This window comes from Odocoileus virginianus, chromosome 3, assembly GCF_023699985.2.
Source record: "Odocoileus virginianus isolate 20LAN1187 ecotype Illinois chromosome 3, Ovbor_1.2, whole genome shotgun sequence".
NCBI classification, from domain to species: Eukaryota; Metazoa; Chordata; class Mammalia; order Artiodactyla; family Cervidae; genus Odocoileus; species Odocoileus virginianus.
The window spans coordinates 62,535,152-62,607,240 of NC_069676.1; the positions used below are offsets into that span (position 1 = coordinate 62,535,152).

A 72,089-nucleotide genomic window follows, 5' to 3' on the forward strand; every position below is an offset into this window, starting at 1 on the left:
GCCATAAGGGTGGTGTCATCTGCATATCTGGGATTATCGATATTTCTCGCAGAAATCTTGATTCCAGCTTGTGCTTCATTCAATCCAGCATTTCTCATGATGTACTCTGCATATAAGTTAAATAATCATGGTGACAATATACAGCCTTGACATACTCCTTTTCCTATTTGGAGCCAATCTGTTGTTCTATATCCAGTTATAACTGTTTCTTCCTGACCTGCATACAGATTTCTCAAGAGGCAGGTCAGGTGGTCTGGTATTCCCACCTCTTGAAGAATTTTCCACAGTTTATTGTGATCCAAACAGTCAAAGGCTTTGGCATAATCAATAGAACAAAAATAGATGTTTTCCTAGAACTCTCTTGCTTTTTCAATGATCCAGCAGATATTGGCAATTTGATCTCTAGTTCCCCTGCCTTTTCTAAAACCAGCTTTTCTAAAACATCTGGAAGTTCACAGTTCACGTATTGTTGAAGCCTGGCTTGGAGAATTTTGAGCATTACTTTACTAGCATGTGAGATAAGTGCAATTGTGCAGTAGTTTGAGCATTCTTTGGGATTGCCTTTCTTAGGGATTGGAATGAAAACTGACCATTTCCAGTCCTGTGGCCACTGCTGTTTTCCAGATTTGCTGGCATATTGAGTGCAGTACTTTCACAGCATCATCTTTTAGAATTTGGAATAGTTCAACTGGAATTCCATCACCTCCACTAGCTTTGTTTGTAGTGATACTTCCTAAGGCCCACTTGACTTCACATTCCAGGATGTCTGGCTCTAGGTGAGTGATCATACCATCGTGATTATCTGGCCGTGAAGATCTTTTTTGTATAGTTCTTCTGTGTGTTCTTGCCACCTCTTCTTAATATCTTCTGCTTCTGTTAGGTCCATACCATTTCTGTCCTTTATTGTACCCATCTTTGCATGAAATGCTCCCTTGGTATCTCTGATATTCTTGAAGAGATCTCTAGTCTTTCCCATTCTATTGTTTTCCTTTATTTCTTTGCACTGATTGCTGAGGAAGTCTTTCTTATCTCTTCTTGCTATTCTTTGGAACTCTGCATTCAAATGGGAATATCTTTTCTTTTCTCCTTCACTTTTGGCTTCTCTTCTTTTCTCAGCTATTTGTAAGGCCTCCTCAGACAGCCATTTTAGTTTTTTGCATTTCTTTTTCTTGGGGATCATCTTGATCTCTGTCTCCTGTATCTCCATCCATAGTTCATCATGCACTCTGTCTATCAGATCTAGTCCCTTAAATCTATTTCTCACTTCCACTGTATAATCGTTAGGGATTTGATTTAGGTTATACCTGAATGGTCTAGTGGTTTTCCCTACTTTCTTCAATTTAAGTTTGAATTTGACAATAAGGAGTTCATGATCTGAGCCACAGTCACCTCCCGGTCTTGTTTTTGCGGACTGTATAGGGCTTCTCCATCTTTGGCTGCAAAGAATATAATCAATTTGATCTAGGTGTTGACCATCTGGTGATGTCCATGTGTAGAGTCTTCTCTTGTGTTGTTGGAAGAGGGTGTTTGCTATGACCAGTGCATTCTCTTGGCAAAACTCTATTAGCCTTGCCCTGCTTCATTCCGTACTCCAAGGCCAAATTTGCCTGTTACTCCAGGTGTTTCTTGACTTCCTACTTTGGCATTCCAGTCCCCTATAATGAAAAGGACATCTTTTTTGGGTGTTAATTCTAGAAGGTCTTGTAGGTCTTCATAGAACTGTTCAACTTCAGCTTCTTCAGCATTACTGGTCAGGGCATAGACTTGGATTACCGTGATATTACATGGTTTGCCTTGGAAATGAACAGAGATCATTCTGTCGTTTTTGAGATTGCATCCAAGTACTGCATTTCGGACTCTTTTGTTGACTATGATGGCTACTCTATTTCCTCTAAGGGATTCCTGCCTACAGTAGTAGATATAATGGTCATCTGAGTTAAATTCACCCATTCCAGTCCATTTTAGTTCACTGATTCCTAAAATGTCGATGTTCACACATAGCACATAGTTAGGGCTTAATAAGTATTTGTCAAATGAATAACTGAATGAGTGGCTTCTACCTTCCCATCCACATTTTGTTTTTAGGTGACTGAGGGTAATAGACATGCAGTGTCTGTACCCTTAGACCAGACTCTTCCTTTTTGGGAGAAAATAATTGCCTTATTTAGGATGGCATGTACATTGGCATCACATTCTATAATGCAGAGCCAGGCCTCCAGGCCTGAAGAACTTACAGCCTGTGGAACTGGACAGGACTAAATAGTAGTTGTTTTAGCTGCACTGACTCTTGAGGTGGGAAATGTTGGCCATTTTACTCCTCATATGCTCCTTGGTTGGGAGGAGCCGTGATGCTGCCAGAAATGCCTTGGGAGATCTCTGACTACTTTCTAGGAGACAGGGGCTGAATTCCCTGAGAGCAGAAGCTTATGTGAGGTGGCTCTGAATCTGGGGGGGGCGGGGGGTGAGGGGGGACTCTTTTCTCAGCTGGAACCTCCGCAGCCCCTGTGCACGCGATAGGCAAACAACTCACTAGGGTAGCTCTGTCTAGATGGTCAGAACAAAAGTGTGTCCTTGTACGCTTGAAAGTGTAATTTTTTTCCCCCTTCCCTGCTTTCTTTTGCTTCTACTCACTGATCAAATTTTTAGTTCGGGCTCTCAGCCATACTGCCTTGCAGACAGTCTAAAGTCACATTACAAACTAGATATATTTTGCCCTTGTATGAAAATCAGATGAAATGGTTAACTTCTCTTAAGTAACAGAGCAGAAAATAATTCCTGTGCACCTAATCACTTACATCAGGGGTCCCCACCCTCTGGGCCACAGACTGGTACTATGTTAGGAACCAGGCTGCACAGATGGAGGTGAGTGGTGGACGAATGAGCTGGATGAGCAAGCAAAAGTTTCATCCCCTCCTCATCACCCACCCATCACCCCTAGACGAGACCATCTAGTTGTAGGAAGACAAATTCAGGGCTTTCACTGATTCTGCACTATGGTGAGTTGTTTAGTTACTTTACTAAATATCACAATGTAATAATAGAAATAAAGAGCACAATAAATGTAATATGTTTGAATTATCCTGAAACTATCCCCCTCTTCTCCTGATCCTGGAAAAATTGTCTTCCGTGAAACTGATCCCTAATGCCAAAAAGGTTGGGGACTGCTGACTTACATAGATATCCCATATCCATTATTGTGATAAATTCTTAGAAAAACTCTCTGAAGCACCCATAGTGATCTTATAATGGAGCGCAGCCCAGCACAACACTTAGCATGTGGCCATTGCTGTGTGCCATTATCTCAGCAATTTGGCCAGTTTAGGGAGTCCTCTAAGTGTTTTCTCATTATTTGCCTGTGCCTTTAAAATGTCTTACAGATTTAAAACACAAGAATTACACTTTCATAGTGGATCACCATCTAAAACTATATTCTAAGTTTGAGAAGACAGCTGGGGCATAATAAAAATAATTCTGGTCATAGAATCTCATTACCAGGGTTTCAAGTTCCAGCCCTGCCCCTTTTCTAATTGCCTACTTGGAAAGTCATCCTGTCTGACTCTCACTGTCCTCATCCATATGTGAGTGTGTGTTCAATCATGTCCAACTCTTTGTGACCCCATGGACTGAAGCCAGCCAGGTTTCTCTGGCCAGCCAGTGGTTACCAGGAGATTGTTAGTAGTCATGTTCAGCTACTAGTTGGCATTGTAGTGGGCCCCTCCCCCAAGTGACCAACTGTCAATGAGTGACCAGTTAGTGGTCCTGCTCAGCCATTGGTCGGCATGGCAGTGGGATCCTCCCCTAAGTGACCAACTGTCAATGAGCGACCGTTAGTGGTCCATTCAGCCAACAGTTGGCATTTGGCAGGCTGAGAATGAGCTAAGAGGTGAATCCTGGCTTTCTCTCTGGGGGCCTTGGATCAGTGGGTGAAATGGGGGGCCCAGGCTGGGGGCTGTGTCCTGCAGGGGTCCAGAACCCTCACCAGGGCTACCCTCTGGCCTTGGCTCAGGCCTTGAGGTGGCGGTGAATCTCTTCCCAGTCCTTGCCTCTGTGACCTAATGGCAGTGGCCGTCTTCCTGAGACACAGTCAGAGGGACCTGCCCCCGCTGTATGAGTGGCCGGAGGAGCCTGCGGACCAGCTGGATCCTGGGCGCCTGGCTCCTTCAGTGATGACAGCTGGGCAGGGTCTGGGGACCTAGTGCTGAGGGCGCTGCCAACTGATCTCTGCCTCCTTTCAGCCAGGACTGCCACCTCAGAGAGTGAAAGTTGTGCCTTGTGACATTGCCCTTCCTTGTAACAGTGAATAGCACTTGTTTGGTGGAGATTTATAGGAACATTGTAACCTGACCATGGTCTGACCTTAAGAACAAAGGATCTGACCCCAAAAAGTTCACAACAAGTAACCATGCCTCTCACTCACCTTTCCTAGACAAGGGGTTTGCCAAAAGCTTTTGTGGAGTTTGGGATTTCTAAGGCATGAGTCACCCATCTCCTTGCGTGGCCCTCAATAAACCTTTCTCTGTTCCAAACTCTGGTGTTTTGGTATTGTTTGGCTTCATGTGCATTGGTCACACAAACTTGTGTTTCAGTTGGTAAGCTCCTTTTATCTCCATCTTAAGCCTGCCATGGCAGGAGATGAAGGTTTCATCCCTGGGTTGGGAAAATCCCCTGGAGTAGGAAATGGCAACCCACTTCAGTATTCTTGCCTGGGAAATCCCATGGACAGAGAAACCTAGCTGGCTACAGTCCATGGGGTCACAAAGAGTTGGACATGATTGAACACACACTCACATATGGATGAGGACAGTGAGAGTCAGACAGGATGACTTTCCAAGGTAGGCAATTAGAAAAGGGGCAGGGCTGGAACTTGAAACCCTGGTAATGAGATTCTATGACCAGAATTATTTTTATTATGCCCCAGCTGTCTTCTCAAACTTAGAATATAGTTTTAGATGGTGATCCACTACGAAAGTGTAATTCTTGTGTTTTAATTCTGTAAGACATTTTAAAGGCACAGGCAAATAATGAGAAAACATTTAGAGGACTCCCTAAACTGGCCATGCAGCAACTTGTGTGTGTGTGTGTGTGTGTGTGTGTGTGTGTGTTTGTGTGTATCAGAGAAAAGTATGGCAGAGGGATTGCTTCTGGGTAGGTGTAGAGGATCAATTGTGCAGAGAAGTTTTCAGATTTGGGAAAATGAAGTAAAAGTGTTTTTGGTGCTATAATTCTCAGTAGGCCCCAGGCTTGAATATCTTTACTATTTCCTTCCTGAAATGTTTCATCCTGTCCACTACTAATTTTATAATGGAATTATATATGTGATAACTACCTTTGAGCATTGAACAGTTCCATAGTTCCATTTATATCCCTAAACTCTTCAACTATATAAAGCTTTTATTACCCCAAGGAAAACTTATTACAGACTGTATCTTTGTGACTAGTGCTGTGTGTGTGTGTGTGTGTGTGTGTGTGTGTGTGTGTGTGTGTGTATGTGTATGAGAGAGAGAGAGAGAGAAAACATGTAGTGGTCATTATGTGTAAGGCTGTGCAAGATTCTTGTTGAGGCAAATGTTAGGCACAGTACCTACCTTTAAGGAGACTGTATTCTAGTAGAAGCATTATTAGAAGATGAATAACAGTAATGCAACATAGGGTGAGTTGTTTAATGGAAGCTTTGCCAGGACCACCTGGGTTTCAAGAGAGACATTGGCTTCATATCTGATGGGGCAGGGAGCTCTTGAAATATACAAAAGGAGGTATATTTATACAGTCAGATATAGGAAGGGTATTCTAAGCAGAGAGAAGTAAGTTAACAGAGGTGAAGAGTCAGGAGAGCAAACAAACTTATATATACTAGAGAATAGTATATTAGTTTGATTAGAATTTAGACTCTTCCTAGAATAGTGTTTCATATACTTAAAAACAATTGGTGCTGTTTAGCAGTGTACCTCATAGTCTACTCCACCACCCACACCTGTTCGAAGGGATTGCATTGATTCACATGTACACATGTGTAGTTGCTTTTAGTGTTGCATGGAAGCTAAGCAGCTTTTGGAATACTGAATCAGTGTCCTTAAGAATCTCTTTAGTGGTGTTAATTATAGCTTATTTTGGTCCCCTTACCTGCTTATTAGATTCCTGTAAATTGTTAAGTCATAGCTAAAACAGTTATCTATGGAATTGATCAAAATTAGCTCATGAGATTTTCAGATCAGTTTATGGTCCACTGGGGGATTTTTGGGACTCATCAATAGTCCATGGATCAAATTTTGAAAAACAGCGGCTGAAAGAAATGATAGATGATAAAGCAACTGATGCTATGTTGTAGAGATTCTTTCAGGCCAAAATCAAGGGTTTTACTTAATTGCCTTTGAGGGTATTTGAATAGAGGAGTAGAGTTGAGGTTTTATTACAGGAAAGAAACAGTGTTTTGAAAGGATTGGAGAAGGGAGAGTTTGCAGTATAGATAACCAGGTAAGAGAGGTGATGCCTAGAGGTGTGGAAGTGGAAACAGATGATAGTGAACTTGCAGAGACAGAAGTGACAGACTTGACAAGTTGATGGGGAAAGATAGAACAGAAGGCTTGGCTAGTATGACTGGATACATTATAAAAATGGTGCCAGGAACACAAACTGGAAAGTTCGGTGTTAAAGCTCTTTCACTAGGGAAAACAATGAATTTAAAACAATTGCTGAGAAATTGCGAATGTAAAAAAGAATTGTAGAAACTTCTAGGAAATAGGTGGTGAATCACATGTGAATAGTGTTATTTTCCAACCAAAATCTTTGTCATAGGATATTGGCTAACATTAAGGGACTGATGTCATAGAGCCAAACAGGTCCTTTAATGAGATGGATATGATTCATAGGAGGTACTAAGGGTATCCAAGTACCTACGTGGGGCTTCACAGCTGGCACCAGTGGTAAAGAACCTGCCTGGAGATGCAGGAGAGGTAAGAGACCCAGGTTCGATCCCTGAGTTGGGACGATCCCCTGGAAGAGGACATGGCAACTCACTCCAATATTCTTGCCTAGAGAATTCCATGGACAGAAGAGCCTGGAGGGCTACAGTCCATAGGGTCACAAAGAGTCAGATATAACAGAGGCAACTTAGCAGGTAGCACGAATAAGGGTATCCAAAGTCGAGACATGTCAGGGAGTATGTATCCTCCTGACAGCATTGCTCTGTTGCACAACTCGAGGGGGTACCATTCACTTGGATAATTGTGAGTGATAGCCTTTGGATTTGTGCAGTATGGCAGCCTGTATTCTTGTTGAATGACTTCTTTTTTGAATGGTAATAATTTGCTTTAGACTATCTTGAATTTAAAGTAAATGTAAGAGTTTTGTGGGGACAGTGCCATTTGGGCCGATTTAGTTTTCCTGCCTCTGTTTCCATCATTTTTATTGTCTTCACCATGTAACATTGCAATTTTTGTTTCTAGGTCCACTCCACCCCTCAAGGGTGAGGGTAGGGAAGAACAGATGATGGTGTAAGAGGATGTCTCATTTTTTTTTATCATAAAGACACAGGCTGCGTGGAAGAGTAGGGGGAAATGTCAGGTTCTCTCAAGTGGTAATTGTCTAAAAGCACAAAGCTGTATTCATGCATCTGTATAAGATTTGGCCTAGAAAATCATGGAGAATCCAGGGCTTTGTTAATGGTGACAGAGGAAATGAAAAGCATGTCACAGTTTTGAGCTTATTTTGATAGGGACTGATACTTGAAAGAAACCTCTTTTAACTTTAAAATACCTTTGAGAAAGTTTATAGAGAAACTCCTATATTTTTCTTGAGCAGTGTTTTTGTTTTATTGTAATTTATTTTTTCAGTTGAAGTATAGTTGCTGTACAATATTGTTATAAGTGTACAATATGTGTGTGAAAGTGTTAGTTGCTCAGTCATGTCTGACTCTTTGCAACCTCAGAGACTGTAGCCCACCAGGTTCCTCTGTCCATGGAATTCTCCCAGTAAGAATACTGGAGTGGGTATCCATTCTCTTCTCCAGGGATCTTTCTGACCCAGGGATTGAATCCAGGTCTCCAGTGTTGCAGACGAATTCTTTACGAGCAGAGCTACCAATAGTGATTTACAATTTTAAAAGATTATATTCTATTTAAAATTATAAAATATTGTCTATATTCCCCATGTTGTACTATATATGCTTGTGGCTTATTTTATGCCTAAAAGTTTGTACTCTAAACCCCTACCCCTGTATTTCCTCTCCTTCCTTCTCTCTCTGAACTGGTGACCACTAGTCAGTTCTCCACATCTGTGAGCCTGCTTCTTTTTTGTTTTATTAACTAGTTGTATTTTTTTTTTAGATTCCACATAAGTTATACTGTGTATGTCTTCCTGTCTGTACAGTCAGGCTTTTATCAGTAATTAATATTGTGATATGAATGAATTGGTCAAACGACACAATTCTTTGCTAGCCACCTGGGAGAAGGGTGTGAGGTGATGAGTGGGTGCCTTGAAAAACAAGAGGGTTACCTGTGTGGAGTTTTTGACTTACCAGGTAGTAGCAGAGGTGAGGGAGATAGTGCCTGCAGAGAAGGGAGGAGCTCAGAAAGTTGAGGCTTTGGGCCAGCAAAGGTAATGTTGCCTACTTTTATAATTTTGGTAAGAGTTTTTTTTTTCCCCCTGCTGGGCCGGAAGTACTGACAACTCCCTTGCTACTGGCCTATCTGTATGTTTTACACCTGGCCCACGCCTCATACCCATTCAGTTTTACAAACACCTTGAAGCTATTTCCTGGTTAAAGCCACGAAAGTTCTGAAAATTTGCCTCTGTTATGTAACAGAGATAAAAAGGTGATTCATGGGCTCATGAGGAGCTCCGAGGAACCAAACCTACCAATGACTCATAGTTTAAAAGAAATTTTGTCAAATATGTTCAGGGTAACCAGTTCCTGGGGATTTGTGTGACTCTTTCTGGCCCCAGGGCTCAAGTCACTATTTCTTGCCCTTTATTTTGGTTAGGCCATGTGGATCTGTGGAAGAAAGGAGTATTGAAGGAAACTAGGGGTTTTTTAGGAAATGTGGCTTGAGGGAAGAGACAGAGGCTTAAACCAGGATGGGACAAACTGAATCTGATGTATCAGTTGCCAAGTAAAACAATGCTGAAAGTGAGATGCACAAGCTTTTTCTCTAGAGAGAATCATTGGGATGATCTGAGAGAGGACACAGGAAGCTTCTCTTTAAGGCTTATATCAAGAGTTCCTTTATAATTTCCCTCAGAAGGGAAATTCTGACCAAGTTCCTGCAAAGGTCTTAACAGCACTTGCTCACTCCAACTAGGTGGATGAGATCCTGTGATGGTTAATTTTACGTGTTAACTCTACTGGTACATGGAACTGAGATGTTTGGTCAAACATTACTTGGGATATTTTTGTAAGGGTGTTTTTTAGACATGGTTGACATTGAAATCAGTGGACTCTGGGTAAATTCTTCCATAAGTGGGTAGACTTCATCCAGTCAGTTGAAGGCCTTTATAAAACAATTGATCTCTGCTGAGCAAAAAGGAATTCTGTGGGCATACAGACTTTGGACCTTACGTCTTTAGCTCTCCTGGGTCTCCAGGCTGCTGGCTCACCCTGAAGATTTTGGATTTGACAGTCTCCGCCATTATATGAACCAATTTCTTAAAATCTGTCTCTCTCTCCCTTCCCCCACAGTATTAGTTCTATTTCTCTGGAGAACCCCAATACAGATCCCACTAGGGATTCTATCTTTATTAGGATAGGGTAGGCTATACTGTGGTAGGCAACACGTTCTAAAACCCAGTGATTTTAATACAGCAAAAATGTTCCTCACTTTAGTTGTGTGTTCACAGAAGGTGAGCTCAATTCTCATTCGTGACCCACAGTGACAGAGTCCTCTTTGACTGGAAGGACCATAATCATCATGGCACGGGGAGGGGAAATGGCTGCCTCTTAAAGATCCCACCGGGATGTGGAAAGACCACATCCACTCTTATTTCTTTGTCTATTGTCAGTCTTGTGGCAGCCTTTTATTTCAAAGGGGGCCTGGAGGTAGAATTCTGCCTGGTGCCCAGAAGGAGATCAGGAGCACTTTCTAAAGAACTCCCCAGTCCCTCACTTACTTCTTAAATGATGGTTATATGGGCATTTCCATGGGCCTGAGATTGGGTAGATGGACACTTGGACTATCTGGATAGTTTTCCTGCCTGAGAAGAAATTCAACATAGAGGAAAGTGGAGCTGAGATGAATTCTGATAATATGCTTTTCGAGGTCCTGGATCCAGTTGTGTCTGAAGCTGTCCCTGAGTTCCGAGTGTTAGGAAATAATACAACCCATCTGTTGGTTTCCTTGAGCTGGTTTGTATGGGTTTCCATCACTTGCTGTCACAAGTTTCTGGACTAATACAGGAATGATAGAAAACTAATTGATTTCTAGATTCTCTGACACACACTGGTCCTTGAACACCTGCTGTCCTTTCCTATTTTAACACTTGTATTGGTCCTTGTGCTTAAACTTTGCCATTTCCTTCCATTGACTAGCCAAAGTCTTTCTTCCATCCCATTTTGTTACTGTCAGCACGACAAAGCGATACCCAATCTAGGTCCCTCCCCTATCCTCAACCCAAATCAATCTTTTCCTTCTATGTTATTATAACAGTGAACTTGAACTTCTGTTGCAGTACTTGTCATATTCTGTCTTGCACTAACCAACATTTGTGGAGCACTTACTGTATAATGGAAAGCTTTATATTCCTACAGACATAAATTCTTTGATCCCTCATATACCCCTCTGGAGTTGGTACTATTACTCTCAGGTGACACATGGATGGCAATTTAGAGAAGTGAATGATTTGCCTTATATCAGCAGTCCCCAATCTTTTTGTCACCAAGGACTGGTTTCATGGAAGACAATTTTTCCATGGACTGGGGGCGGGGAGATGGTTTTGGAATGATTCAAGTACATTGTGTTTATTGTGCACTTTATCTTTGTTATTATTATATCAGCTCCACCTCAGATCATCAGGAATTAGATCCTGGAGGTTGGGGACCCTGCCTTAGATCACATACCTGGAAGCTGGGATTTAGAATCCAGGGGATCTGTCCCCAGAGCTCACAACTTTTATCTTCATAGTTACTTTGAGACCTGGCTTGTCTCCTTGATTAGACTATGTATCCTGTCTGCTAGAAATCTTGCAATCACATTAGGGATCACACCTAGCAAGTGTTCAGGATCTTATAGCCTGCTATGTTGGGTGCTGACTTCATTTCTAGCTTCACTTATGTATCTTGTCTTCATTTCTCTCCTGATTTCTTCACCAATTTATTCTAAGCTTTATCTTCCCTTATTGTAACATTTATGATTTTGTAAGCCACCTCAATCCTTTTTAGAAGGGAAAATAAATAAATGAAGGTCAAGTGCTAGATTGTTAGTTCCTGAAGGATAAGGGCTGACAGGAAGGGAAAATTGTTGCTTCTACCCTTCTTGAATTCTTGTGGTTGGAATAATAATAAAATAGAAACAAGACAGATTGACAGGAGAAAAAGAAGCACGTTTTAACTTGTGTACAGGTAGGTCTTATAGAAATGTGACCTAAGAAGTGACAAAGCAGGCAGGCTTCGTGCTTTTTGGGGAAAAATTTTTTTTGTGTATGTGTGTGAGGAATTGATACAACAAAGCAATTTAGGTTTTGAGCGCCCAATTAGTGAGGAATCCAAGCAGAATATGGACTTGGGGTAGTGAATGAAAGAAGTAACAAGATTTGCTTATACAGGCTGGTAGGCTAGAACTCCATATCTCTGGTGATAAGGGTTTCCTTTTACCTCCAGCTGCAAAGAGGGCACATTTCACAGGGGAGATTAATTTGCTGCTTTCAGGGGGACAGAGAGGATGGTCAGAGTATCCTCTTACACTGACTCTTTCTTAAGTAACTTTAATTCAAAATAACCAATATGCTATTTAGGCATATTTGGGGGCAGCCCCCTCTGAGACCCAACACAATAAATTTTGTTTAACCTTTTCTCTAGGTCTTAGCTCTTGAACTCAGAAAATGTGTTTTGAATTCGCTTGAGGTAAAATCTCAGATTTAGAGGATTAAGAAGTGTCAGGTGTAAGGAAGGGTTCTGTGGTGTGACTGTGCCTAAAATTCTACCAGGCAGTGTAGTGGGGGAGCTGGCAGTGTGTGATGGGGGTGGGGCTCTCCCTAGGTGGTACGGGAGAGAATAAAACAAGACATGGTACAGCAGTAGAAAAGAATTCACCTTGCCGCCTGGCTTTCTGGAGAGCTGAATATTTTACCTTTGGCAACATTCTGAATTCCTTGTGGAGACTCGAAACGGTGACTAGAAACTATTAATATTTTTGGGTCTCTGAGTCACCCAGGAAGCAGTAAGGTGCTAACTGGCAAGAAGGGCTGAGGTGTCTTTTATTACAGCCCTTCAGGTGTGAGACTTGTTGCTGTGAAGGAATGGATTCCAGTGGGAGCCACCCTCTCAGCCTATTCCACATCATGCCCTCCTCTGAGGAAAATTAGAAACCTGTCTTCTTTCGTTGTGAGGCATTTCTCGGTCCGGGCAGACACAACTCGAGCTGAGCTGCCTGTGCTCATGTTTTTACAGTTAGATTTAGGAAAGCAGCCACATTTGGCCATCTCTGGGAGAGCGTGGCAGCTTCTGAGGAAACAGCTCTTCCCAGAGCGTGTGAAGAGCAGGAAAGGAAGACAAGATAGAAGGCTCTAATGGCAGGAGCCTGCATTGCAATTCTCTCAGAACCGCCTCCATCTTTCTCCTCTTCTGTCTCTGACACAATGCTACCATTCTAGCACTTTCCAAAATCCTACAGTCATTCAATTTTATCTCAAAACATTTCCTTGGATGCCTGCTGTGTGCTGGGCCCTGTGCTAGATCCTGGGGCAGTCAGGAGACATAGAAAAGCTGCTCTGATGGAGTGAATTTGTCATTTGGGGAATGACTGTTGCTAGTGTTTTGAGCACAGTTGGCTGACAGGGATCAGTAAACACCAAAATAGCAATATATAGTCATTTGCATGGGGAATGTTAACTTATTATGTATGTATATCTGGGTGAAAGAGAGAGGAATATGGTGACCCATTTAAAAGTTCTTTACATTGGTGTTTCAAAATACTCAACTTTTAAATAAACCACTCTCTGTATTTAGCTGTCTGCAGAATAAAGTAGATAGGAAAATAAACAGCCGGCTGAAGTTCAGAAACAATTCCTGCCTAGCCACAGGCAGTATAGAAAGGACCATCTCTTGTGACTATGTGGTTTTATAGTTCTATGTACTGTTTACTGAGGTCTCTTCATTTCTGTTTCTTCATTATGTTTCTCTCAATCCCAATTTTTTACCCATATGTCCCCCAATATATGACCCCCTTTCAACATCAAGTCTTCTTTTGAGCTGCCTGTGTGAAGAAATAGGGTTGATCCCACATGGAAAAGATAGGAACTGTGGCATTGAGTTCCAGCTGCCCAGACTGCCTACTTGAGACTCAGACCAACAAAGGACATTGCCTTTGGTAGGATGGAGAGAAACCAGAATACAGTATGGAAAAAACACTGTACACTTCGACAAAGATCCAAAGAGTATTTGTGGACAGTGAGTTGCAAGTAGTTGCAAATAAAGTCTATTCCTTCCAAAGGTTATTATTTAGACAATAAAACAATATCTCCGTGCTCACTTCGGCAGCAAATATACTAAAATTGAAACTATAAGAGAAGATTAGCATGGTCCCTGTGCAAGGATGACACGCAAATTTGTGAAGTGTTCCATATATTTAAAGCTACAGTCATCAAGACAGTATGGTACTGGCACAAAGACAGAAATATAGACCAATGGAACAAAATAGAAAGCCCAGAGATAAATCCACGCACCTATGGACACCTTATCTTTGACAAAGGAGGCAAGAATATACAATGGAGAAAAGACAATCTCTTGAACAAGTGATACTGGGAAAGTTGGTCAACCACTTGTAAAAGGATGAAACTAGAACACTTTCTAACAGCATACACAATAATAAACTCAAAATGGATTAAATATCTAAACGTAAGACCAGAAAATATTAAACTCCTAGAGGAAAGCATAGGCAAAACCCTCTCTGACATAACTCACAGCAGGATCCTCTATGACACACCTCCTAGAGTAATGGAAATAAAAGCAAAAATAAACGAATGGGACCTAATTAAACTTAAAAGCTTTGGCACAATGAAGGAAGCTATAAGCAAGGTGAAAAGACAGCCTTCAGAATGGGAGAAAATAATAACAAATGAAGCAATGGACAAAGAATTAATCTCAAAAATATACAAGCAGCTCCTGCAGCTCAATTCCAGAAAAATAAAAGCCCCAATCAAAAAGTGGGCCAAAGAACTAAACAGACATTTCTCCAAAGAAGACATACAGATAGCTAACAAACACATGAGAAGAGGCTCAACATCACTCATTATCAGAGAAATGCAAATCAAAACCACAATGAGGTACCATCTCATGCTGGTCAGAATGGCTGCATCAAAAAGTCTACAAGCAATAAATGCTGGACAGGGTGTGGAGAAAAGGGAACCCTCTTACACTGTTGGTGGGAATACAAACTAGCACAGCCACTATGGAGAACAGTGGCTTAAAAAATTGGAAACAGAACTGCCATACGACCCAGCAATCCCACTTCTGGGCAGACACACCGAGGAAACCAGAATTGAAAGAGACACGTGTATCCCAATGTTTATTGCAGCACTGTTTATAATAGCCAGGACATGGAAGCAACCTAGATGTCCATCAGCAGACAAATGGATAAGAAAGCTGTGGTACATATACACAGTGGAATATTACTCAGCTATGAAAAAGAATACATTTGAATCAGTTCTAATGAGGTGGATGGAACTGGAGCTTATTATACAGAGTGAAGTAAGTCAGAAAGAAAAACACCAATACAGCATACCAATGCATATATATAGAATTTAGAAAGATGGTAACAATGACCCTATATGCGAGACAGCAAAAGAGTTACAGATGTATAGAACAGTCTTTTGGACTCTGTGGGAGAAGTCCAGGGCAGGATGATTTGAGAGAATAGCATTGAAAAATGTATATTATCATATGTGAAACATATCGCTAGTCCAGGTTCGATGCATGAGACAGGGTGCTCAGGGCTGGTGCACTGGGATGACCCTGACTGATGGGATGAGGAGGGAGATGGGAGGGAGGGTCAGGATGGGGAACACATGTAAATCCATGGCTGATTCATGTCAATGTATGGCAAAACCCACAACAATATTGTAAAGTAATTAGCCTCCAATTAAAATAAATAGATTAATTTTTTAAAAAAGAAAGTGAAAAAAAAATCTCCATAAGCTTCAGTGACATAGCAATGGGGGAGATTAAGGTACACTCTTAGTTTGGTGATGAATCATAGGCAGGAAAAGGATAGGATGCACCAAAAGGGTAAGGGAATTAAATAGAGGCAAGGGCTAAGGGAAACCAACAAGGATGATGTAGCACCTGAGTTCAGAAAATGGTACCACTCTTAGTCCTGAAAGGTCAAGGGAAGAAAGTAACTACAGGAGTTTGGAGGAAGGAATGTAGTAAGGTATCCATAAAATAAACTCTGATCTCACTCTCTGATTTCTTGCTGGCATCTCTCATTAACTCACTTTATTAATCAATAAAGTCATCCTCCCAGGACACAAAGCAGGCTGGATAAGGGTGGAGGGCACCTCTGGAGAGGCAAAGGGAAAAATAACAAATAGCTTGCCTATGGGGAAGCAAAAGAATATAGCTAAAGAATAATGGAATTATCAATGAGAAGTTGTGAATTTTGTTATCAGCTCTGCCATTTACTCATCGCTTGGCTTTGGGAAACCATGCCATCCTCTGAGCCTCAGTTTTGCCAGCTATAGCATTGGAAGAGAACCTTTGGCTTGTGAGGCCAAAGGGTTATGAGATAGTACTTTACAAACAATGTTCACTGAAGGGAGGGGTCATTGTAAAAATCCATCAACAACACAGTTGGCATTTAATGCGGTTTATTTTGCATGGGATGACTATAATTTGCCATGGTAAGATCCTCAGCCTCTGTCTTTAGCTTTAGAACAAAGCAGAAATAACCAGCTCATGACGCCATCATATGAGTATTTTTATCTTCACTTTAACATGCACTCTGCAGGGTCCTCCTTTTATTCAACATGAAAAGGAGGGAGGCCACGTTGAGTCGTTAGTAGAGAAGAACTTAGGGGGTCAGTTCCACCTGTGCCATCTTATCGCTCTGATACACATGGAAATGGTCCTTGGATTGGGAGCAACACATATCTCTTGGCACCATTGAGGTTGAGGAAGGAGGAAGCCATGGGGAAGTCTTCTCTATATTTGTTAACATTTAGCCAATAGTTGGCCCTTATCTCTAGAAAGTAAAAATATCGTATCTTCCATACCTCAATGCTACTAGGATATGTACTCATCCTATGACTTTTCTGTGAAAATTCCCTGGAAAGCTCTAGCAGTGTTGTTGTTATTATGGAGTCTTTGAATTTGAGCTTAGGACCTGGGTGCAGTTATCTTGGCCACCTTTGTGAAGAAGCAGAGGAGCCAGTGTCCTGGGACACAATGGAGCAGCCGCATAAGGAAATGAATAGAAAAGAGAGTGGGAAACGAGTGGGAGAGGGTGACAGAGCACCAGTGGGAAAGAAGCCCGCGCAAGAAAAGGAGGAGGCCAACACCTTTGTTGTTGAAGGGCTCTGTTTTGGGTCTTGTCAGTTCAGGGTGACTCACCACAGAAAGGTCACCTTTCCCCCAGTGTGGCTTCCCTGGGGATGTCTGATGTCAGCATCTGAAAGAACCCTAAGAAACATAGGCTTATAGAAATGGACACCCTTGGGAATGTGGGAACAAGCTTGGAAAAACAACCCACAGGCCCTCTTTCCTTCTGAAGAACTTTGTTTCCTTCTCTTGCCCCCTTCAGAGAAAACTCTTCACCCAGAAAATGGAAGGTCACGGCCAGTGGCTCCCAGAGGGAGTCACTCCTCAGGATTGAGAAGCAGGAAACCCTCTCTGCTGAATACTTAGAAAACCTCTGGCCCGGTGATCCTTCCAATTTCACAATGGCATGAAATTACCAATAAAAAACCCTCCTGCTGTAAAACAGTGTGAACTTATCTACCTCCTGAGCATATTTACCATCAACGGCTTTAGAGTATCAGTTAAATTCTCCACACATTACTTTAGCCTCTTTTTTAAACATACTCTCTTTGTGACTTTGTACACTCAGAGCAATAACAGAAATTATCCTTTAATTAAGCCAGCCCTATACCTTTCTCAAGCGCTTGTGTGCATATACACATGCCAGTTGAAGAAAGGCCTTGTGGCATTTGTGCTTGTTCCAGTAACAGTCATCTATTCAGTTCATTATTCTTCCTAATAATAATTGTAATAAAAAATCCCTCATGTGTTTACATACTTCTGGTTACAAAACATTTTCTCAATGTTTGTAATTGTGCCATTAGGTAGAGGCCACTGAGGCCTTTCATTTTGTTTTACTTTTATTCATCTTAGTAGTGACACCTTCTATGTATAAAGGGCTTAATTCTACACTGGGCACTGTGCCAGGTCTTTTCCAGGCACTTTGTCATTTAAGCCACAGTGAACCCAAGGAAGTAAGTGTTTGTCATGTTTGCAGATTAGAAAACTGGGGGCTAAGCAACCTGTCAGAGGTAGTGTAGCTGGTAAATGGTGGGTCAGGGTACGAAGTAGGATCTGAAGGAACCGTGCTCTTAACCACAATTAAACACAAACAACTTGCTATCCTTCAACCTGCCATTTTTTAGTCATCTTGACCAATAAACTTTTCATTAAAAATGACTGGTCTGATAATAGTCATTAATTAATCAAATCCACTCATCCACAATTCTTTTAACAAACATTTTTATATTGCCTCCCATTGTGTTTGCATTATATGGCATATTTTTCTTGTTTTAACTTGTCAACTCTTAAAAAAAATCCTGAGTAAAGTATGACCACCCTCATTTCATAAAAGAAGAAATTGACTCTCATATTTTACTAGGCTAGGCTGCTAAGTAATAAGAGATGTTGGGTTTGAACCTGGGCCTATTAGACTGCGAAAGTGTGTTCTTTTCCATCACCGAGAAAACACGGACTGGAATTGTTTCACTAACTGAACTGGATCTCGACTCAGCCCAGCTTCTTTCTAGTCTTTCCACTGACTGCAAGGCCTCTCCATCCTTATTTTTTGAATGAGTGATACCTCAGAGCCTGGGGAAAGCTCATTGGAGCATCTTTATTGGTACTATCACTTTGGAATGAAATAGACCAGTGATGGGACAATGTAGAGCTGTGTGTCCAGTGAGAGGACCCAGAAGTGGGTTGTTCTTTGATTAGGAAGGTGGGGTAATGGGAATGGAAGGGTGAGTGGGAAGAGATGACCAGATAAAGAGAGGAGGGCAATGTAGAAAAATAACATGAGGTCAAGAATGGAAAACTAGTATCTTGAAACATGCAGGCTGGTTACTAACAGTGAGTCAGCATGAATCAAGGAATAAGATTCAGGGTGAGAGAGGCTAGGTCAAACAAATAATTTCTTTCATGGTTTCACTGGGGGCTAAAATAAAAGCCTCATCATTAACTAAACACAACACTAACATGAAGGGGTGAAATAATTTATCCTTAAATAACAGGCTGACCTATTCAGAATTGTAATTTTAATGTAAGACTAACCTTTGAAAATAGATCAAGTGATATAAATTATTAAGGATAAGACATTCATCAGATAGATGGTGTCTATTAGTAATTTTATGCATGAAGAGTTATCTCCTGGAGTACAGTTGGGGCTGCTTCTGCGAAGAAAAAAATGAAGAACCCAGTTACCCTTTCGTGACATGTGCAGCTGATTTTAATCAGTATTTCTCCTGTCAAGTGAAATGAAAAGGCTGAAATATGATCTCTTCTGTGGATGTGCATTCATTGCCTCCCACCTCCTTCCTGGCAGCTGCACCAGGAATTCTACTGGTGTGGAGAAAATGGAGATACACTTTTCAAGCAGTTTTTTTTTCCCCCCCAGTTCTAAGGGGAAAGTATCTAAATTAATTGGTCAAAGCATAAAATGTTTTAGAGTCTTCTAGCTGCCTAGCACTAGGTTAAGTGTTCTGTGAGAGAGGAAGGGGACAGTAGAGCCTAAGACACTTCTTATCTTCAGGGATGTAGACAATGTAGATTTGCAGGGACCTAAATTAAGTGCAGCCCTGCAAGTTCACTTACAGCTAAGTGAGTTTGAGCCTCAGTTTCATTTTCTGTAAAATAGATATAGTGTTCTTACCTTCCTCATGGAGTTGTTGTGAGAACTCACAGTTATGTCTGGAAAGAACAACTCACAGAACCAGGTATATATTCACTATATTCAGGTTAATAAATGTTGAACTATATAAAATTACTGTTTCCATTCAACCAGTGTCTTAAGTTGGGATGTGGGTTGCTTTTCTTCCCCACCATGATGTAGCACCATTCCTTGAGGTATTTGGGGTTTGCACTTTCTCTCATCTGTAGGCCCATGATGAGCACCCCAAGCTGTTGAGAAAGAGATTATCTTTGTGAGGGAAGTTGGGTAGAGACAGAGTAAAGTCGAAGGGTCCAGAGAGTTGACCCTCCTGGTGGCTGGGGTCAGTGGAGGTTCCCTAGAACAAAGACAATGTATGGAATTCCCATGGCATTGGCCGTGTGGGGGGCTCACCCAGATGATACTGGGTGTTCAGTGGGTTGGTGCCCTAAGGGATGGGAGGAGGTGGATGCCTTTTTCAAGGGAAGCTCCAGGGTCCATCGTAGTGCCAGGGATGATCTGATCACCATCACATGACCCTTCCAGGTTCATTTCCTTCAATGCCAAGCTCCACTGACCTCCCCCGCCCCCTGCTCCCCTCCTCCTCCTTTCTCCTTTCCTCCATCTACTCAGTCCTTATTTAGAGGATTAATAGGTATAGTAATTCCTCTTTCAGATTTTTTTAAGGACACAAGGTTTGTCCCTAGTGCTTCAGGCCTTAGATATTTTAACATCAAAAAACCTGGCTCTTTATGACTTAAAGGTGTGCCTTAGAAATTCCAACAGTGTCTCTGTTTTTTTCTGCCTTATGAGCCATCTCCTGATGCAAAGAATCCCTTGGAGTAAATGTTGGTGCTGGCCTGATGCTCAGAGGGCGTGGAGATACTGGGGAAGGAACTCTCTGTGCCGTGAGATGTGCGTCTGTGCTACGTTGCTTCAGTCGTGTCTGACTCTCTGCGACTCTATGGACTGCAGCCCGCCAGGCTCCTCTGTCCATGGGATTCTCCAGGCAAGAATACTGGAGTGGGTTACCGTGCCCTCCTCCAGGGGATCTTCCCAACCCGGGGATCAAAGCTGCGTCCCTTACGTCTCCTGTATTGACAGGCAGGTTTTTTACCACTAGCACCACCTGGGAAGTCCATACCTCAAGATATGATTCCTGCAAAACTTTCTCTTTCTCCTCCCTCCCCTCTCTACTTGATTGTTATGATTATACCTGCTTTAAAGGAAAAGTCAACCTAGGTTTAGAGAAGTTAATCTTGTGTTGGTTGGGGGTCCCAGAACAGAGTTGACAGAGCTCAGAGAACAAGGAGTCGGTAACCCTCATAGAAGAGACAAACAGATTGATTAGAGAAAGCTTCAGATCGTGGTATCCATCTGTGAAAGGAAGAAGGGGAGGAAGGGAGATTTAGGGGAGTGAAAGCCTCAAGCCACGGTGCACATCTGATAGAAGTGGGGAGCCGCAGGGCACAGATCGCTTGTTAGAGAAGTTCCATGTTGAGCAGAAATGACTGGGCCCTCATACCCTTGATTGGCCTCTGACACATTGCCTGGGAAGAGCATCAGAAGCCTGAGGCAGATTTTACAGGTGCCACAGCTCCAGGCTGTCAGACACTTTGGCTGCTGCAGCTGAGTGCCAAGCCCCTTCTTGAAGAGGGATCCGAATGAAACCTCCACAGCCGCTGCACCCGCCGATGGCCGTGTGAGCACTGGTGACAGAACTGGGGCTGGAACCTGGTGTCTTGGTTCCTGGTCTGGTGTTCTTTCCTCTCTGCCTGGACACTCACAATTCTGACTACCACCAGATGAGATATCATTATGCATGAATTGCCTGCTGTAGACACTGATAGCTGCTGAGATTCACAGATTTGAGTAATCTATGTGGATTATTGCTACCAAGCACAGACTCCTTTTGAGGATGCTGCCTGGAGGCAGACGAACCCGGTGAAAAAGGAGCGAGAGTACCTACAGCTACAGTTATTCAATTTGCTTGACTTCTCTGATAGTGTCACATCCCATGCCAGTCTCCCTGCCTCAGGAGTTTCATACTGTCTGGTCCAAAACCAAGATTTCTGGCCAAGGAGATGCTGTTAAGTTCCGAGGTTTGCTGGCATTACTCTTAAGCTGCAGACCTATGGATGATAAAACATGTTTTCTCCTAATCATTTGGATAGTGGATGATCCTTGAGAGAGAACATCATGAATTAATGTGTATGACAAAAGTGTTAGTTTCCCAAAAGATCACCTTAAAGGCAGTGACGCAGGCTCTGCAGGAAAGTGGCCAGGCTTAGATGCCATGCAGGAATTTCAGTCAAAACTGCCCTGCTACTGGCACCCAAAGTTTCACATTAGCCAAATCAAGGCCAAGCCTTTGTACTGTCAACATCTGCTTTGAGTTATTCAGATATATCCTCGCCTCTGCATTTTGGTAAGAATGGTAATAACATAAAAGAAAAACTAGAAACCTCTTGCTGCTCAAGACCAAATCTTTATGTTGTCAATATTTTCCCAGAAGTGTTCAGATATACTTTTGGGTAGAAAGGGCATTGTTGCTCTTGTAGTTCTATAGAATTGTAAACTTAACAGTGCTAATAAGAGAGTGATGGTTAATCTTCTGTTGCTATGTTTTCTTCTTGATACTGAGTGAGGAAGTGTGCTGAGAGTATTTGATCATTTAATCTTTGGAATAGCCCCAAGCAGTAGGCAGCATTTCTTTCATTTTGCAGATCAAGAACTGTCTTGAAGCACTGAGGTGGGGATCCAACTCATTTCAAAGCTCATTCATTCCTTATGCTATACAGACACTTTACCACTTAATGGAATCCAACAACAAAAAGAAAAACCAGAGTCTAATTTGTCATTTTATATTTTGGTCACATGAGGCTCAGAGTTATTGGGAGTCTGAGCTAGACTCTACTCTCCTGCTCCGGGCTCCCAGTACCCAGCCCTTTGCCTCTGTTATGCTGATTAAGCCCAGCAATGCTTATGGCTGGAGTTGCCTTGGGTGCCCCCTGGGAATACCAATAGGTCTTTTAGTTCTTTGAGGCCATGGTTATAGCCTGGTGCAGCCTCCTGGCTTTCACTTCATTTCAAGATAGTTACTTCTTCCTTCATCATGGAGTCCACAAGCCTCTGACAAATTGCTAGGAAACTGAACAACAAGAGAAAATTGTCCACATGAAGTATATACATCAGAACTGTCCTCTTAGCTGGTGTGTATTTAACTTTATTTTAAAATTTCCAATGCATGTAGGAAGCAGCAGCTGTAGTTCCATATGCCACTAGTCCAAGACTTTGTGTGGTGGGCAAAAGCACCTGTAATTAAGAAATAAACTTCTAAAGTTACCAAATGATGATCAGAATTTCTTGCATGCCACTACACAAAACATTTGGTCAAGATCTCCTCCTTCCCTCTCTCTTCTCCATTTTAGCAGCCATGTATTCTTCGCTTCTGTGCGTTGTTATTTTTATCTATAATTTTTGGGAAAGTGAAGTATCAGCAGTTGAAAGATGACTTGGGGAGAGACATTTTTATTGCTTAAGTGATTCTTTTCAGGGAGACAACTGAAGCCAAAAAGGGATCATTGCAAACCTAAAGGAGCTTGAGAAAATTTACACCCTCTAAGGTATTTTAAGCCTTTGGAGCTATTTTGAGAGAAAAGACTTATTTTAGGTTGTGGAGAGTCCTATTCCATAAGAGTAGAGCTAGATAGCAGCCAGCTGGTATGGTGGTGGGGCGGGGTGCCGGCTCTAGAACTACACTGTCTGGGTTCAAATCCTGCTCCTACCACCTGCCAGGGGACTTGACCCCAGTGCCTCCATTCCTTATCCAAAAAGGGAGGGGCAGTCCCCGTTAAAAACGCCCACCTTCTGGTAGTATTGTGAAGTTCAGTGAGTTGCATTTGTGTGCTTATGTTAATTAGGGCTTCTTCCATTGAGAGTGACCAATAGTTGACCCAAAGCCAGAGCCAGAAGGCAGTTTATTGCTCACCAACACAGAAGTCCAGGAGTAGGACTAGATTCAGGACTCCCACAGTATCATCGGAACATTACATCTCTTCAGCAAGATGACTAACAATAGCTTCAACCTTTATATCATTTCAGGGAGATAGTCGTATCATTGACTCTGACTGGTCATCATGTCCACCTCTGAACCAGTACTGAGGTCAATCTTGATTCACATATGATGTTTCAGTTGCTATAGGCCTGGGTTTCATGGCTGACTTGAGAGCTGAGAGAACCATATGGCCTGAAAATGTGTGCATGTAATTACCCAGAGGGGGATTGTGGTTGGTTACCAAAGGCAGTAGTCACCGATAATGGTTAGCACTGTGAGTGACTGTTCTACAACCTGCCTAGTAGATGTTAGCTGGTGCCATTATTGTTGTTTTTACTGTTTGTCCATCAGCAAGGAACCCTAAAGCAAGTACCTTTGTGATGCCTAATCAGTGATTGCATTCCATACTGGGAATTCACCCCAGCCAGCTATTTATCACCCTCCCAAACTTTTTCCTTTGCTCTTCTCATCTCATGTTGATCTCCTCATTTTCTTGTTAATTATTAAAATACAGCTTTATCCTTCAAAGCCTACTGCATCTATGGAATCTCCACGCTTAACATCTCCCTGATCTGAGAAATGCTGCAGCTGTCACCCTCTGTCCTGTAAGGCACTGAGTGTGAAATATCTTTGAACATTATAAAGTGCTGTAAAGCACTGTCTTCCACTCAATATGTGACTCTAAAATATTCGTGATTATGTAATCATTCTGTTATAACATGGTGGTTTAGAATAAGGTGACTGGGTTCAAACCTGCCTTTTTCACTAACTTAATGTTCACTTGTGAACCTGATGAAGATCATGGAGCCTTCTGAGCATCAGTTCCTTCATCTGTAAGGGAGTACAAAAGTGCCAACAACTCAAGGTCATGCATGTGAAATGTGAACCTAGTATGTGTCACATACTTGTGCATGCACTGTATATTCTTATAAGCAATTTGAAAGTAGGGAATGCATATCCACCCTTCCATCTTTGCTTCCCTCGAGTTTGTTTATATTATTATTTAACCTGTAACCACAAGAATCACTGGCTTGTAAAGAAACAGAACATTCAAACTTCATAGAGAAATCAAAGCTTTGTGTTTTCTTTTTAAGACAAAAGTTCTGTGACATTTTAGTGGTCAAGGTCTTTTCTAGACCAGAGAGTCTAGGAGACACAAGCTTGTAAAGTTTCTGCTTCTTTGGCTCAAGTTTTTGTCCTGGCACCTCACTCCCCTTCCTGCCTCTGCTAATGGTATACCTAACTCTGCACAACAAACTGTGGAAAATTCTTAAAGAGATGGGATTACCAGACCACCTTACCTGCCTCTTGAGAAACCTCTATGCAGGTCAAGAAGCAACAGTTAGAACTGGACATAGAACAACAGACTGGTTCCAAACTGGGAAAGAAGTACGTCAAGGCTGTATATTGTCACCCTGCTTGTTTAACTTATATGCAGAGTACATCATGCAGAAATGCCAGGCTGGACGAAGCACAAGCTGGAATCAAGATTGCCAGGAGAAATATCAATAACCTCAGATATGCAGATGACACCACCCTTATGACAGAAAACAAAGAAGAGCTAAAGAGCCTCTTGATGAAGGTAGAAGAGGAGAGTGAAAAAGTTGGCTTAAAATTCTACATTCAAAAAACTAAGCTCATGGCATCTGGTCCCATCACTTCATGGCAAATAGATGGGAAAACAATGGAAACAGTGGCAGACTTTATTTTCTTGGGCTCCAAAATCACTGCAGATGGTGACTGCATCTATGAAAGTAAAAGACGCTTGCTCCTTGGAAGAAAAGCTATGACAAACCTAGACAGTATATTGAAAAGCAGAGATGTTACTTTACTGACAAAGGTCCATCTAGTCAAAGCTATGGTTTTTCCAGTAGTCATGTATGGGTGTGAGAGTTGGACTATAAGGAAAGCTGAGCACTGAGGAATTGATGCTTTTAAACTGTGGTGTTGGAGAAGACTCTTGAGAGTCCCTTGGTTTTCAAGGAGATCAAACCAGTCAATCCTAAAGAAAATCAGTCCTGAATATTCATTGGAATGACTGAAGCTGAAGCTGAAACTCCATTACTTTGGCCACCTAATGCAAAGAATTGACTCATTGGAAAAGACCCTGATGCTTTGAAAGATTGAAGGCAGGAGGAGAAGGGGATGACAAAGGATGAGATGGTTGGATGGCATTACCCACTTGAAGGACAGGAGTTTGAATAAGCTCTGGGAGTTGGTGATGGACAGGGAGGCCTGGCGTGCTGCAGTCCGTGGGGTCGCAAAGAGTCGGACACGACTGAGCAACTGAACTGAAAACCCTGCACCTGGGATGTGGCTGAGGAGGGATGTGGTGACAAATGGCTGAGCGATTTGTCCAACCTGTGCTGTGGAGCAAAACGAAGAGTGATACATTATGAGAGCCTCAATGTTCCTTGTCTGGAAATGACATAAATATTAGATTTTGCTGAAAAATGACACCTGTGCATTGGAGCCATTAAGAATTCTCCCAAAAGCAGGGAAGCAAAGAGGTTCGCTAACATCCTCTTAATAAAGTCTGGTTTCTGCTGACAGAACCCAAATAAATATACTTGGATGGATGCTCACCACCTATTGGCAGGTTTTGGGAAGTGGCCAGCTTTCTGTTGAAGAGATGAGAAAGCCTTTTTCTTCTCCATTTTAAGTGAGGGCATAGTGTGGAGGAGGAGGAACTAGGTCAGCAGTTGAACAGAACACAGGCCGAGTGCAACCCCTGGCACCTGAGAGTTGTATGCCGTGGACAAGACATTCAGCACAGGCCCTGCAGTTTGAGTCAGTGATTTTCAGTTGTGACGGACACAGACATACTGAAACACATTCCTTTCAAAAGGGTAACATATGTTGTTGTTGTTTAGTCACTAAGTTATATGCAATTCTTTTGTGACCCCGTGGATTGTTGTCAGCAGGGCTCCTCTGTCCATGAGATTTCCCAGGCAAGAATCCTGAAATGGGTTGCCATTTCCTTCTCCAGGTAATCTTCCTTACCCAGGGTTCCAACCCAAGCCTCCTGCATTGGCAGGTGGATTCTTTCCCACTGAGCCACCGGGGAAGCCCAACATAGACCTTTCTTTTTTCCTGAGGAAAAATTCTCATAACATAAAATTCACCATTTCAATGATTTCAAAGTATATAAGTCAGTGGCTTCCAGTCCATTCACAGAATTTTGCAGCTGTCACCAATGTGAAGTTTTTTCATTACCCCCATCTCCAAATGCCTTGCTCATAAAGTAGTCATTTCTTATTCTTTCCTCTCCCTAGCCCCAGGTAAACACTAATATACTTTTGTGTTTATTGGATTTACCTTTTCTGGGCATTTCATATAAGTGGACTCATAGAGTATATGGCTTTTGTGTCCTGCTTATTTTGTTTGGCATAATGTTTTCAAGGCTCAGTCATGTTGTACCAGGTATTAATACATCACTCCTTCTCATGGCTGACTAATATTCTGTTATATGTAATATAGCTGATATATATAGACATGTCTATATATATCACACATACACCATGTTTTGTTTATCTGTTCATCAACTGATGGACATTTGGTTTGTTTCCTCCCCATGTGGGTTGTTTTGCTGTTATGAATAGACTATTGAATTTTGCTTCTCTATGAACGTGTGGGGAAATAACTCTTTGGTGACCCTACCTAACCTCTCAGTTCAGGTAGCCCATGGAGAGTAAAACAAGTATTTGGTATTAGTTCCAAGTTCTGAGAGAAGGGACTTGGATAGGTTAGGTCATCAGGCAGCTGTCCTCCTGGGCTGAGGCTATGAGACAGACTCTGATGTGGGGGCAGTGTTGCTTCTCTCAAAGGAGCACGAGGCCAGAGCAGGCACAGAATGATCCCTTTCTCCAGGTCCCCACCACCTTTTGCTTACACCTCTATTATAGCCCCTACAGGGCTGTGTTCTCTGTTCTAGTCTATTGGCTGGCATGCATGCTCCCAGTACCCAGGACCCAGCTGGGGTGACTGGCACATGGCAGTTGCTCATTTAATAAGAAGCCAGTACATAATGGAAGGGCTCTTGATCTTTTCTGCTGCCATGAACAAACACTCTGTAGACTTACAATTCCATTCCTCAGACTGAGGATTGCTGACACGTCATCCAGGAAAAAGTGCCTGATGGTTTTCTTTTTATTTTCCTGTGACCCCCACAGGAAGTTTCCTTCCCTGGTCAGCACTCTCAGTGCTTTGGAAACCAAACTGATGGACTGAAAAGTACTCTTCCTGAGTACCAAGCAGATGGGGTCCTGGGGATGATGCGAGGAGCTGAAGCAGGATCCTGTCTGCTGTAGCCTCTTGGGCCTGTCTGCTGCCGGGCAGTGAGCCTTGCCTTCCCTTTGGTCTGTGTGGAAACCTCCCTCTCAGCTTACAGGAGCTCAGAGCACGCCTGGGTAATGGCTACCTGGGGCTCCCAGCCTACCAGCCATGGTTACAGAATATTTATGTGTAGTATTTATCAGATTATTTAATGGGCAGCTCTGAAGTCACTCTGAAGTCACAAAATAGCAGTTGTCTTGTCTTCTAACAGCTCTCTAGACGCCCATCTTTCTGCAGTTCCACGGTCTGCTTGTTTTGGCAAAGACATGGAAATGGGGTCAGCCGACTTCTGCCAGGGCTGAGTGTTAGGGATTCAGTGCATCTCTACAAAACTGAACAGGATGTGCTTCTGAAGCCAGAGCTCAGCCGCCAGTCAGCCTGCCACTTTGCATACCGTCTGCTTGGGTCGCTGTCCCACACAGGTTCCTCTTGTTCAGCTTTCGTCTTCACCTAACTTTAGCTCATCTCAGCACAGTCTTTTTCCTGCCAGTTCTTCTCCCCCATGGCCTAGCAAGGATGTGAAACCTAAAAGAAGATAAGGTGGACAGGCACAAATAGCCGCAAATATGGGGTTGGGTTTAGCTGTTCTGGAAACAGCGTGAAGGAAGCCACGGGAAGGTAAAAGTGGTGATGGAACACAATGAGAAATTCTCTTTTGTAGTGAAGTTTGAGAATGAAGGCCTGCTGTCCCAAGGGGTTTTGGAGGTGGTATTGTTTAGGGCTGCACCGTTTCCTCAGGTAACCACTGCCCACATGTTGTTTTGAGCACTTGAAGTCAGGCTAGTCTGGATTGAGATGGGCTGGAAGTGTAACATAGACACCAGATTTCCTGGAGTTAGTACCAAAAAGTTAAAACAAAAAAAAAATCCCAAAGTGAAACAAGCCTCAATAATTGATTGAATTTTGAAACCAACTTTTACATGTTGAAATGTTAATTTTTTGATATATTGGGTTACATAAAATGTGTTATATTGATTTTAATAATTTTTCAGTGTGGTTTTTTTTTTCTATTTTTAAATGTAGCTACTAGAAAAATTTGAATTACATATGTGGTTGACTATATTTCTATTGGACAGCACAGTTTAGAGGTCAAGAGTGTGGGCTCTGGAGACACAAGGTATATGGATTTGAACTGTGGCTCCACAAATCATAGTTGTAGGACCTCAGGAAAGTCACTTAACCCAGTGGCTTCCAAACCTTCCACAGAGACCCATTTCGATATTCTCATTGTAAAAATCCTCATGTAAAATCATGTTTTACAGTACTTTTTGTTGTACACACACAAATACACATACTGAAAGAAAAATAATGAAATAATACCACACGATTTGCATTCTGATATCTCTGTTCCGTGTCTTCTCCTCCCTCCTCTCCCCTCTTTTTTCTGTTCATTTAATACAACATTTGTCATGACCTAGTAAGTGAATTTCACCTCACACTAGGGATCACAAACCTGTTTGAAAATCCAGACTTAACCTTTCTGTGCCTTAGCTCTCTCATCCATATAAAGGAACAAATACTATCAGGATATCAAAGCCACTTTGACAACATACATAAAATCCTGTAGGTAAGTCTTTTGTACAATGCCTGGTACATAATAGAGCAGTTGATAAATAGAAGAAAACATGATTCCAAATGGATCTTCAACTTTCTGTATAAACAGTAGTGTGGGATATATAGGAAAAACTCTACTTATATGTTAGGTGCTCTTCTTGTTAATGTTATTTTAAGTGAGCCTTTAAGTTTCATACTATTTTTCCCTCCAAAAGTCACCTGGCTTGAGGTTATGTGGCATTTCCAGAGTGGGAATGGTAACTTCCAGCCCACCTTTGATGCTATTGATGCTATCAAGCCAGCTCTTCATATGTTGCTTCATAAGAGCTCTTAAGTGCTTTTTCCTTATGTATATTCTCTTCCCCAAGTAGGCTGTACGTTCTCGGAGGACAAGAACTGTGCCATCTTTCACTTTTGTTCCTTCTCCATTGCACCCAGGACGTGGAGGAAACATTAGTAGCAGAGATTTTGGAGCCATGAGGTCTGGGGCTCAGACCTGGGCTCTGCGACCCACAGTGCTCTGTGGCCTCCTGGCCTTAGTGTCCTTATCTGTGACATGGGAGTAAAAGTGCCCTGTTCTCAGCTCTTCCATGAGGATTATGATACCACTCTTATGGCAAGAAGTGAAGAGGAACTAAAAAACCTCTTGATGAGAGTGAAAGCAGAGTGAAGAATCTGGCTTAAACACCAGCATTCAAAAAACTAAGATCATGGCATCTGGTCCCATCACTTCATGGCAAGTAGATGGGGAAAAAGTGGAAACAGGGACAGATTTTCCTAGGCTCCAATATCACAGTGGACAGTGACTGAACCCGTGAAATTAAAAGACACTTGCTCCTTGGAAGCAAAGCTATGACAAACCCAGACAGCATATTAAAAAGCAGGGACATCACTTGACTGACAAAAGGTCCATATACTAAAGCTATGATTTTCTCAGTAGTCGTGTACGGATGTGAGAGTTGGACCATAAAGAAGGCCGAGTGCTGAAGATTTGATGCTTTCTAATTGCAATCCTGGAGAAGACTCTTGAGAGTCCCTTGGACTGCATGGAGATCAAACCAGTCATCCTAAAGGAAATCAACCTTGAATATTCATTGGAAGGACTGATGCTGAAGTTCCAATACTTTGGCCACTTGATGCAAAAAGCCAACTCATTGGAAAAGACCCTGATGCTGGGAAAGATTGAGGGCAGGAGGAGAAGCAGGTGACAGAGGATGAGATGGTGGATGGCATCACCGACTCAATGGACATGAGTTTGAGCAAACTCTGGGATATAGTGAAGGCACACTGCCGTCCATGGGGTTTCAAGGAGTTGGACGTGACTTAGCAACTGAACAACAATGGTACATGACAAGCCTGCTGCAGGATGTGAGAGTTGTGGTTGTGTTATTTTTATGACAAGAGCTTTAAGAGCTGAGTGGACCCCTAATTCCCCCACATCACCTCTGGTACACAGTCAGGTACCTCCGATTCAAAGCACTCCCATTCTGATGTTTTTGTACATCAGTTGACCCTCTTTGGATAAACTCTGTGCTACTTCTGATCAACTGGAACACACACAAAGGCCATGTTCCCTGAAAGGGGCTTCTAAGAGTGGCTCATGCTAGTACATCAGGCCCAACTTCTCATACTTGCTCAGGCAGAAAAGGAAAGAGACTTGAAATCGTTCAAGGCAGCTCCCTGCAGTCTCTGAGCCCCTGAACTGGGCCATGATTGATTCAGCAGCTCACCCACAGAATGGATGAATCTGTCCCCATGGATCTGCTTACCAATAAGGGCAGATCTGTGTTCTCTGCTGTGGGTTGGCAGGGCGCATGCCTGGTGGTCATATTAACGCTCAAGACTTAACTTCTGTATTTGTCAAAAAGAGATGGGCTTCTAAGATTTACGAGGTTTTAAAACATTTCAATCCCATGTGTCTTTCATTGCCCTGGTCCCATTCCAGGCTGTGGAAGGGACAATGGTAAGATGAGAAATGTCTCCTCTCAAGGAACTCAGCATCTAGTATGTTTTAAGTTCCTTCTCTTCAGTCTGCTGGTGAGGGAAGGATTCAAGTGAAGGTCATGGGGGGCAGCTGAATACATGACACCTGACATTGGATGAGTGAGATGGCCAGCAGTTCATGAGTTGGGTGCGCTCACTGCATAGGGAAGGAGAACTCTGCATGGGCCACATGAGAATTGCAACTAGAATGGAGCAAACAACCAGGTGCTGTAGGAGGCCAGCTCTATGGTGTCAAGATGGTGAGGTGACCCCTTGGTCCCATGGAAGTGTATGATTGGCTTGTTTGAATAATTCCACGCACTGGCAGAGAAACAAAACCTGCTTCTCAGGGCTGAGCAGGAACTGTCTTATCAAGGGGGCCATTATCTGTGGAAGCAGAATTGGGAGGGGGACTTGTGATTAAGCCATCTGGAGCCCTCCCTGTTTCAGATGTCAAGACAGCATGTTGTATTAGATCTTAATTTTAGGCCTTACCCCTCATGGTGGTAAGTGACAGACTTTATTTTCTTGGGTTCCAAAATCACTGTGGATGGTGATTACTGTGAAACAAAAAGATGCTTGCTCCTTGGAAGAAAAGCAATGACAAAACTAGACAGCATATTAAAAAGCAGCGGCATTACTTTGCCTACAAAGGTCCATATAGTCAAAGCTATGGTTTTTCCGGTAGTCACGTACGGATGTGAGAGTTGGACAATGAAAAAGGTTGAGTGCAGAAGAACTGATGCCTTCCAACTATGGTGCTGGATAAGACTCTTGACAGTCCCTTGGACAATAAGGAGATCAAACCAGTCAATCCTAAAGGAAATCAACCTTGAATATTCATTGGAAGGACTGGTGCTGAAGCTGAAGCTCCAATACTTTGGCCACCTGATGTGAAGAGCCAACTCACTGGAAAAGACCCTGATACTGGGAAAGATGGAAGGTAGGAGGAGAAGGGGACAATAGAGGATAAGATGTCGGTGTCACCGACTCAGTGAACATGAGTTTGAGCAAACTCTGAGAGATGGTGAAGGACAGGGAAGCCGGATGTGCTGCAGACCATGCGGTCACAAAGAGTTGGACATTACTGAGCAACTGAGAACAACCGCCTCATGGCGGAAGAGGGACACTTGAAATACGCCTTTGCGATGGAGAGTAACGCTGGCTCAGTAGGGATTGAATACTTTTCAGAGTACATCCAGCTCAGTGTTGAGGAGGAGTTGGGGAAGAAGATTCCTAGAACTCATGACCTCCAACCTGGGATCCCTCAGGATGGAAGGTCAGAGGACAGGTGCTGGGTCACAAAGTGCTTTACCTGATCAAAGGGCGATGGTCAGAGTGTCCGTCTGCCTTGTAGAGTGTCTTAGGGAGTGTGCGCTACGTGGCAGCTGGTCTCTCAGCATCCCATCTCTTTCTCTTTTTCTCCAACGTGTTTTATCTTCCACCCACCCCACGTTCATCCTTCAGGCCGCTCTTCCTAGGTCAATTGTTCTCAAAGGTCTGATCTCTGATCAGCAGCATCTGTATCTCCTGGGAACTTGTCAGAAATGCAGTTTCTAGGTTCCCATTCCAGAGCACATGATATCCAGGTTATAACACTTGTGTTCTCTCTGTGCTCAGCAGTTTGGTGTAAAGAGCACAGTTTTTTGACAGGGTAGATTTGGATTTAGGATTTGGGTCCTGTTTCCACTACTTACTAGCTGGATAACCTTGAGTGAGTCACCCAACTGTTCTGAGCCTCAGCTTACTCATCTGTAAGATGGGTGTCTTGACAGTAGCCACCACTTAGGGTTGTCAAAGGGATAAAATAAATAATGTGATTAAGGGTTTAGCGAAGTGTCTGATGTTTAGTAAGTGCTCAACGAATATTAATGATTATTATTGAGCTACTAAGATTTGAATTCCATCTTCACCATCTATTATCTATAAGACCTGGCAAAGTAACCTTGAGGCCTCAGGTTCCTCAGCCATGAAACAGGGATAATAATAATGTCAAAGTAAAAGATTTTTGTAAGCGATAAATGGGGCTTTCCTGATGGCTCAGTGGTACAGAATCCACCTGCCAATGCAGGAGATGTGAGTTTGATTCTTGGGTTGGGTAGATCTCCTGGAGAAGGAAATGTCAATCCACTCCGGTATTCTTGCCTGGGAAGCCCCATGGACAGAGGAGCCTGGTGGGTTACAGTCTACTGGGTTGAAAAAGAGTCGGACATGACTTAGCAACTAAATAGCAAACAACAACAAGAGATAAATGAGATGATGAATGCAAAGTGCTAAGATCAAGGAAGCACAGAGTAAACATCTATTACTATTTCACGGGCATTTCTCCTTGGCTCCCGATTAGGTTATCCTGTGGAAAAGAGCTTCTGAGACAGACAGAAAATGGGTGCCAGCAGCCCCAGACAGTGCGCCTCCACCTCCTTGAGGAAGGACCTCTCGACATCCATTCTTACCTGTCTTCTTCCCTCCTAACAGAGGTCTCTCCTGCTTTCTTATTCAGGATCTTTGCTCATACTGCTAGGCAATGATCATTTTGCTGGTTGGATTTTAAACAAGGGAGGCGGTTTTGTGGCTTACCGCTCACCTCCTCCCATCCTGCCTCACTTCCTCTGGGCACCTGGAGCTTACAGGAGTTCATGCATTTTAATTAGAAAAGAAATCCACTGATAAGATGGGAACATTTGTCTACCTCAGGCAAACCTGAGATGCTTCAGGCCCATAGATACTTTGACTCAGCGTGGGGGAGGTCTCATTTACCCATCTCGAAGCTACTTCTCTTCTCCAGAGTAATGATCTTAAAGCAGTTGTCCTGCAACTCTTGGGCAGAGTACATGACATTAGTCTTCATTATTCAGGGTTCTCGTTTCTTCCCGCACAATTACTCTGTCACAGTCCTATTATCATTTTTTAATGTTATTTTTTTTAACTGAAGTATAGTTGAGTTACAGTGTAACTGTCCACTGTCTGGTGGACAGCAAAGGGATTCAGTTGTACATAGATACATATGCTTTTTTCCACATTTTTTCTGTTATGGTTTATTATAAGGTATTAAATCTAGTTCCCTATGCTATATAGTAGGACCTTGTTTCTTATCTGCTTTATATACAGTAGTTTATATCTAATCCCAAACTTCTGATTTATCTGTCCCCACCCACTTTCCCTTTGGGAAGTTTGTTTTTTATGTACCATTTTTTAAAAAAAAATCAGTCACTCCTTACTTACTGAATGCCTGCTATGCACCAAGCTGTCTATGAGGGTCTTGACAAGTGCTACTTCACTTAAGCTTTATTCAGTTCAGGAGGAATGTGGTATCATGCCAATTTTGCAGCTGGAAAGACAGACTCAGAGTGTGGAGAATGGGGCATGCTCTTAGCAAAACTCAGACATTACTGATCTGTGCCCCCTCTCTGCCACCACCATCTCTGGGTTCCCAGGGCTGTTCTGCCTCTTCTGACAACTCAGGAAAGCTTCCTAGGACACCCATATCCCAAGCTAGCTCTCCCCAGCAGTGGGCCATATAGTAGTCCTTTTTCTAACTTTTAATTTCATTAAAACTTGTCCATTCTTGGTTCCATTCACTTAGCATCCTATCTTTTTCAAAACTAATTTAATAAACTAATTCCAGGTAGAGTGCTGATAGCTTATGGTGGATTACCTTGTGTAAAATCATCATCTCTCCTGAATGTTTTATATTTTGACTTTTAAAGCCCAGAGTTGAATTTACAGGCTTGAGCCCCTTGACCACCATGTCCCAGAATGGGGACATAATCCTTGTTACCCAATTTACAGCATGGTGATTTTTAATTTATTTATTTTTGTTTTTAATTGAAGGATAATTGCTTGACAATGTTGTATTGGTTTCTGGTATACAACGACGTGAATCAGCCAGAAGTATTCATATCTCCCCTCCCTGTTGAGCCTTCCTCCTCCTCCGTCTCATGCCTCTTGGTTGCCACAGCAGCAGGCTGAGCTCCCTGTAAAGTGCGGTTGTTTTAATCTTCGGGTGTCAGAGCCTGGGCTGCTGGGGTTCAGACCTCGGGAATGGTGCTTTCATTTTAAGTAAGGCAGGGAGGAGCAGGGGTGGTGGTAGAAGGTGTCAGAGCCTCTGTGAGGTTACCTATGCATCTAAGGCTCTGACCCATCTGAGCTGCTTGTCCCCCTCTGCCTACTTCTTTTTCTATTACAATGTGAGGGTGAGGTGATGCCTTTATGCCACATAGTTTTCCTTTTTTTTTTTTCTTTGACATACTTAAAATTTTTTTTTATTGGAGTACAGTTAATTTATAATGAGGTTAGTTTCAGTTGCACAGCGAAGTGATTCAGTTATGCATGTACAACTATTCAGTGGAGACACGGAAAGTATTTCCCCTCACAGTACATCCTATGGAGAGTGTAAAGGCAGCCTTTCCCAGAGATGCTCCTCTGCCCCTGCTGGTTTGGAAATTAACCTCACTTCTGCAGCCGATGGTCTCATTTCTATCTCCCACCTGAGTCCCTAACATGCCACGATGCTTTGAGTTCTTCCTCCGATATTTGGCATGGGGGATGGTGGATCTCTCCCAGTGGTAGGGTACCCTGGCCTCCTGGTATCCACTTAGGCTGGTTGTTACTGGCAAATTTCTTTTGAGTAAGCATAGATTATCTGACACCTGTGCTGTATGCAACAACTAATTAGAGCATAACCAAAGTATTACAGAGCTGCATGGCTCCCTGAGCTGAAAGCCCAGGCTTAAATCCTCTTTGTGTTGTAGTTTTAGTGGTGCATGCAGTGGATTTTGTGAAGGCATTTTGTTTTAAGTATCACATCCTGGCTAGGCCCCTAAATCTATTCCGGCCCTCAGCATCTTCAGCATGCTAAATCCTGGGAGGGGTCTGATGGGTGAGAATTGCCTCTGATGGTTGAACTCTGATTTGGCTGCAACTTGGAAAGGGAAGTGACCAGCCTCGGGTCACCTGGGGGCAATAGGTAGAGTTCACTCCTTGTCTGTATGTAAGCTGCTCATTGACCCCTGGTTTGTTACCTGCTCAGAGAGGTTCTTCATCACTATCTGTCCAGCAACCAAGAGGCTCCCTGCTCATCATTCTCTAGCCAAATCCAGTGGATTATCTTCTTTGCACTTCACAATACACAACCACTTATTGGTTTACTTCCTTTCCCCTCTCCGCACATCCCGCCCCCGGCCCCCAGCCCGAGATGTCTCCCTCTGTTTATTTAGCCAACACATTTTTGTTGAGTGTGTACTGTGGACTGGGCACCATTCACAGGGCTGGGGATATAAAAGTGAACAATATAGAGAAAGTCCTACCTTCACTGAGTTTATATTAGAGCAGGGGATGAAGGAAGAAGCAAAACATAGTATGTGAGGGAATGGAGAAAAATAAAACAGATGACAGGGACACAGGCTGCTCTGTTGGGTAGGGTGATACACTGGGGGAGCATCTTGGATAGGATGACATTTGAGCAGAGACCTAAATAGTGTGAGAACAAAGGTCATCCGATATGCTTTACTTATCCCTCCTTCCAGGTCCTGTCCCAGGGCCTGGGTGAAATGAACAAATGAAGGAATAACTGAACACATGGGAAAGAATGGAATCTAGATCTGTAGCTTTCCTTCTTGTGTTAGCTCCCCTAGGGTGAGCATCAGGCCAGTTTGCTTTCAGAAGCCCCTCTGGCTCTCTTGACACCAGGTCAACATTGTGGGAGGGAGACTGATGGGAAATGGAGCTCCAGACTCATGGCTGAATGACCTGAGTTTTGTTTCCCTGGCAATTACCAAATCTTTGCCTTAGTGTCTTTATTGGTAAAATGGGGGAGTAGTTTGACTACTGACTTCATACAGTATTTTATGAATATGGAAGAAATAAGAAATAAACAAATAAGCACATGCAGATATGGATATGGAATTAAATAATATCTAATAAGTTGGGACCTTGCATTGTATTTTCATTTCATTAACAACCCCATGATAATGGAACCATTAAAAGTTCCACTTTACAGATGAGGAAATGTAGCTCTGAACATTACTTAAGTCAGGGGTCTCTAACCTCTGGGATCTAAAGTCTGATGATCTGAGGTGGAGCTGATGTATTAATAATAGAAGTAAATTGAAGTCACTCAGTCATGACCAACTCTCTGCGATCCCATGGACCGTAGTCTACAGGGCTCCTCTGTCCATTGGATTTTTTAGGCAAGGGTACTGGAGTGGGTTGCTGTTTCCTTCTCCAGGGGATCTTCCTGACCCAGGGATTGAACACAGGTCTCCCACATTGCAGGCAGACACTTTACCATCTGAGCCACCTGGGAAGCCCTAGTGTACGGTAAATGTAGTATGCTTGAATCATCCTGAAACCATCCCTTCCCCTGGCCCTGGTCCTTGGAAAAATTGTCTTTGATGAAACTGGTCCCTGGTGCCAAAAATGTTGGGGACTGCTGACTTAAGTAACTTGCTCAAGATATTAATAAGAAATTAGTAATTGGAAGAGCTAAGGATTCAAACTCAGTACTGTCTGATTCTGGAGCCTGGGTATTTAGCATCTTTTGAGATTATCCTCTCCTTGGAAACTTCTGTACGAGGCCTTATTCTTTGCAGCTTGTTTTCCATTGCTTAAATAGAAAGACTCTTTTTAAGTAAAATTCATCAATAGTGTCCGTTAATTATTTACTAATAGCATTAACGAAGTGAAGCCACGCCGGGAGGATTTTTCTCCTGGCATCACGCCTAAGTTCTTCTCCAGCTTATTTGATTTACTAATACAAGTATTTATGGAATGAAAGAGGCTTCCCATGACACATTCAGAAAATACAGAGAGCAGATCACTTATCTTTATGCTGCTTAAAACACTGCTGTGGAGGAAGATGAAGAGCTTGAAATCTCTCTCACTCTCTTCCCCAGCCTTTCTCACTCAGCCTCTGATGCAGGGACACCACATGCTAGCTCTTCTTTTGCTCACAATGAAGGCTTGGTGAATGCTTGATTCTCTTTCCATCTTGTTACATGCATTCAATATTTAGACAGTGTTTTGTCTCCTAATTTAGCAGTTAGATCTCAACTTACCTTGTGATCTGAGGAGAGGACCAGGCTGATTGAACCCTTGTCTGCAAAAGAGAAAACTAAGATTGGTGACATCTTAGGTGAGTGGTCTGTGGACCTCACAAAGTTGAATGGATTGAACAGCTTATGAAAATACATTTCCCTCTATTTTCCCAATGCATATCCATGGAGCATCAGAATCTGTGAGTGGGGACCTCCTACAATGCATTTTAATCAAATTCCCCAATGATTTTAAAGTTCAGTAAAGTTTAAGAATTTCATCTTATAATTTATACCAACATGCACGTTCAAAGTTTTTAACAGCAGATGCTGAGGGTTGATTCTGGAGCGCGTCCAGAAAGAAGGACCAGGGCTGTGAGAGGGACCCAGGTGCCTAGTGTTTGGGCATCAGTTTAAGGAATGTATGGTGTGTTCCCTTGGCTTCTTTAAATATTTGAAGGGCTGTCACATGGGAAGAATTAGACTTACTCTGTAGCTCTAGAGATCAGAGCTAGGACCAGCGAGTTGGTGGAAGTTATAGTCAAGTAAGTTGCAGCTCATCATAAGCAGGGACTCGCAACACTCAAGAGTAGCCCGAGAATAGAAAAGGTTGTTTCTGTGGGTGGTGAGTTCTCTGTCAGTCACTGGAGATGTGAAAGTTGAACCTGACTTCCTGGATTGATAAAGTACTCATGTACAGAAAAAGGTTAGACTTTCAAAAGGTACTTTCAAATGCTGACATTTTATTGTTTTATAATTCCTTTCTTCTCTTTTCAAAAGTTGTCATAAGGAGTGTATGTGTGAGGCCGTGTGTATGCTTGTGTGTGTGTGTGTGTGTGTGTGTGCGTGTGTGTGTGTATATGCATGTGCAAGGTTTTGTGTGTGCTTGTGGGTTGTGCTTTAAGAGAAATTATGATTTATTTTGGGGAAAAAATAGAAGCTAATTTATTCATTATTCAAGAAATATTTTTGTTGTGCCAATTTCTGTGCCAGACATTAGTAATTCAGAATTGCCTGAGAACACAGTTCTAGTCCAGAAGGAGATCTCAGTCTAGTGGAGGAAGCTGACTAATAAAGAGAAAATGATAATGACCTGTGATGAGTGCAATGAAGGTAGCAGGTGCGGGGCATTTTGGAACACCAGGAAGGAGCTCCGACCCAGCCTGTGGATCTGTAGGGTGGGGAGGAGGGGAGTGGGCAGGGGAAGGATTCCTGGTTGGAGTGGGTGTGATTTTGACTACTGAGTAGTCTGGGGCAGCCAAACAAGGGAAGAGACTGAGCGAAGGCACTGGAGCAAGGATCACTGGGAAATGAGTGGAAATGCTGAGAAGTCTGTGCTTTTAGAGAAAAAAGCATGAGACTGTACGGTAGGAAAGGAAGCTAAGTGTAGAGGTCCCAGATCACCAGTGTCCCTGCGTTCCATGCTAAGAAATGTGGCCTTTTTCCTGTCAGAGGTGGGGGTTCCTTGAAAATTTTAAAGCAATGGAATGGTAGGGACTAACCTCCTCATAAGTAAGATCACTCTGGGACATTTTGGAGTTGTCTATTCATGTTATCTGAGGTAGAGCACATGTTGGGATGGCATTTGTGATCTCATTAGCTGATAATCATGGTCACCATGGTGCAACATCATAAAAGGCCTGTGAGGAATTCCTTGGTGATCCAGAGGTTAGGACTCTGAGTTTCCAATGCAGAGGACATGGGTTCGATTCTTGGTTGGGGAAATAGGATCCCACATGCTACGTAGTGTGACCCCCCCAAAAAAAATAATGCCTGTGAGTTATAGAAAACAAATTGATGGTCACCAAATGGAAAGTGAGATAGGAATAAACTGGGAATTTGGGATTAACAGACACATACTGCTACTGCTAAGTCACTTCAGTTGTGTCCGACTCTGTGCGACCCCATCCCTGGGATTCTCCAGGCACACACTACTATATATAAAATAAGCAACCTACTTAGGGACCTACTGTGTAGCTCAGAGAACAATATTCAATAATCTTGTAATAACCTGATAGAAAACCTGAAAAAATATATGCATAACTGAATCACTTTGTTGTGCACCTGAAACTAACACAACATTATAAAGCAATTATACTTGAAAGAAAGGAAGGAAGAAAAAGGCCTGTGAAACTCAGAAGGCACAAACCCTGTTGTTGCATGGACTTTCTGTATCAGGAGGACCTCCTTACAATGTTAGAACGTTCTTCACTTTCTGCCATGATTCCCTGTAGAACTGCTAATGACACAGCATCTCATTAAGTGAGGTTATTTACTAACCTTGGATGCAGATCTAAAAAAAACAGGGAACAGGAGTGATGTCCTCAGCATGCTTTATTCCTATCCAAGCACTTGATTGATATCTCCAGATACATTGGTGCCCAGGATACACATGAATATTTTTGCTTAGGTATTGCATACCTCCCTACCAATGCATAGGAAAAAGACCATACTTTAAAATTTATTCCAAATATTTTCTTTTTAAATCTCCAGTATGTCATATAGATGTAGTGGGGCTGAAAAATTAACTGAGGGGTTTAGAAATATTGCAGATTTGCTAGAAACTCCATTTGTGTTGGCTTCTTGTTTGTATACAAACATCTCTTTCAACACCAACAGAGAAGACATACGTATGCTGGCAATTCTGTTTGTTTTGCTTATCAGTAAGTGACACGCTTGCTGCAAGTAAATAAGTATGACAAAAGACCAACTTTTTCCTGCTTCTTTTTGCTTGTGGAGGTGTTTTGTCATGTTGCTAAGTTACCAGTGCTGAAGGATTCTACTTTGGGGAATGGAAGTTATTTTAAAATATCTAAGAAACATCCTTTCAGAGACTTTCTTTGCAAGTTAGTAAGGGTCTGCAGTGGGCTAAAGAATGAGAAAGAACCCCAAAAGTCTTGCAGATCAACTTCACTCAAACATGAAAAGCATTTTGATCAAGATACACAGGTTAAAACTGGAATATTTCACCAAGGAATTGTCAAGTTAGGAACCTGGAGCACTTAACCAATAAACTGCTTGCTGGACCTCTTGCTTCTTCACTGCTGGACTATTTCCTGCTGAGGTGTTTATGAGTACAGAGTTGTATTCTTTCATTTACCAAATAATTATTGAGCTGGACACTAGAGGTATGGCCGTAACAAGACAGATGTGGCTCTTTCCCTCATGGAGTATACTTTCTGTTCCTGCTAAGATGCTATTGTATTTATCAGGATTCTAGCTGTGTAAGTGACAGGAACCCACTTTATCCTGACATAAGTGAAAAGAGAATGGATTTGCTTAAGAAACTGCAAGTCCAGGGGTGCAAGGTGGATTAGGCATGGCTGGGTTCTGTGGCTCAAAAGTTGATAGGGAGGCTGTTTTTCTTACCTCTTCTTGTTTTCCCTGTGTTTGTGAGTTCATTCTGTCATAACACAGATAGGGATTCTCCCATATTGCTAAGGAAGATGGTTGCTAACAGTTCTAGGTGGGCACAGCCCCAATTCAGGACCCCCATACAGAAAGAGAACTTACCTTTTTTAATGCCTACCTATTATTAACCTTATAAAAGGGCTCTGATTGGCTCTGCTCAGACCATGTGCTCATTCCTGAACCAACCAAAAGGAGCCATGATTGGTCAAGCCTATTGCTTGTGATGGGAGATGATGAGTGGCAGGAGCAGCTGGGTCTATGCAAGATATGGTAGCTGGAGAGAGAAATGTGTCGAGTGACTAAAAACAATAGAACTTTATGACCTAGCTGAGCGAGTCAGCATAGAAAACTCCAGTGCTTTAAACCCAACCCTATTCTTGGTGACATAAAGGAGTACCTGCCAGACACAGCCCTCCTTATTTCCTCTTTCTTTTGTCACATGCAAATGAAAGTGACTTCCTAGAAATAAGTGCCTCCTGACTTATCAGGGGAAGAAAATTTCATCCAGCTTAGATACAGTGGCTCCATTATGTTTCCCTGATTCATAACAGGACAGATAAAAGCTAGTAAAGCTACCACAAGTTTGGCAAGGCACAAACACAAATGGTGTCACCTTCAAGTGACCTATACTCCCTAAACTGCAATTTTGTATCATGAGTCATAGTAGGTAATAGGGAGTACAAATAAGCAAGAAAACTGTCCCTTTTCCTCAGTGAGCTTACCATCAATTTAAAGAGAAAAGATACACATAAAAGTCCAACATAAACTCAAGAACATGATAAATGTATTTGCGAGCATTCGGTGATGATAAAACAATGGACTGAATTATTATCATCATCAATGGAGCAATAAAGAATAAGGGGCCAACTGAAACTGTTTCTAGGAGTTTTTATGGCCTTCTCTGGCTGGAATTGTGCCTATGGTCATTAGGAAGGCTTTCTGGAAAAGGTGGAATTTAAAGTGGGTCTTTTTTCCTCTACCCTTTTCTGGCTGCACCATGCATCTTGTGTGAACCTTAGCGGCTTGTATTAATCTCAGGGATTGAACCCAGGTCCCCAGCAGTGAAAGCAGAGGGACCTAACCACTATACCACCAGGGAGTTTCTTAAAGTGGGTCTTAAAAGATAAGCTAAAGATATTATGTGTAAAGGATAGAATTCTTCCCCTGTAACTGGTCGTGATTGCTTAGCTTCCTCGTGGCTCAGCAGCAAGGAACCTGCCTGCAATGCAAGAGAAAAGGCAGGAGACTCGAGTCTGATCCTTGGGTCAGGAAGATCCCCTGGAGAAGGAAATGGCAACCCACTCCAGCTTTCTTGCCTGGGAAATCCCGTGGACAGAGGAGTCTGGTGGGTCCGTGGGGTGCAAAGAGGTGGACACAACTTAGCAATTGAGCATGCACACGTTCTCAAATAAGCTTTGTGATAGTATGCTACTGCCTCTTGAATTTATTAAAGGTCTTGGGGAAGATGTGAAAGAGGCTGGTCTCTTCTGCATGAGAAAGGAACTTATGAATGTTGGAGACCAGAGAGGTATTTGGAACCCTTACCATAAATGTATGCTCTTCAAATATACAGATTATTAAAGGAAACTGCTATCTTTTGGGGGCTATTTCTGGTCTTTGAAATTGATATTAACAAGATAATGATTTCCTTCCAAACTTGTAGAATTGAGGTTGCCATAGCTACTTCCTACAAGAATAATGACTGATAGTTGACCACTTATGAAGCACCAGGCTGCCTCTCTTTTAACCCAAATTGTTCTGGGGGTAAATATCCCAATGGAGAAGCTGGGCTGAGATAGAAATCATCTAAAGAATAACAGCTATCTTTCAGACTTTCTATTTTTTTCTAAATTGCTACATCCTCCAAATCAGATTTTCATAATCTCTGAGTTTTACCACACCTTTCTGAAGTTGGGATCCAAGCTGTGCTGAGAGAGTCTGCTTTCTAGATCTGTTCCAGACTGATGCATGCAGCTGTCTGAGCCAGCACTAGAAGTGCGTGGTGACTGGAGTGCAGGAGAGCTGCCTATTGCCAGGCACTGCCCCAGCTCTTGGGTGATGCACAGCCCCCGTGGCTTGCTCTGCCAGTCTTGTGGGAGAACTCCTACTCTGTTCTGAATCAATGTTGAGCCTCTTGGAGAGCGGCTTCCTTCCTTGTGGGAGGTATCAGAAGAGAGTCTTGACATGAAGGCTACTTCCTTTGTTTCAGAGAGAGGACTTGCAAGTAAATCTGAAAGAAACACCAGAGACAGGTTCAGAGAGGAGACATCCTAGGCTTGATGCCAAGTAGATATGACTCCTGGCTCTGCCTCTAACGAGCTATGTCCTTGGGTAAATAAATGGCTTTCCCTCTGAGTCTTAGGGTCTAAAGGTGTAAGTGGGATTAATAAAACCCACTTATTAGCTCAAATAAGGTAAATAGAATGATAATAATAAAAATTGTTAATGTCCATTCTTGTTCACTTTTATCCTTCTGTGAATAGGGTTATTATTATTGTAACCATTTTATAGATGAAGAAACTGAGATTCAAAAGAGGTAAGCAATTTGCTTGACACCACACAGGTGGTAAAAGGCAGAGCCTGCTTTCCAGTCAGAGCAGTCTCACCCTAAAAGTAGCACTCCTAACCAGTACCCAATGCCCCACAGTATCTGGCTCAGGGTATAGAAATGAGACAGTAAGTGGTATTTGGGGTAGGAGCTGTGAAGAAGACTAGCTGTTCATGGAAACAAGTGAGATATTGGGTGTGCTTAGGTATTGGGGCAGGAGGTAGGCAAGGAGCCCCCTGCCCCTGCCCCTGCTTTCCTATTCCATGGAGACCCCTCATTGCTGTGACTGGTTCACACACAGTGCCCAGTATGAGGCAAGGGTTGCCTTTAAAGGAGCTTCATTTGGCTGAAATAGATTCAGGGTCTTTCTGCAGAGGAACCTGTCAAAGGAGAGTTGCTTTCTGAGGAATTAATTGGAATTCCCTTAGCATTCCACTGGCGTCAGCCTGAACATTGTTCATCCCCCCATAGATTATCATTAATCGGGTGAGCAGGGAGACAGAAGCAGCCTCTGATAGCTAATTTATTAACTTCTCCAGGATAAAGGCGTGGGACTGAGCTGAGCAGCTTGAATTTACTTTGAGGGATTTGGGGCAGAAAGCCCAGTGCTGGTACCATGACCCCGATCTGAATCGAGAGATTAACGACTTCTGGTCTCAACAAGGTTTAGGATGAGAGTTTTCTGAGACCCATAATTTTTATTACACTTTTGTTCTTTTTTCAGTTCTTGGTTCTCTCTTGCCTCCTCTCAGAAATCCTCCCCATAATAAAATCTCATGTGTGTTTCTTCACTTCCAATTGGGGTATTTTGGGAATACTGGTTTTCCAGTAGCAAGGAACCATGTTTTGCAGTAGTAGAAGTTAACTTTGACACTTTATACTCTTCTAGATTGCCTTTCATACCCACTGGACCACCCATCCTTGTTGTTTAACATGGCCTTCAGCTTTAGGCTGCAGGAAGTAGTTTTGATACCTAAAAGAATGGTTATGGGGCTGTGACGCTGGCTGGCTTAGGTTTAAATGCCAGTCTAGGCACTTTCTTTGAAAAGGAAATGGAAACCCACTCCAGTGTTCTTGCCTAGAGAATCCCAGGGACGGCGGATCCTGATGAGCTGCCGTCTGTGGGGTCACACAGAGTCGGACACGACTGAAGCAACTTAGCAGCTAGGCACTTTCTAGCTGGGTGGCCATAAGCTAGTTACTTAACTTCTCTGAGCACTGATGTCCTCATTGCTCAGTGGGGATAATCTTAACTGCTGCACAGGGCTGCAGCGTGGATTAGATGTGATCCTGTGTGTTGTGTCTACACCATGGTTGGTGCTGCATACCTGCTTATTTCGTCTCCATTTTTCCCCCTTAGGAATGAGAACGAGGGATTCTCATGCCCAGGCATGAGGGGACTTCCTGATTTCAGGCCAGTGTTAACATGGGACTTACAGAATGGGCACAAGCTAACACCTTCTAGCTGCCTGTCCTTTGAAGGCACAATGGAGGCTGGCTGGGAAGAGTCTTCTGGCTTCAGCTTTGGTTAGCGGGGTCCAAGTATTAAGATATCTTTTTCAGCTGCAGGAAAAACTCCTTGAAGCCAGTCTACCAGGCCTGCCTTGTAGAGATGCGGGCCACCACTGTCTCTTCCCTCAGTCTCCTCGTGCACTTGACTTCAGCCACGGACACCTCTGTAGTGTCCTTTCATGAGGTCAAAGTAGTTCATGGATGGATGCTCACTTGTAGCCACTTTTGTAGCCCTTTGTTCTGCCCCCACTTGCGCCTGCTCTCCACTGAAGATTATAGGCTTGAGTTTACAAGTGATGGTCTTTGAAGTCACACTGTTGGGCTTGACATGGGATTTAATTTTGCATATCTTAAGACACTATGTAAATAGAATCATACCCTATGAATTGTTTGACAGTTTGCTTTTGTTGTTTTTCACTATGCTCCTGAGGCTCATTTGGGTTGTACTTGTACTTTTAACTCCTTTTCCCTACTGCATAGTACTTCACAGAGTGCATATATCATAAAATATCAGTTCTGTAGTTAATAGGCTAGATAGGTCTGTCCATGGAATTCTCTAGGCAAGAATACTGGAGTGGGTTGCCATTCCCTTCTCCAGGGGATTTTCCTGACCCAGGGATTGAACCCCGGTCTCCCACATTGCAAGTGGATTCTCTACCATCTGCGCCACTAAGCTGATAGATGGTTAGGTTGTTTCCTGAATTTTATTGCTGTAACCATTGCTACTATGAACACATACTGAATGTTGGTGTACATTTTCAAGAACTTGAGAGCAGATTTGGAAATTGCTGGGTCATGGAGCATGCCCATCCTCAAGCTTGTCACCAAATAGTTCAACAGTTCAAGTTTAATGCCAAATAAATTCTTAGAGTAATTATAACAAAATTCACCTCCTCTGGAAGTGTGGAAGTATTCCACTGTTCTACATCCTTATGACCATTTGGTATTACTAGAATGTTCCCCCTGCCATCATGACGTGTGAATTAGTTTCTCAGGATTTCATCTGGTGGGTATTTCAGTGGTTTGCATTTCTCTAATTTCTAACGAGATTGAGCATCTTTTTGTGTATTTCCTAGCCAGTTGGATTTTCTTTTTGTAAAGTGCCTCTTTAAAGACTTTTGGCCATGTTTATGTGATTGTTATGTTTTCCTTATTTGTTTTGAGGATATCTTTATGTATTCTGTATGTTTGATTTTTGTTGTTGTTATGTTCATTGCAAATAGCTTCTCCACATTTGCAGCTTGTCTTTTCACTCTCTTGATGATGCCTGTTAATGAAGAGAGGCTGTTAATTTTAGCATGATCTACTTTATAAGAGATGAAGTTTAGGCTTACAGTCTTTAAGCATAAGGTCTTGTGTAAGGTCTTTTTGTATATAGCGGCTGAGACAGATTTAAATGTCTGTACAGAAACTGATCTCTATTAGACAGGACCATTACCATGCAACAGTGTCTGAAAGAGAGTCAGACATAGAGTAGAAGTTTATGAAAGTTTTGTTAGATTATTCAAGGGTAACTTATTCCCTGCCAAAATGATTGTTGAAATAAAATAAGGACTTTTTTATGGTACTAGAATTAGCCGTATCCCTTTCTAGCCACTCCCAAGTCTAACCCCTTTCTTTTCCCCCATGGTGGTGGGATTTTTGTTAAAGCTCTGTTTATATAGCTCATAAAGAAACAATTTCAACCAAATCCAGTTAGAATCACTTGTGTGTCTCTGTGTCTGTGTGTAATCCTGACTGATAACACCCCAGATAAAGAAAAATCAGGTTGTCTCTCTAAACGAGCGCAAGGAGATTTGGGCATCTGTTCCTTTTAAACTAAGCATATTTTCAGTGTCATAAAACATTTGATACTGAGTTGGTGAATGGAAATACAAAGGAATTAGTGCAGTGTTTCAGTGAATATCTCCTTAATCACAGAGAGTGGGACTTCTTAATTTAAATTTCTGATTAGGCGTGTTGGGCGAGGGCAGCACTACTCAGATCTCATTAGCCCAAGTGATAATGTGCACTAATTATCCCTCTTTCAAAGTCAGGGGTTCATTTATTACCTACATGAATGAACCTTTTTTCTCCTCTTCAGCAGCAGAGTAAAAAATGAGCTTGGGAAAATGATGGAGGTGCTGGGGAGGAGTAAGAAATGCCACAAGTGAAATGGTTTCAGGTTTCCAGTGCCAGGAGCCAGGCAATTTATGCTAAAGCCAAGCAAGTGAAACCTGACTGATAGGTTCTACCTGTGGCTGAAATAATAAGCAAGTTTTAAAAATGTTTTTCTTTTTTTCCCCTTCTCTCTAAAAATAGCATTCAGTGTTTGTTTTGCAGCAAGTATGTGTGTTTTCTTTTTCTTTTTTTTTTTTGGCCACACTATGACATATGGGATCTTAGTTCCCCAACCAGGGATTAAACCTGTGCCCTCTACAGTGAAAGTGCAGGGTCTTAACCACTGGACCACCAGGGAAATCCTGTGCAACTCTTGCCGTCTTCTTCCTAGTAAGTTAATTTCTTCTTGGCCAGTTGGCATAAAAACATGGTAGCCAAATGCTCAACTCTGTGATGCAGTTTAACAGTAGGGATTTTGGATCTGCTTGTCTTGGTTTACCCTGGCCTCTTTTATTCCTGCCCTCACTTTCTGGCCACTGCAGGCATCTGGGGTTAGAGCCCCAGGGTTGGATGAGCCCATGTTGGCAAGATTGTGTGTGGGATTGAGGAGTGAGTAAAGTAGGAATGGAGAATATTTTCTACCCCTTCTAAACTTGGAGTGGAGTGGCATGAGGGGTACCTCTGGGATTCACTTGAATTCTTCCAGTATCCTAGAGTTATGATCTCACAGAAACAATTTTAAAATTGATTTTCTAACACTTTGCACCCTTTCCACATAGATTTGGAATCTTAGAGATGTTTTTGTTTTATAACAAACTATAAACCAAAGCTCCTAAGAAAAGTTTTTGCCAGGATCATAGTCTCCAAAGTGTTCTTTTCATCATGTATAGTACATGATTGGAGTATATACTAGTCCAGTTTTTTCAAGGGTAGTTTGTCATATCTATTAATATTAAAATTAGTTATGGACACCTATAGTCTCACCCCAGAAATCTATACTACAGATTATTTGCATATTATTCAAAGGTATATGTCTGTATCATCTATATACACAGATATATACTATCTTGTCTATGTCATCTACATCACCATCTACATCTCAAGAGAGATCTTTATTGCAACCTTGTTAATAGAAAAAGAATGGAACCAGCTCTAATACCTATGAGTAGGAGAATGGTTAAATAAAGACACATCTCCACAGTGAAGTATGATACAGATACTAACAAGAATGATAAAGCTTTTGAACTGACATGGGAAGGTGTCAGACTGCTAAGTGAGAAAAGCTGATTCTAGGACTGTACATAGTGTGGTATTCCCTCTGTGGAAAGACTATGTATTTATTAGTGGGTGTCAGTGGTTCTTTGTGGTTATCTCCAAGGGAGAGAGAAAGTGGAAGCTGGGAGAGAGGCAGAAGAACTTATGTTTCATAAGTTATGCATTTCAGCATCATTTGAAATCTTGCAACAAGCTGACTTTATGTGGGTAATCAGCAAAAGCAATAACGATAAAATGCTTGCCATACAGTGCTGTTAAAGATGGGGGTCCGCTATCCTGAGGCCAAGAACTGCTAGACTGTTAGAATTGCAAAGCAATTGGAAATCATTGCCCTAAGCACACTGAATGGGCCTGGCTCAGTGACTGTTAAAAAATAGCGTTCCTCTTAGAACAAGATTGCCCCAACTACTAGATAGTATCCTTAAAGAGGTGTGTTTGTAGCAGATAGAAGGTATAATCTATACCAGGCACTGTTTAAGGCTAATGTGATCCTGTTACTGTGCTTGCCGTTTAGAGCCTGTGCCTGACTGCGTCTGTCTTTGCAGAGCTCATAACACAGCTCCAGGACTCCGCGGATTCACTGGGATAACTTTGCTTGCACACGCTGGGTGGAGGCACTAAGATATCCCCTTGCCACTTGCCATCTCTTTGTTCATCAAATCACTTTTATTCCTTGCTTCTTTCCCCTTTTTTCTTCTCTCTCCTCCTTTCAACAAACCTTTCCCTAGTCTGGCCCATGCACTGTTCTGGACACAGTGGGAAATGAAGCAACAAATTTATCGGAATTGCTGCTTCAAGGAGTGAGTTCATGGTCTACCAGAAAAAGTGACCATAAAAGCAGTGGATGATAATATCTAACAAGGAAGAGAGTTTAAACCCAGATTGTATTAGATGGCCCCAGGTGGGAGTCTTGGCTCTGCTTTATACATGTGACCTTGGCAAGTTTCTTAGCCTCTCTAAGACTGTTTCTTTCAGTTCAGTTCAGTTCAGTCGCTCAGTTGTGTCCGACTCTTTACGATCCCAAGGACTGCAGCATGCCAGGCTTCCCTGTCTATCACCAGCTCCTGGAGCTTACTCTAACTCATGTCCATTGAGTTGGTGATGCCATCCAACCATCTCAACCTTTGTTGTCCCCTTCTCCTCCCACTTTCAATCTTCACAGAATCAGTGTCTTTTCCAATGAGTCAGTTCTTTGCACTAGGTGGCCAAAGTATTGGAGTTTCAGCTTCAACATCAATCCTTCCAATGAACATTCAGGACTGATTTCCTTTAGGATGGACTGGTTGGATCTCCTTGCAGTTCAAGGGACTCTCAGGAGTCTTCTCCTACACCAGAGTTCAAAAGCATTAGTTCTTTGGTGCTCAGCTTTCTTTATGGTCCAACTCTCACACCCATACATGATTACTGGAAAAACCATAGCTTTGACTAGACAGACCTTTGTTGGCAAAGTAATGTCTCTGCTTTTTAATATGCTGTCCAAGTTGGTCACAGCTTTTCTTCAAGGAGCAAATGTCTTTTAATTTCATGGCTTGTAGTTACCACCTGCATGATTTTGGAGCCCCCTAAAATAGTCTGTCCCTCTTTCCATTGTTTCCCCATCTATTTGCCATGAAGTGATGGGACCAGATGCCATGATCTTAGTTTTCTGAATGTTGAGTTTTAAGCCAACTTTTTCACTCTCCTCTTTTACTTTCATCAAGAGGCTCTTTAGTTCTTCTTCTCTTTCTGCCATAAGGGTGGTGTAATCTGCATATCTGAGATTATTGATATTTCCTTCTGCAATCTTGATTCCAGCTGTGTTTCATCTAGCTTGGCATTTCTCATGATGTACTCTGCGTATTAGTTCAATAATCAGGATAACAATATACAGCCTTGATGTACTCCTTTCCCAATTTGGAACTAGTCTGTTGTTCCATGTCCAGTTCTAACTGTTGCTTCTTGACCTGCAGACAGATTTCTCAGGAGGCAGGTCAGGTGGTCTGGTATTCCCATCTCTTTAAGAATTTTTGGTCTAAAGGCTGTTTCAGTTCAGTTCAATCACTCAGTTGTGTCTGACTCTTTGCGACCCCATGAATCGCAGCACACCAGGCCTCCCTGTCCATCACCATCTCCTGGAGTTTACTCAAACTCATGTCCATTGAGTCAGCGATGCCATCCAGCCATCTCATCCTCTGTCATCCCCTTCTCCTGCCGCCAATCCCTCCCAGCAACAGGGTCTTTTCCAATGAGTCAACTCTTCGCATGAGGTGGCCAAAGTATTTAGTCATAGATAATTTGGAAATAATAGTACCTACCTTTTCACAATAATTCCCATGTGAAATAAAGCAAATAGTGCCTTTCTCCTCCTCTCTTTCTTTCCCTTATTTTTCTCCTTTTCCTTTAAAAATTTAGCATCAATAAAATGATCAAAGGATGTACAAAGTGCAATGCGGGCAGGAATGAAGGAGCCAGATAGAAAGGTGAGGGAAGATATGCAAAGACATATTCACATAGGGTCTTGGAGGATGAGCAGGAGTTTGCATAATAGGACAGGGGAGAGTCTCAGGCATGGAACTGTTATGGAAACACACAGAGGCAAGGTGTGAGTCTTGAAGATGAGGTAGGGAGGATGCTTGGGACCTCATTTGTGAAAGGGATGGCTTCCTCCCTTCTAGATCTTCTGTAGGAGCCCCATTCCTCCCTGTCTCCTGGCTTCTATTCACAGGGCCTCTCAGGAAATGCTTTGATAATAACTCTTTCCTCTTTAATGTGAATCAAAATCACTATATTTCATCTCTCATGCAGTTTTTTGCATATAAGCCCCATCTGTCAGTGTGGAATAAAAGTTATTTTTCCCCTCTTTGAGAGTTTCTGGCTTCACAGAGCAGAAAGGGTTGGCATCCCCCCTCCCCCTTTTCCCAGGAAAGAGTCTTTCCCACCCACTGAAACTCCATCTCCTAGGCAACTGCCTACAGTGCCTTTGAACTTCCAAGGTCAGGAGAAGTAAAGTCTTGCAGGCACGTTTCTGTCTCTGCAAGACACATGTTTAAGGAACCCACTAAATCATGGCCCAAATCAGCCTTTCATTAAAATGTAGTAGGGTGAGTATTCTACAAGGAGAGGAGGCAGGTAAAAGATGAACAAGGCAGCCGTCACTCGTATGCTGCTCCTCTCACATCCCATACCCCACCCATTCGTCACTCACTGTTGCCTCTAGTTCCTTCCTCCCACTGGAATCTAGTTTTACGATTGGGGTCAGCCTAGCTTTCCCCCAAAAGTCACTGCTTGGGAACTCACCATGAAGATTTATTCTAAGAGGAGCAAAGACACACTGTTTGTTACTTCTCCAGTCAGGGACGGAAAGTCAACTTGACTGATGCTCACGATGAAATTGTGAAGGAAGTGTAACATGTGCTGAGGTGCTTAGAGTGCATTCTGGTATCACACTGCCTGGGTCTGAACACTGACTCTGCCACTGAACTCCTCTTGCCTCTGTTTCTTGTCTTGAAAAATGGAAATATTAACAGTAATCAAGAGGTGGATATTGATGCTGAAATCTGGCCTCTGCACTGGCCCCAGATTGAATGTCAGAGACAGTATTTTTGCTGAAATAGAAAAAAATAGCTTTATTACTTTGTTAGGCAAAGGGAGACACAGTGGGCTAATGGCTTCAAAGCTACGTTTCCCACACAGTTGACTTTTGAGGGAATTATTAATGAACATTGACCTTTAACAAAACTTTCTTTTTGTTTTTCTGTCGTTTCCCAGGTGAGGCTTGGAAGCAGTTGCTGAGACACAGTACTACTCATTGATAACAAGAAAGGGAGTGGGTGTAGTGGGTGAGCCCCACAGTGCAGAGTGCAAATCCCAGGTTTCTCAGCTCATTCAGTCAACACATCCATACTGTATCCACTACGTGCTCATCACTCCTCTAGGCACTAGGATGGTGAACCTCTGGATAAGGTTCTCTTGGTTATATGACCAGTTACATGGCCTTTGTTGAATACCCTCTGTTTACTGCATCTGCAAAATGGGACTATTTGTGATAGCTGCTTCATAAGGTATTAGCTATTTTAGTAGTTGTTTAGTGGTTGGAAAATTGGATTGGGACAGATCTGATATCAGTCTGGCTGAACTGAGCTACATATAGGAACAAACATACCAATAAGAGAATGGGTTGTTGCTGCTGCTGTTGAGTCGCTGTCATGTCCAACTCCTTGTGACCCCATGGACTGTAGCCTGCAGGGCTCCTCTGTCCATGGGATTTCCCAGGCAAGAATACTAGAGCGAGTTGCCATTTCCTTCTCTAGGGGATCTTCTCGACCCAGAGATCAAACCTACATCTCCTGCTTGCCAGGCAGATTCTTTACCACTGAGACACCTGGGAAGCCCAAGAGGAAAGGAGTGAAGGATAGTTTTCATTCTCTTAGGTTTCCATGGATCATCATTTTCTCTGACTGTAACCTAACGCATCATATTCATTAATTAATTGGTAAGTTAGCCTCCTGACCCTGAAAAGCACCAGAGTCTGCCTCATGTCCTGTGGTCATCATATCACCCAAACTCTAACACTTACTGCATCTTACCTTTGACTTTATTATCTTTGTTTTTTTGCCTTGCCCACTGTTTATAGCATTTATAACTTGTATAACATGTAAATTTATATTTACTGAAAATTCACTGTGTCTGAGACATTGTGCTAAGGTGCTTGAGGCACATTATCCTCTGTTATTATCACCCCTATTTTACAGATGATAAAATGGAGGCTTAGGAAGATTAAGTAACTTGGCTAATCTCATAAGATTAGCAAGAGGTGAAGTCAGGAAGGAATTCAAAGCCCATGCTCCTAATGACTAAACTCTGCTGTGCTATGAACTGAGGGATGGGGGTCAAGTAGAACCATTTCAGTATCTTCCATAGCTTTAGGCACAGAGATTTGCATAATATCGAAACTTAATAAAATTTGCTAAATCAGGTTGATTTCCAACCTGGATCCTATTCCAAGTTTGGAGCATAGTTCTCCCTTGACAAATGACTATGTATCCAGAAGTATTGTTTGGGAGCTTACTCTAAGATTTTCCATCAGCTTCTAAATGTCTCTTCTTGGTGCCAACTTTCACATTGTTTAGGGTTATGAAGTTTTCACAGCTTTTGACTAGCCCAGCCTGGTTCCTTATTCCATTAGGAAGGCCAGACACTCACAGTTTGCATTTTACTGGCCAAGAGATCTCAGTTCTAGATGTTCTTCATTTTTAATACATGTGCATTTTGCAAAGGTTAGTGGTCATGCTTATAGGAATAAAAGGATATAACTGTAAAAATGAAGAGTAATGATATAGAATACTAGAAATGGGAAGAACTAAGAAGGAAACTCTTAGAATTATCTGGGTTATTCAATTCCCTCAATTTTTAGATGTGAAAATGAAGGACCAGAGAAGAAAATGGAGTTCTTTGAGGTGTATGGCGAGCTGAGGTTCATTCTAGGCTAGTCTTAATAATCAAAGTTCCTTCTGACACACCAGGCTTGAAACTTTGTGGACTGTGATTGAGAATCTTTGTTAATTCACATCTTTGATTCGTTGCAAGTCAAAAAAAAAAAAAAAGAGAGAGAGAGAGAAAAAGAGAGTACTTCTAATCTTTTTTTCTGTATGCTGTGTGTGTGTGTGTGTGTGACAAACTCTGTTCCTCTCTACTCAAGTGTATGAAAGTCTGTGAATTGCGTTTATTCAAACAATGGTGGCTTCCCGGCTGTGAACAACATGCTAAGAGCTCGTACATTATTATTTTTCAAGTAAGGGAAACATTTCTTTGGTTCAATGAATTTGGTGGAAGTTTGTTCAAGGGAGTATAAATTCACATCAGATCTTTCCTTATGTGTGTTTGGAATTTTATATATAGGATAATTACTTTTTCTTAGAGAAGGTTTTAGTGCTTCTGGGTTCTGTATGAAGACTTCACCTCACTGTCCCACTTCTACTAGTAATGAATGAGGAGTCAAAACCCCAGCTCAGTCACTGTCCAATGTGTAGGTTTTCCACATCACATCATCTTAGTCCCAGGCAGGGAAGGATGGAGTATGTCTGAGAACTCATCTCATTCTAAATTTGTTAATGTTCACTGGTACTTCTTGAAGATTATGGTTACAAAAAAGAGAGAGGAAGCTGATGAATAGGCCCCAAAGTGGGGAGATCAGTTGCTTATTTGGAGAACCTTTCAGAGGTGGTGGGAATGTTGCCTGTCTGAGGCAGCTCTTCTTATGCTTAAAAATCCAACTCATAATACATTATTTCTTTGAATCATGTCACATCCCTTTTATTGCATTTCAGGAAAGGAGAAAAAGTTTTTTTCTCTATCCTCTTCTGTTCTGTCTTTGGTGTTCTGCAAATTAAACTGACAAAAGACAAGATATATAGGTGAAAGGGCATATAGATTTTATTTGATATTAATATATTTTACTGATACATGGCAGGGGGCTTCATGGAAAAGAAGTGAAAGCCCCAAAAGGGTGGTTAGGCCTGAGAGTTGATCTACTACCATTTTAACAAAGAGTGATAGATTATGAAGATGTGACAAGACAATGAGAAAAGAGATTTGGGCTTCTAAGAGTGGGTAGATTGTGGGAAATTAAATTTAAGGTAGAAACTAATGCAAGATAAAGGGCTTCCCAGGTAGTGCTAGTGGTAAAGAACCTGCCTGCCAATGCAGGAGATGTAAGAGATGTGGGTTTTATCCCTGTGTTGGGAAGATCCCCTGGAGGAAGACATAGCAACCCACTCCAGTATTTTTGCCTGGAGAATCCCACGGACAGAGGAGACTGGTGGACCACAGTCCACAGGGTCACAAAGAGTCGGACATGACTGAAGTGACTTGGCACGCACAATGAAGACAAGGGTTATATCAGTAAAGTTTGTTTATGTAGATTCAAATTGGTACCATTCTCAGTGGTGAGTTTTCTCTTCCTGGTGTGGGAGAGGGACCTGGGACCCTTTTGTAAAAGGAAATTGTTACCTTGACAAATGGAAGTTTATACACTACTTTTAGACAGAAAGGGAGAAAAAAGAGAGCTTTTTCTACATCTGCTGTGTCTCAGTTGCCTTTAGCTCAAAGTGATCCTTAAGTGGAGAGTTTTGGAGTGGCATATTCTGATCCCCTTCATTTCCGCTTTAAAAACCTGGATATTCTTGCCAGCTAGCCTCATTCTGCTCAGATTTTTTCCCTAATTTCTCTAGAGTGCTTTTTTGAGCTTTTGGACCAGAAGGTGGGTGGTTAAATTCTTAGCATTGCGTGGGTGGGGCACTGGCTGTCGATGAGCCTGCTTTTGCTCTATTTCCCACCCCTCATCCTCTGCTATGGAGACCTGGGTTTGATCCCTGGATTGGGAAGATCCTCTTAAGGAGGGCATGGCAACCCACTCCAGCATTCTTGCCTGGAGAATCCCCATGAACAGAGGAGCCTGGCAGGCTGCAGTCCATGGGGTTGCAAAGAGTTGGACATGACTGAGTGACTAAGCACAGCACAGCATCCTCTGCTATACGTGTCTGGTTCCCCTTAGCTTCAGCCATCTCTGGACTTTTTCTGGGTTGCAGTTTCTTCCTCTCTGCTCATCACCCAGCACTTGTCCATCTGTCTATGTTCAATAAATCTTTGAACATATCATTTCCTTTCTACAATTTTAGTGGTTTCAGGATGGGAAATTGATAGTATTTATTAATGCCCAAAATACTCCTGGGAGAAAAAGATTCACTACAATTTGTATTGGGTATAAAGATTGATTTTAAAATCTTATTAACTTAAAAATAAACATTGCTCTAAATACACCTCTGAAGGGACTTCCCTGGTAGGACAGCAGTTAGAAATCTGCCTTCCAATGTAGGGGACAATAGTTTGACCACTGGCCTGTGACCTAAGATCTCACAAGCCATGTGGAGTGGCCAAAAATATAAATAAACAAGTAAATACATCTCTAAATACTTGTATACTACCTCACAACTGATAAAATGGTACTTATGAATTTAGTAAATTTTTCCCCAAATATTTAAACATTGATTGCAAGCATTTAATAAACTTTTTAGAGTTTAATTACAACTATAAATTTGATATGTCAGAATACTTTAAATGCTGTAAGTACCTAAGATATAGAAGAAATATGCACAAATACTTTTTTTTGTGGTGGATAAACTGGTTATGATACTATGATTGAAAAATCCAATGTAAAGTGTGAATATCATGGATAAAAAAATTTTTTTTTATTATCTCCAGTCTTCATCTTTTATTTTTTCCCAAGTTTACCTTCTTAAGGTGACAGTGGTTTCACTAGATAATACTTGACATCTTCCTGGTATTTGCCAGCCTCAAAAGAAAAAAATATAGTTTCAGATCAATAGAAGTTTTAGAGTCTGAATTGGTGTCCAGTTGGTTAGTCTGTGGGCCTTGGTTATGAGGTCCAAGTTCATTCAAACCCAACCCACCCATTATCAGGCCAGATCCCCCTTCACAATCAGGATATATTTATTATGCTATTTATTAAGTGTTTTTTTTTTCTTTTTAATCTGGTGTCTTTAACCCAGATGATGCACTCTTTATGTTTTACCTGGTCACCATTATGTATCCCATTGTCTTGCCATCAGGATGTTTTGTGCTGGTTAGGTAAAATTATTGAAATTTATATATACCTTTCCAGAACTTCATTATAATTAATAGGGTCAGCTTGAGGTTTATGAGATAAGAAGTCAAGTCTGCTTAGGCCTTAGTCTTTGAAATGCAACTAATTTATCATCTTGGAGTGCTCGGCTGGAGCACTTCTTTTTAATTAGTTATTGTGTCTGATCATTAATGGTAATGAGCACGGAGTCTCCTTCCACTTGGTTGTTATGAATGACTGTTGGCACTGGTTGTCCTTCCTGAAATAATACCTATCTTATTGGGGAGCATTTCCCTCACATTTTGCTTTTGAGTTAGACTTTAAATAATAGACGTGTGTGTGTGTGTGTGTGTGTGTGTGTGTGTTGTTGTTGTTGTTGTTGTTGTTGTTGTTCAGTCACCAAGTCATGTCTGACTCTTTGTGACCCCATGGACTGCAGCATGCCAGGCTTCCCTGTCCTTCACCATCTCCTGGAGTCTGCCCAAGTTCATGTCCATTGAATCTGTGATGCCATCCCAATACCTCATCTCTTATATATATGCATCTCAAGTGAAAAATACACTGACTCAAATGTTTATTAATATACTGTTATAATTAAAAATGATAAAAAGGATGCCCTATTTATTTCTGCTTTGGATTACAAATTTCTTTCCATATGTTTACAGTCTCTTTTGTGTGCCATTATGTAGTCATGGTCTTATGGAGGCTCACAATTTTTCAATTAGCTATGACCATTATTCCTTTTTTGATCATCGTATTAGGCAGTGGACACCCCTAAGCTGACTCCTTTGTTTTTCACCATGTCTACTTTCTAAGCAGTAACCTGGCGATCCTGCCCAATTCTGATATTATTCTTATCCCAAGATATGAGACCTCCATTTAAGGAGTAATGTAAGGAGCCCTTTCAATGAAAGATGGGTTTGGAGATCTGGGTTTTATGAATTCACCTGAGTAGTGGTAGTGAGCCAAATACTACATCTTGAACCATGTCAGTGAAAGGGCTTAAAAAGAGCCAGTTCTAAGGCTGACTATTGAAACACCTTTCAGTTCTCTTGCTCTCTTTGTTTCTGTAGCTGCCTTGAGATCCTGTGTTCACGATGGTATGGGTACACGAAGGAAGAGGAATGTCTCACCTGAATGGGGTTAAATGTCTGTGAGAAATAAACTTTTACTGTGTTAACCTACAAAAAGAAAAAGTGATACTTGTTTACAAGCTTCTGAGTTCACATTGAATTTTCACAATTTAACGTACGGGGCTTTATTTTTACTTTTTATAATCTGAGATTTCAAAGTACCAGAATTTTCTATTACAGTGAAAATAGTGTTGCATATTCACTCTGCTGTCTTGAGCCAGAAAACCCTCTGTGTATAATTTTAAGTTTGCATTGTTGTGATCATTCTGAACAGAAAATCTCATCATTGTGTCATTTTTTTTTCCCACTTTTACTATAAATCTCATAAACATGAGCATAATGGCTATATAAGATTTTCTTGTTTAGAGGTACTGTGAAGTAAACATTTCTCTTTCATTTGATGTTAAGATATTACTCTTTGGGTCTTTTTTTTTTTTAAACTGTAACAAATATCATATTAATAAACTTCTTTGTGGGTAAAGGTCTTTTGTATTAAGCAGTGTTTCCTGAAGAGAAATTCTTACTCTTTGACCTAGTAATTCAAATTGAATGAATATTTAAAAGATACTTCATGTGTCTTTTAAAACAAGGATGAAAATAACTCTAGTTTGTATGGTTGTTGTGAGGATGAAAGGGTGTAAAACACTTTGGTTGGTTTCTGGCACAAAGTAAGTATTTAATCAATGTTGCCTGTATTTACTGATGAACTTCTTTCCACAGTGGTCCTATCCATTTACACTCCTGTGAGCAGTGTTGGAGAGACCCAGTAAGGCAGCTTCTGAGCGTGGAAGCTTTCCAGGATGTCTGGGGTTTTACTGTGAGCAAATCTCTCCCCAGGTGGCCAGTGAAGATGGCTGCTACTGTGTTGGCTGCTCACCAAGAAGGGCTGAGACTTCCCGTTAGCAAGCTGCTAGAGTCTGACTCGCTCTCTAGGAGCCTGACTGAACTGAGAGTGATGGGTGGTGACAGAAGTCAGCCTGGGGGCCACAGACATGCCTCAGTGCAGCACATGGAGAGATTTCGTTTCCTGAATTTCCAGTAGACGGCTAAAATTGTGAGAGGCTGTGTGCTTTTGTAGGAAGACTTCTGTCCCCATCTCAAATATTCTTCCCTTACAACCTGAAAAGAGGAGGAAGAGTCAAGTTTAGCCCTCCAGGTCCTGTGCTGAGGGATGTAGGAAGTTAAAAACAAAAAAATAAGCCCAACAAGACCAGTGCTTGCTCTCAAGGACTAGGTGATCCTATAGACTTTATAGTGTAAAAAAGATGATCTTTGACTGTTTTGATGCTGCCCAGATTCTCTTTACCGTCTGAAGCCCTGCTTCCCTTGTAGCTGCAAGTGTTGTGGCTAATGGAGTCTTCTCTGAAGCCTTGAACTTGACTGAGTCCATCCCAAGAGTTTACAGTCCTCATCCTGCCCCCCTCCCCTGAGCAGCCTATAATTGATAGATTCTCAAGGGGAAAACCCTCTTTGGTGTGACTCATACTTCAGATCACCTCCAGCTTTTCACACCCCTACCCCCACCCCTCTCTATCAATCCAAGGCAGAACTTTACAAGATACCACATTCCTGTTTAGTGACTTCCCTGCCCTATTCTACTTCCCTTTCTCACATCCATCCCACCCCAGCCCCCAGCAGGCACAGAATAAATCAGATGCACCTTGGTTTTGTTTGATTTTCTTAGGACCATTTTCATTTTATTTCACTTAATACTGGAGTGGGATGCCATTTCCTATATGCAGGGCATGTATGATCTTAGTTCCCTGACCAGGTATGGAACCTGTGCCCTTGTAGTGGAAGCACAGAATCTTAACCACTGGACCTCCAGGGAAGTCCTGTTTTTTTTTTTTTTGTTTGTGTTTGTATTTTTGGGCCTAAGACTCTAGGGGATGAGATTGGTTAGCAAGGTAGATTATTTCTACACAGATGCAAGGGGAAGGAAAAGTGTATTTTATACTTGCAGGAGGTGCCAACCTTTGAACTAGGTGTGTGTGCGTGTATGTGTATTTGTGTGTGTGTGTACATACACACACACACACACACACACACACACACACACATATATAAATGCATGTGCTCAGTTGCTCAGTCATGTCTGACTCTTTTTGGCTCCATGAACTATAGCCTGTCCATGGAATTTTCCAAGCAAGAATACTGAAATGGGATGCCATTTCCTCTACCAGAGCATCTTCCTGGCCCAGGGATCGAATCTGCATCTCTTGTGTCTCCTGCATTAGCAAATGGATTATAATATATGTATTTATAACATAAAATGAGTATATTTATTAAAAATAAACACAAATATTTCATATAATAAGTGTTATTAAAAATCATAATGTGATGTTTTAGGGGGATTGATGTGATAACTTAGAATAATTACTTTAACTTTAAAAAAAAATTTTTTTTTGGCTGTACTGGGTCTTCACTGACCTTAACCCTCTGATTTGCTCAGCATGACCTACATAGCTCTGGCACTCTGGCTGGTATCCTGGTACTGAGTCTATAATTGTAGCTGCAATTCATTTAACAAACAGTTCTGAGCATTTACTTTATGCTGGTCATTGCATTGTGCACTGAAATTAAAAAAGGGAGGTATTAGTTTTGTTCACCTCTCTATTAATTGATTCATGGGTAAAAGGGAGGTAATAAAATCTGTCTCAGAGAAGTCTGGTTCGTCTTTTACCCCTACTCTCGGTCCTTCCCCAGAGATTTTCAGCACAAAGAGGAAATTTATTTAATAGCTTTATTTATCTGCTCTCCAATTATTAAGGAAAAGAAAAGTCCCTAGTGTGAGGATTTCTGTAAAGCCTTAGCAATTTTATTATGACATAAAAGAGTTGTCATGTTTTGTCAAAGTCATCCCGCCTCTGTTACCTACATGTTAGAAGAGGGAATTGAAAACTCCAGAACTTCATGCTGTTTTCCCTCCCAGGACTGGAAAACCCATGGAAAAGCTATGAGAAATATTTCAAAACAAGTCACCTAGTGTTTGATGGATAATAAACCCAGAGCCCTGAGATGTATAAAGTATACAATTCAATACAATTTGTTTTTTCAAAAGCAGTTGCAAGGAAAAAAAAAATGAAAACACCAGACAACAGTGGTCTCAGAGCTGAGAATTCACTTCTTATTGTAGGGGAGGAAATCAATATACACTTTCCAAGAACTGAAGGTCTCCCATTCCAGAGAATAGGAAGGATTGCCTATTGTGAGGTCAAGATGGCAGCTACAAAGTATATTTGCTCAAAAATTAACTTTAAGAAAAAGTTAAATCGTATGTAACTAACAGGTTAAATGGGTGGGACTCAGAGAGCACAATCAAAAAACAAACAAACAAACTTTATTTAGTGCAATGTCTCTTATCTTCACCCCCCTCTGCACCAGTGTAAACAAAACACGTACAATCTCAGTGTCAGTAGACCTTCCCAGGGCCCTGGGTGCAATCAGACAGGTCCTGTAGCTTCTCTTCGTGCTCTTAGATTATAAAACAAATTCATTAGGCCTTTTAGTTCCCCAAGAAGTCTGAGTTCAGCAGTTAATATATCTTGTCCCATAAAATAGGAAAGACTTGGAACCTCAAGGTTTACGTTTTTTCCCCTCCTCCAGTCTGGCCTGGGCTGACAATTTCCAGCAGGAAGGGTGAATTTTGAAGGTGAGGGCCTGGTTGGCTTCTCAGTTTCTTTACCATTTTTCTTATTCTCTTACTCCCAACTGGGACCCTAAGTGGCTAATCTAAGGGAGCTGGGTGGGTAATAGTAAAAGGCAAGAATGGGTTTAGAAGACTGGCATTGGTTTCTTCTTTCTTCTGCCCTTGATGTGTGTTTGGAGTTGACTCTCTCTGGGGTTAGTGAACGATCACAGCTGACTCATTTTCTTGGGAGCTAGGTGGGGTTTTTGGAAACTCCACATACTGGGATCTGTTGTGTTACCTGTGAAGCTGGTGATGCTCTTTCATCTTTTATATCTCCTCCATCATTCCCAGAGAATACATGGTTGACTCTGCTCCCTAATATCTTCTCACCCTTCCAGACAGTGCTCTAGGCCAGGATTTAGAGAAAGCTGAAGGTCATTCTCTCCTTCTCTCCTGGTTCCTGTCCAGTATACTTGTCTGTTGCCCTTTGTGGGTGGGCAGTTAGATTCCAATGCAGATGGATCTCTCTCTGCCCTGCTGCCTCAGGCTTATAGTCAAAGCCTTTGAATCCTTTAGTTGTGAGTGTGACATTGGTCCATGGTTTTTCCAGACCTTCTGACAACTCATATGAGTCTCTGTTGGGGCAGCAAGACAATGAGAGGAAACAGGATAAAAAATGCTGTAGAACCCTGACTTGTTCATAGAAAATACTTTCTCCAATCTCCTACCTTTCCAGCTCAATTGCTAGCTACAGCATAAGTAGCTTAGTGTTGACATATGAATGGAGATGGCTCTCTTCTAAGCCAGGTCTGATGGTAGGAGATGTCATTGCAAGTTGGCCTCACTGACAGCAATGGCAATGATAGAGTCCTGGAAACAGTAGGAACTGGATGGTATAGTGTAATCATCAGAAGTCAGACGAACGCAGTGATCACAATGACTGTCAGGCTCAGTAGTGGTGAAGAGGATCTGACCCACAGAGAATAGTAATATGCTTAGTGGAACACAGGGTGCCTAGGGATAAATTAGATGAGTGCCAGCATGTGTACTACTCATTCAACGAGGGTATCTTCAGCACAAATCTCAGGAGGCTGAGGACAGGTGCCCTAATAAAAGTCTTGGTCATTTAACCAGTTTTCAAACTTGGTCTGGTTTTCGAGAATCCATTGACTGAAGAGGAGGAGGTTGAGTCTCCAGGTAAAAGGACCCTGTAAAACCATGGTTAAGTAAATATAAGAATGATTTCCTTAGTCTTTTCTCAGCAAGACCTCTGGACACTTATCCTGGTAACTATGCACTGGGGAAAAGGTAATGCCAAACTTTGAGAACCATTGTACACAGGGCTTGACTTGACATTGATATCTGGAGACATAATACCTAGGTTGACACCAAGAGACTGGAGGCATATGGGATTCAGGTAATAAACAGAATCCTGGTCAAGGTCCTTGACCAAGTCCTGGCCAAACAGAGGGTCCATTTGGCCAACAAAACCTCCTGATAGTCAATTTCTCTCTCTGAATGCAAAATTTGGATTAACATACTTGGTAATTGTCACTACCTCCATATCAGTTCCTTAGCAAGAGGCCTCATAGTGGGGAAGGCCAAGAGAAAGCTTTGAAACATAAATCTACCCTATCCCCAGCCAAAAATAGAGTAGACCAAAGACAATATTGCATCCCAGAATAGTGGGGGGGAGGGTGTGTGGCTGATATTAGTGTCATTTTAAAGCATTTAAATGATGCTGGAGTGGTACTCAGAATATCTCAAATTAATTCACAACTCTGATACCTTAAGAAACTTGAGTGCCCTGAAGGATTAAAAAAAATATTCCCCAAATCAACCACATAGAAGTCCTAATTGTGTCTGCTGTTACAGGTATATTATCACTTCATGAGTAGATTAATATGACCTCAGCATGTGGCCAACTGATTTGGCAAACACCCTCTTTTCTGTTCCAATCAGAAACAGTTTATATTTATATGCAGTGGTCAGCAATATACATTTACAGTTTTACCTTAGAGCTGTGTTAACTCTCCTGCTCTCTGAAGCAATCTGAACCATCTGTACATCAAGCAGAATATCACATTAATCTACTGCAATGATTTTATTATGTTAATCAGGCCCACAAGAAATGCTAGAGGCTTTGAGTAAAACACATGCTCTCAATAGGATGGGTGATAAACCCTGTAAAGATTCAGAGACCTGCACATTAGTGAAATATTTAAGAGTCCAGTCATAGGGGCATTCCAGGCCATTCTCTCCAGAGGAAAAAACAAGTTATTGTATCTTGCACTTCATATCACTAAGAAGGAAACTATGTCTGGCAGGCCTCTTTGGATCTGAAACAACCTACCCCACAGCTAAGATTATTGTTCCAGCCCGCATATCAAGTGATGCAAAAGGTTGCCAGCTTTGAGTGGAGCCCAGACCTTTGGGGGCCTAGAGCAAGCATGATATGCCTTTATACATTTTTTGCAAAACAACTCCTGTCATATTAGTGCACCCTGGTAGTGATAGGCCATGGGTTACACCAGGATACCATATGTCCCAAACTGCCCATCATTACCTGTCATTACCTGCTTACCAAGTAAGAAGAGGGGGCGGGCCCAGCAGTACCTTATGAGATGGAGGTGGTACATCTGGACAGAGCACAAGTAGGACTAGTGAGTACAAGCAAACTTTATAAACAAGTAGCCAAGAAATCTATGTTATCTATCAGTGTTGCACTAGAACCACTTCCTCAGCTTATACCTCTGGCCACATAGGATTTCCTTTTTTTTTTTTCTGGCCATGCTGTGTGGTATGAGTGATCTTAGTTCCCTGACCAGGGATTGAACCTGTGCTCCCTGCAGCGGAAGTGCAGAGCTCTAACCGCTGGACTGCCAAGGAATTCTCTATGGGTTATCCTTTATGACCAACTGATAGAGGAGGGAAAAAGCCACAGCTGGTTTATGGATGGGTTGATATGGTATGTGAGGGCAAGTTGAGAATGATGACAGCTGCATTGCAGTCTTGAGACTGGGCTTGAAAGACAGTGACAAGGGATAATTCTCTGAAAGGACAAAGCTTTGGGCAGTGTACCTAATGGGCCATTTTGTGTATAAGAAGTTGTCAGAAGTTAAAGTATATACGGACTTGGATGCAATAACAAATAGCCTGACACCCAGGGATAGGGGTCATGTATTTTTCTTGACTTTTTGCTTTATCCCTTCTTTCTCTTTTTCTTGTCTTTAGTACAGTAGTTGGAACATATTAACACCTGTTATTCATCCAAACATCTACTCATGCCTCCTCTGCTGGGTATTGTTTTAGGTACTGTGAGAAAGATCAAAGTGAAATTTAAAGAAGCATAATTTCCTCACTCCCTCCCTTCTCTCCTTCCTCTTTCGAGTATACTTGATTTACAATGTTCTGCCAATCTCTGCTATACAAAGTCACTCATTATACACATATATACATTCTTCCATAATTTCTTCCATTATGGTTCATCACAGGATATTGAAGATACTTTCTTTTGCTATACTTTTTGTTGTTTATTCATTCTAAATGCAATAGTTGGTACTTAGCAACCCCAAACTTTCCTTTTCTTTTTCTCTCCTCTTCTCCTCCTCATCACTCACATTTGTCACACGTTTCCTATGTGCCTGCCACTGTACTAAGTGTTTTGTATGCATATAATCTTTCAGTTCAGTCATTCAGTCGTGTCTGACTCTTTGCCACCCCATGAACTGCCACACGCCAGGTCTCCCTGTCCATCACCAATTCCTGGAGTCCACCCAAACCGTGTCCATTGACATGGCGATGCCATCCAACCATCTCATCCTCTGTCATCCCCTTCTCCTCTTGCCCTCAATCTTTCCCAGCATCAGGGTCTTTTCAAATGGAAAACACCATGAAGATTGGTGGTGCTGTGAGACAAGACTGACAAAGTTCTTAAATTACTTGCATAAGGTTTTATGGCTAATAAGTGAGTTGCTTGTATTTGAAGGTGGGCAGATTCTTTGTTTTGACAAAAGAGCCAATGTCAACATCTCATGAGGTTTAACACATGAATTGAAATCCGACATTAGCACCATCACTACGAACAAAACTAGTGGAGGTGATGGAATTCCAGTTGAGCTATTTCAAATCCTAAAAGATGATGTTGTGAAAGTGCTGCACTCAATATGCCAGCAAATTTAGAAAACTCAGCAGTGGCCACAGGACTGGAAAAGGTCAGTTTTCATTCCAATCCCAAAGAAAGGCAATACCAAAGAATGATCAAACTACTGCACAATTGCACTCATTTTACACAGTAGCAAAGTAATGCTCAAAATTCTCCAAGCCAGGCTTCAACAATACATGAACTGTGAACTTCCAGATGTTCAAGCTGGTTTTAGAACAGGCAGAGAAACCAGATATCAAATTGCCAACATCCACTGGATCATCAAAAAAACAGGAGAGTTCCAGAAAAAAACATCTATTTCTGCTTTATTGACTATGCCAAAGCCTTTGACTGTGTGGATCACAATAAACTGTGGAAAATTCTGAAAGAGATGGGAATACCAGACCACCTGACCTGCCTCTTGAGAAACCTGTATGCAGGTCAAGAGACAACAGTTAGAACTGGACATAGAACAATAGACTGGTTCCAAATCAGGAAAGAAGTACATCAAGGCTGTATATTGTCATCCTGCTTATTTAACTTATATGCAGAGTGCGTCATGAGAAACACTGGAATGGATGAAGCACAAGCTGGAATCAAGATTTCCAGGAGAAATATCAATAACCTCAGATATTCAGATGACACCACCCTTACTGCAGAAAGTGAAGAACTAAAGAGCCTCTTGATAAAAGTGAAAGAGGAGAGTGAAAAAGTTGGCTTAAAGCTCAACATTCAGAAAACTAAGATCATGGCATCTGGTCCCATCATTTCATGGCAAATAGATGGGGAAACAATGGCTGACTTTATTTTTCTGGGCTTCTGCTTTATTGCTTTATTTGCTATACCAAAGCCTTTGACTGTGTGGATTGTGGAAAATTCTTCAAGTAATGGAATACCAGACCACCTGATCTGACTGAGAAATCTGTATGCAGGTCAGGATCAAATACAAAAAACCTCGAATAGCCAAAGCAATCTTGAGAAAGAAGAAAGGAACTGGAGGAATCAACCTGCCTGACTTCAGTCTCTACTACAAAGCCACAGTCATCAGGAGAGTATGGTACTGGCACAAAGACAGAAATATCGATCAATGGAACAAAATAGAAAGGCCAGAGATAAACCCACGCACCTATGGACAACTTATCTTTGACAAAGGAGGCAAGAATATACAATGGAGAAAAGACAATCTCTTAACAAGTGGTGCTGGGAAAATTGGTCAACCACTTGTAAAAGAATGAAACTAGAACACTTTCTAACACCATACACAAAAATAAACTCAAAATGAATTAAAGATCTAAACGTAAGATCAGAAACTATAAAACTCCTAGAGGAGCACATAGGCAAAACACTCTCTGACATGAATCACAGCAAGCTCCTCTATGACCCACCTCCAAGAATATTAGAAATAAAAGCAAAAATAAACAAATGGGACCTAATTAAAATTAAAAGCTTCTGCACAACGAAGGAAACTATAAGCAAGGTGAAAAGACAGCTTTCAGAATGGGAGAAAATAATAGCAAACAAAGCAATGGACAAAGAATTAATCTCAAAAATATACAAGCAACTCCTGCAGCTCAATTCTAGAAAAATAAAAGACCCAATCAAAAAGTGGGCCAAAGAACTAAACAGACATTTCTCCAAAGAAGACATATAGATGGCTAACAAACACATGAAAAGATGCTCAACATCACTCATTATCAGAGAAATGCAAATCAAAAACACAATGAGGTACCGTTTAACACCAGTCAGAATGGCTGCTATCCAAAAGTCTACAAGCAATAAATGCTGGAGAGAGTGTGGAGTAAAGGGAACCCTCTTACACTGTTGGTGGAAATGCAAACTAGTACAGCCACTATGGAGAACAGTGTAGAGATTCCTTAAAAAACTGGAAATAGAACTGCCATATGGCACAACAATCCCACTCCTGGGCATACACACCAAGGAAACCAGAATTGAAAGAGATACATGTACCCCAATTTTTATCACAGCACTGTTTATGATAGTCAGGACATGGTAGCAACTAGATGTCCATCAGTAGATGAATGGATAAGAAAGTTGTGGTACATATACATAATGGAGCATTACTCAACCATTAAAAAGAATACATTTGAATCACTTCTAATGAGGTGGATGAAAGTGGAACCTATTATAGAGAGTGAAGTAAGCCAGAAAGAAAAACACCAATACAATATACTAACACATATATAGGGAATTTAGAAAGATGGTAATGATAACCTTGTTTGCGAGACAGCAAAAGAGACACAGATGTATTGGACAGTCTTTTGGACTCTGTGGGAGAGGGCAAGGGTGGGATGATATGGGAGAATGGCATTGAAACATGTAAATTATCATATGTGAAATGAATTTCCAGTCCAGGTTCAATGCATGATTCAGGGTGCTCAGGGCTGGTGCACTGGGATGACCCAGAGTGATGGGATGGGGAGGGAGGGGAGTGAGGGGTTCAGGATGGGGAACACATGTACACCCACGGTGGATTCAAGTCAATGTATGGCAAAACCAGTAAAATATTATAAAGTAAAATAAATAAATAAATTGAAAAAAAAAAAAAACAGTCAGAACTGTACATGGAACAACAGACTGGTTCCAAATAGGAAAAGGCATATGTCAAGGCTGTATATTGTCATCCTGCTTATTTAACTTATATGCAGAGTACATCACGAGAAATGCTGGAATGGATGAAGCACAAGCTGGAATCAAGATTGCTGGAAGAAATATCAATAACCTCAGATATGCAGATGACACCACCCTTATGGCAGAAAGTGAAGAAGAACTAAAGAACCTCTTGATGAAAGTCAAAGAGGAGAGTGAAAACGTTGGCTTAAAGCTCAACATTCAGAAAACTAAGATCATGGCATCCGGTCCCATCACTTCATGGCAAATAGATGGGGAAACAGAGGAAACAGTGACCGATTTTATTTTGGGGGTCTCCAAAATCATTACAGATGGTGATTGCAGCCATGAAATAAAAAAGACGCTTACTCCTTGGAAGAAATGTTTTGACCAACCTAGACAGCATATTAAAAAGCAGAGACATTACTTTGCCAGCAAAGGTTCATCTAGTCAAGGCTATGGTTTTTCCAGTGGTAATGTATGGATGTGAGAGTTGGACTATAAAGAAAACTGAGCGGTGAAAAATTGATGATTTTGCACTGTGGTGTTGGAGAAGACTCTTGAGAGTCCCTTAGACAGCAAGGAGATCCAACCAGTCCATCCTAAAGGAGATCAGTCCTGGTTGTTCATTGGAAGGACTGATGGTGAAGCTGAAACTCCAATACTTTGGCCACCTGATGCGAAGAACTGACTCATCTTAAAAGACCTTGATTCTGGGAAAGATTGAAGGCAGGAGGAGAAGGCGACGACAGAGGATGAGATGGTTGGATGGCATCACTGACTCAATGGACATGAGTTCGAGTCAACTCCAGGAGTTGGTGATGGACAGGGAGGCCTGGCGTTCTGCAGTCCACGGGTTTGCGAAGAGTCGGACATGACTGAGCGACTGAACTGAACTGAATTGACTGATTAACACCATTGGGGCTTCCCAGGTGGCTCAGTGGTAAAGAATCCACTTGCCAAGCAAGAGATGCGGATTTGATCCCTGAGTCAGGAAGATCCCTGGAGAAGAAAGTGGCAAACCACCCAAAGATTCTTGCCTAGGAAATGCCATGGACAGAGGAGCCTGGCGTGCTATAGTCCATGCATCACAAGAAGAGTCGGAGAAGACTTAACGACTAAACAACAATTAACACCATTAACATAAACAAGTTTTATTTTCTTACTTGCATCCTTTTTTGTTTTAACACTGGTGTAGGTTAATTGTTTAAATTGCTGTTGAATTCTTTGTTGTACTGGGGGCTCATCATGAAGTTGTAACCTTCACTGGTCATTTATTACATTCACCCTGCAAAAAGGGTCTGGATATGTACTCTGTTAACACTGTAAGCTGAAAGTTTCCAGTTCTTTAGAAAGAAGAAAGTCTTACTGTTTTTACTTACTATATTATATAGAATTCTTTTTCCAACAAGTTCTGGAGGAAGGAAGTGATGTAACAGCCACATGGCTGTGTGATGAACACATGTAGAGGTCAAACTGCTTGCCTAAGGTATTTCAGCAGGCTAATAGTGATGCCAGCACATCACTGTAAATCTGGCTCTCTGCCCTTAGTTCTAAGTACTGAATCAAAGAGTCATCTTAGCATCAGAGGGCACTTGTAAGCAGCTTCAGTATGGCGAGGGCATTGTACCATTGCGATTTAAGTCATTCGAAGTATGATCTGCAGATTCTCTGTGTTGTCCATGGCCTTTGGTAATTGCCTATCCATTATGGTAACTTGGCATTTTTGCTTAGTTTTATTTTCTTATTTTTGTTCTTTTTATTTATATTAATGTTTATGTCATTGTCATCACTGGTAATACACAGTACTGCACAACTCCAAAGGAATAGCATTGATATTAATATACAAAGAAAAATCCTATTTTACTTGGTGATAATGCCTTAAAACAACCCCATGGTGTCCCCCACGTGACATGCATTCTCAAGGTGTATGTTGATCACCTAAGCTGCCAGCAGTTATGATAATTTACTTAAAATGAAATGATTTTGCATAATTAGCTGAGGCCTACAAAAATTATCTAATAAGTTGGCACATTTTAAGAAATGATTTTCTAATCTTGTAACTATATGTAGTCCCATTGTCTATTAATTAAACAATAAATTAACAAGTCCATGCTCCAAATTATAAAATCTGCTCTCATTCAGAAACTGGAAACTGTAGAAAATCATGATGGTTCTCTGAAGATATATGTCACAGAGACTTGGTCATTTGTTTTCTTCCTCATTTAAACTTTTTTCTTTACAACTCCAAGACTAGGGTGAGATGAGGGAAGTACTTGCCTCAGCAACAAAATATAAGAAGCTGCCAAAAAACTGAAGAATCAAGATAAATAATATTTTAATACTACATTAAAAAAATGCCTGCGACCCAAAATCCTTGATGAACCAAATGCTGACATTGTAGTAAAGTCAGTATTTGACCTCAACTTTCATAAGTTGCCTCCATTGCTTCCTTATGATCCTGGTCTGTGTAATCTAAATACTTAGTTGTAGTCCCCCTAGACTGTGAGCCTATTCTCTCTACTTTTTATCATAATATGTGCTATTATACATATGTTGCTCTATACATCTTTCTTCCATGAGAGAATAATACAAAAATATCCTTCAGTGGAAAGAGGACTCAGCTGTGAGTCTAGGTAGGCCATGTCAGTCTACTCACTGTGTGACCTTAACTAAACCACTTCTTTGTAGGCCTCCTCTTTGAAAAGGAGAGATGGAAACATTGTGAGTCTAGTGGTTCCTTCCAACCTTCATATTTCTAAGACTTTTTTTTAATTAAAAAATTTTAAGTTGAAGTGTAGTTGATTTATAATGTTTTGT

General features: G+C 41.8%; 1 long non-coding RNA gene and 1 other non-coding gene across 3 annotated transcripts; one reads left to right on the forward strand and one right to left on the reverse strand.

Annotated features, from left to right (window-relative positions):
* Positions 1-13,668: 13,668 nt before the first annotated feature.
* On the forward strand, positions 13,669-13,774 carry LOC139034515 (U6 spliceosomal RNA). Its single transcript, XR_011487061.1, has one exon. It is a non-coding gene; the product is annotated as a U6 spliceosomal RNA (small nuclear RNA).
* Positions 13,775-19,161: 5,387 nt separating this feature from the next.
* LOC110131604 (uncharacterized) lies at positions 19,162-39,018 on the reverse strand. 2 transcript variants are annotated; one of them, XR_002312237.2, is made up of 3 exons: positions 38,757-39,018; positions 38,292-38,332; positions 19,162-19,558 (listed from the first exon to the last, which is right to left on the reverse strand). It is a non-coding gene; the product is annotated as an uncharacterized lncRNA (long non-coding RNA). The 2 variants fall into 2 exon arrangements; XR_002312236.2 differs by lacking the exon at positions 19,162-19,558 and adding an exon at positions 27,788-28,499.
* Between the last annotated feature and the right edge of the window lie 33,071 nt (positions 39,019-72,089).